Genomic DNA, 72089 nt, shown 5'->3' on the forward strand with positions numbered 1-72089 from the left:
CTCGGGTAAAATCTTCTGTGGTACAAAAAAAAATGTTTTACAAGTAATTTTCAGCAAAAAAAAATAAGATTTGTAAATTTCACCTCTACTTTGCTTTAATTCCTGTGAAATGCCTAAAGGGTTAAAACACTTTATGAATGCTGATTCGAATACTTTGAGGAGTGCGGTTTTCAAAATGCTCATACATATTAGATAAAAGTCGGCCTAACCCGCCAATTTCGGCGGGACCGTTTGACTATCTAACGTGTATGTGTGTGTATCCCAACACTCTCCAGACGGAAAATGTCAATGAAAAGATAGATCAGGCATTGTGGATTTCAACATGTCTGCTCCTTTGTTCCTGCAGGAGATAACCCGCTGCCTAAGGTGTCTGGCAGCAGCTTTTTTCGCCTCTCCCTATTGAAAACATATGCGTGGTCGGCTGAGCGTGCATGTGTACAGGGGAGTCAGGAGTAGTAGCCTTTGCCCGACAGCTTATGTAAGAGTTTGGGCAGATGTATTCAGACTATCGTTTAGCGGACAGCTACTGTATCTCCCCTAACCTCACCATAAACATGCCCATTCAGGTTAGATGAATGAGTATGATATATCAATACTGAGAGTGAGATAAGTGATCGACAGACAACTCTGGTTGCGCTTATCTTGAGGAAACTATAGTATCAGATAAGTGTCCGATCCCCATTTGCGCCAAAAGCAGATGCTGTGGGACAGTTTCACAATCTCTATAGATATGAGATGTCTGTGGAAATCAGTGGGATCTGCTGTCAAAAATGTCATGCCTTCGTCCAGCTTAACTGATGTGCAACATTTTGGGTCCATGTTCACTGTTGGGGTTTTCAGCGACCTCTGATTATGATATTATGATATGAGTTTCATGTCTAAGTTTATTAAAAACATCAATAGCGCTTGCTCTGGGGTTTTGTTTAGATTCACTATTCTGATTCAGTTGCTGACACAGTATGCAAAAAGATCTAAGGCCCTGTTGACGTCAGCGTCGGAGGCTCCGTTAGGGGCCTACGTGAGAGATTCTGTCATTTTCGCCAGACAAAATGATGGAAACCTGAAGGAGACCATTGAAGTCAATGCGTTCCGTTGGGCACTATTGGTTTCCGTCACACGATGGATCTCGAGCTTTCGGTATTCTTGTTGTTCTGAACAATGGAATCTGGAACGCAGATGTGAATACAGCCTAACTTTAACATATTCCTAGAATACATGTTGCATAAACTTCACAACCCATACCGTAAAATATCAAAGAGTCCTTTGGGGTAAACCATAGATTAACGATGAAAACTCGTGATAAGCATAAGATGGGTGTTTACATTACACTTGGGGTATGTTCATACGCAGAGTTTTTAGGTGTACTATGGGGCATATACCGGCGTTTAGGTCAGACAGGTTGTTTTTTTTATGGAACTGTTTTAAAAAAAACGGCACGTAAAAAGACGCCCAGTAAAAAGAAGGAGCATGTCACTTCTTGAGCCGTTTTTCATTGTGACAATAGAAAATCAGCTCCAAAAAACGCTGGCAAAAACGTTTTCGGCTACAAAAACGACTGAAAATCACAGGCTGTTTTCCCTTGAAAACAGCTCCGTCATTAGGTCTCTTTCACACAGCAGTATTTTGCATCTGTAAGGGTATGTGCACACACACTAATTACGTCCGTAATTGACGGACGTATTTCGGCCGCAAGTCCCGGACCGAACACAGTGCAGGGAGCCGGGCTCCTAGCATCATACTTATGTACGATGCTAGGAGTCCCTGCCTCTCCGTGGAACTACTGTCCCGTACTGAAAACATGATTACAGTACGGGACAGTTGTCCTGCAGAGAGGCAGGGACTCCTAGCGTCGTATATAACTATGATGCTAGGAGCCCGGCTCCCTGCACTGTGTTCGGTCCGGTACTTGCGGCCGAAATACGTCCGTCAATTACGGACGTAATTAGTGTGTGTGCACATACCCTTAAGGGTTTTTTGATGCGTTTTCTTACAGACTTTTTTGGAGCTGATTTTCTATTGATACAATGAAAAAGGGCTCCAAAAATGGCTCAAGAAGTGACCTGCACTTCTTTTTATGAGGCGTTTTTTACGTGCCGTTTTTACAAATGGCAGCGTAAAAAAAAATGCCCCATTGGAATGAAACGCAGTTTTTCCCATTGAACTCAGATGTTTGGAGGCGTTCAGCTTCGGTTTTTTCAGCCATTTTTTGGGGCGTTTACCACCTGAAAAACGGCTTAAAATAAGTCGTGCGAACATACCCCATACCCTAAGCCAAAACCAGGAGTGGATGCAAAACGCAGAGGTGGTACAAATTTTTCCATTATAGTTGTTCTGTTAGGGCATGTTCACACAGCTTATTTTCAGGCGTACTTTGGATTGTAAAATGCTCGTAACAATACGCTTCGTAAAAAAGAAGTGACAGGTCACTTGAAGCATTTACAAGCTAATTTTTGCCATTTCCTATCACTACAAAGAAGACTTTGAAGAAATGCTTCAAAAATGCTTGCAAAGATGAACGCCACTTTGATCGGCTCCAAAAACACCTGGATTCAGAGACTGTTGTCTCTTGAAATCATCAGCTTTGTATTTTTCAGCCTGAACATATGCCGTGTGAACATAGCCTAATGTTCCACTCCTGGTATTGACTTTTAAATACTAATAAAAATACTACCGTGTAAGGCCTGATTCAAATGAACATGTTAAACGTCCGTGGGACGGCCGACCCATGTAATTCAATGTGGCCGTTCACACAGCCGTTGTTTCAAAGGACCGTGTGAAGGGTCCGTGGGAAAATAGGACATCTCCTATCTTTTCGCGCATCACGCATCCCCCCATAGACTCTCAACTATGGGGGAAGCGTGACATCGCGTCCCGCAGCGCTGAACACGGATGCACCTCGGACGTGAAAAACGCTAGTTTTTCACGTCCGAGATGCGCAGCGTTCGTGTAAATCAGGCCTTACACTCATACTTACAAGGAAATTTGTACTAACACTGCAGTTCAATCCGAGAAATGAGGAGGACAATCATTTACATTTCTAAGGAGGGCACCTGCTAAACCCTAGGGACTCCCACCACACACTACCTACTGTCTTGGACGCCCACCTTTCAAGGACCAGCCCAGCCTGCCATGGCACTTATGGTTGAACAACTAATTTCCACCAATGAGAGATAATAATTTAATTTTTTATAGAATTTAAAGAATTATTAAACAATCAGATTTGTTCAAATCTTAATAATTGTTACATGTAATTATTGGGGGTACAGGGTACCACTGTGTGATACGTCAGGACAATACAAGTGTAGTTTGTACCAATACGGTGCACTGAACGGCGAATTGAATGAGTGCCGCAGAACATATCGCCTGCTCGTATGTTAATGTACAGTTCCATATGATAGCTATTGACTCCCAATGTAAGGGTATGTGCACACGACAACGCCAAATACGTCTGAAATTACGGAGTCGTTTTCAGGAGAAAACAGCTCCTGAACTTCAGACGTTTTTACAAGTGCACGCGTTTTTCGCGGCGTCTTTTATGGACGTAATTGGAGCTGGTTTTCAATGAAAAACGGCTCCAGTTACGTTCCAAGAAGTGTCCTGCACTTCTTTGACGCAGGCATAATTTTACGCGCTGTCTTTTGACAGCGACGCGTAAAATGACATCTCGTCTGCACAGATCATCGTAAGACCCATTGCAAGCAATGGGCAGATGTTTGCCGACGTATTGGAGCCGTCTTTTCAGGTGTAATTCGAGGCGATTACGTCTGAAGAGAGGTCGTGTGCACAAACCCGAAGAAAAAGTAAACGATCCAGTATCCGTGTTTTGCGCTTTCCACTTGTATTGAAAAGTGAATCAACTACACTATTCAATAGATTTGCAAAAAAATAAAATAAAAAATAAAGCATACAGGCATATAGCAGCCCAATGTTTACCAACAGTACACAGTTTTGACCATATGTTAGCCAATTGAGTCCATGGGCACAGCAAAATATACATCTCCTGAGCAATAAATCGAACGTACATGCCAACCAAAGCAAAAGTTGCAGGTTCCCTGTTTGCCACACCAACAAAACGAGGCCATTGATATACTACCCGCCTAAAAACGCTATAAAGAACGTTTTACTACACGTATCCGTGATCATAGCACCGGCCGGATGCCAGGGATCTTCACGCTCTGACGTCACACACTCACACAATTTCTAGTGAGCTGATTGGTAACGTTCCCCGGCACAGACGCAGGTGCAGCTACTCCTCGAATTCTGATTGGCCGCCTGACCTGGGGTGACGTCACGTGGGCGGCTCCAGTCGTTGTGGTTCTGTCCCTGTATTCTCATTGTGCACCTGCCCGTCTTTCCTGGTGACGCGCAGCGCGGGCACGCTGAGGGGCACGGATTATCTTTACTCGTGTGGTAAAAACTGGTAAGTGTGGGGGCTGCACAGTTGTCTGGGGTGGCACGGGGGTTCTTGTCAGTTCTATGAGAGGTGCGTGTATGCTCTCCTGTCATTGTGTGAGTGCAGTCACAGGGCAGGAGCTATAGCCTACATGTTTATATAGCAGCGTCCTGCGGGGAGAGGGGTTATGTAGAGGGCGTCTGGTGCCCTCCATCTAGGGTCCCGTGAAGGAAGAAGAGTGCTCGCCCATGATCTCATTAGTCTTTCCTACACAAATCCTTCCTGTCATCGAGGCCTCTGCCGCCGGTGCCCAGTAATCTCCTTGCTCAGATTATAATTCCTGTGCTCACATATGACAGCCCCATAACTACAGGCACTCCTAGGACATAGAGGTTTGGGTATTATTGAGTGTACTTGGACGGATTACTCCTGTTTCTCTTATACTTTGTTCTTGTTGTGTCGCCTTACCTAAGTGCTATTATGGGGCAGGGGTCTCAAACTCCTCCGGGTAAATGGGCTGCACATAGAAAATGGGCCGCGTTACTTTCAAACTTGACACAATACACAATTATTGTTAATCAATTTATTTTAACAACTATAACAATACTATATTACTATAACAATACTATATTACTATAACAATACTACATTACTATAACAATACTATAATAATACTACATTACTATAACAATACTACATTACTATAACAATACTACATTACTATAATACTACTACATTACTATAAGAATACTACATTACTATAATAACACTACATTACTATAATAATACTATATTACTATAATACTACCACATTACTATAACAATACTATAATAATACTACATTACTATAATAATACTACATTACTATAATAATACTATATTACTATAATACTACCACATTACTATAACAATACTATAATAATACTACATTACTATAACAATACTACATTACTATAACAATACTATATTACTATAATAACACTACATTACTATAACAATACTACATTACTATAATAATACTATATTACTATAATACTACCACATTACTATAACAATACTATAATAATACTACATTACTATAACAATACTACATTACTATAACAATACTATATTACTATAACAACACTACATTACTATAATAACACTACATTACTATAACAATACTACATTACTATAATAATACTATATTACTATAATACTACCACATTACTATAACAATACTATAATAATACTACATTACTATAACAATACTACATTGCTATAACAATACTATATTACTATAACAATACTACATTACTATAACAATACTATAACAATACTATATTACTATAACAATACTATAATAATACTACATTACTATAACAATACTACATTACTATAACAATACTATAATAATACTACATTACTATAACAATACTATATTACTATAACAACAACAATACTACATTACTACTATAATACTACAATAACACTACATTACTATAACAATACCACACTACTATAATAATATTACATTACTATAATACTACATTACTATAACAACAATACTACATTACTATAATAATACTACACTACTATAATAATACTACATTTCTATAACAATACTACATTACTATAATAATAATACTACCGTACATTACTACTATAATAATACTACATTACTATAATAACACTACATTACTATAATAATACTACATTACTATAACAATGCTACATTACTACTATAATATCACTACATTACTATAAGAATACTACATTACTATAATAATACTACATTACTATAACAATACTACATTACTATAACAATACAACATTACTATAATAACACTACTACATTACTATAACAATACAACATTACTATAATACTACATTATTATAACAATACTACATTACTACTATAACAATACTACATTACTATAATAATACTACATTACTATAACAATACAACATTACTATAATAATACTACATTACTATAATACTACTACATTACTATAATAATACTACATTACTATAACAATACTACATTACTATACCAATACTACATTACTATAACAATGCTACATTACTACTATAATAACACTACATTACTATAACAATACTACATTACTATAACAATACTACACTACTATAATAATACTACATTACTATAACAATACAACATTACTATAATAATACTACATTACTATAATACTACATTATAACAATACTACATTGCTATAATAATACTACATTACTATAACAATACAACATTACTATAATAATACTACATTACTATAATACTACTACATTACTATAAGAATACTACATTACTATACCAATACTACATTACTATAATATTACTATAAGGCTGGATTCACACGAGCACATTACGTCCGTAATGGACGGACGTATTTCGGCCGCAAGTCCCGGACCAAACACACTGCAGGGAGCCGGGCTCCTAGCATCATACTTATGTACGACGCTAGGAGTCGCTGCCTCTCCGTGGAACTACTGTCCCATACTGAAAACATGATTACAGTACGGGACAGTTGTCCCGCAGCAAGGCAGGGACTCCTAGCGTCGTACATAACTAAGTGTGTTCGGTCCGGGACTTGCAGCCGAAATACGTTCCGTCCATTACGGACGTAATGTGCTCGTGTAAATCCAGCCTGATAATAATACATTACTATAACAATACTATTACTATAATACTACATTGCTATAACAATACTACACTACTATAACAATATTACATTACTATAACAATACTACATTACTATAATACTACTAAATTACTATATTACTATAATACTACATTACTATAACACTACTACATTACTATTATAATACTACATTGCTATAACAATACTACATTACTATAATATTACTAAATTACTATAATACTACATTACTATAATAATACTACATTACTATAATAATACTACATTACTATAATAATACTACATTTCTATAACTCTATAATACTACATTACTATAATATTACTATAATACGACTACATTACTATAACAATATTACATTACTACTATAACAATACTACATTATTATAACAATAATACATTACTATAAGGCGGGATTCACACGACAGGGTCCCGCCCGAGTGTCGGCCGGTAAAATCGGCCATTTTGCCCGGCCGGTTTGCATAAAGTTTTGCATCCGTTCCGGGCCGGGCAGATCTGGACAGTGACATCAGCGGCAACTCCTGAAGGGGAATCCCCATGTGTTCGGGGATTCCGCTTCAGGAGCTTCCCCTGATGTCACTGCCCAGATATGGACAGAGACATCAAGCGCTCTGTCCAGGAGCGGAATCCCCGAAAACACGGGGATTCCGCTCCTTCAAGGAGCTAAAGTGGGGCTAGCGCAGAGCAGGGAGATACCTCCCTGCTTTGCTATAGTTGCGTCGCTACAGTAGTAGCAGCCGCAGCAGCAGCCGCTGCTAGCGGTGCCATGGAAGGTGTCGCCGGGCCAGGGCGCTTTTAAAACAAGCAGGGGAAGGGAGCCAGCGCAGTGCTCCCTCCACCTGCTGTACACCCCGGCCCTGCCACACAGTGTACAGCGTACAGCCATTCGTCCGAATGGCATCAACTACTCCTCCTCACATGCACTCTGCGCTGTGAGGAGGAGGAGATAGAGCGCAAGCGACGGAAAAACCGGCCATCACTCGGGACACATTCCGGTGATGGCCGTGTATTACCCGGCCCCATAGACTTCTATTGGAGCCGGGCGGCCGGGTAGCCGGCCGAAAATAGAGCATGTCCTATTTTTTGACGGCCGGTTTTCCCGGCCGTCAAAAAATCGGTCGTATGAATAGCCCCATTATGGGTCTATTATTCCTAATGCAGCCGGGTGCCGGCCGATTTATGAACGGCCGGCACCCGGCCAGGAAACCCTGTCGTGTGAATGAGGCCTAACAATAATACATTACTATAATAATACTACATTACTATGAGGCTGGGTTCACACGACCTATTTTCAGACGTAAACGAGGCGTATTATGCCTCGTTTTACGTCTGAAAATAGGGCTACAATACGTCGGCAAACATCTGCCCATTCATTTGAATGCGTTTGCCGACGTACTGTGCAGACGACCTGTCAGTTACGCGTCGTCGTTTGACAGCTGTCAAACGACAACGCATAAAAATACAGCCTCGTCAAAAGAAGTGCAGGACACTTCTTTGGACGTTTTTGGAGCTGTTTTCTCATAGACTCCAATGAAAACAGCTCCAAAAACGGACGTAAAAAACGCCGCAAAAACGGCGCGAAAAACACGAGTTGCTCAAAAAACGTCTGAAAATCAGGGGCTGTTTTCCCTTGAAAACAGCTCTGTATTTTCAGACGTTTTTGGTCACTACGTGTGCACATACCCTAAGGCTGGATTCACACGAGCACATTACGTCCGTAATGGACGGACGTATTTCGGCCGCAAGTCCCGGACCGAACACACTGCAGGGAGCCGGGCCCCTAGCATCATAATTATCTACAACGCTAGGAGTCGCTGCCTCTCCGTGGAACTACTGTCCCGTACTGAAAACATGGTTACAGTACGGGACAGTTGTCCGGTAGCGAGGCAGGGACTCCTAGCGTCGTAATGTGCTCGTGTGAATCCAGCCTAACAATAATACATTACTATAATACTACTAGATTACTAGAACAATACTACATTACTATAACAATACTACAGTACTATAATACTACATTACTATAATAATACTACATTACTATAATAACACATTCCTAAAACACTATTATAATACTACATTACTCTAATACTACTACACTACTATAATAATACTACATTACTATAATAACACTACATTCCTAAAACACTATTATAATACTACTACACTACTATAATACTACATTACTACTACACTACTATAATACTACATTACTATAACTCTATAATAATACTACATTACTATAACAATACTACATTACTATAATACTACCACATTACTATAATAATACTACATTCCTAAAACACTATAATATTACTACATTACTATAATATTACCACATTACTATAATAATACTACATTACTATAATACGACTACACTACTACAATAATAATACATTACTATAACTATAATAATACTACATTACTATGATACTACATTACTATAACAATACCACATTACTATAATACTACCACATTACCATAATAATACTACATTACTATAAAAATCACACACACACACACACACACACACACACACTGTCCATGTATGGACAGTTATCACAGGGGATCCTCCTGGACCAGATTCCCCGGCCAGAGCATTGCTGATGCTCGGTCTGGGGATTCCTCTGCTGGAGGAGCCCCTGAAGTCACTGTCCGTATATGGACAGTGGCTTCAGGGGATCCTCCAGCAGAGCAATCCCCAGCGTCGCTCTGTCTGGGGATTCCACTCCTATAGGGAGCCCCAATGGAGCTATCTACAGGGAGGGAGGATGTAGCCCGGCAAACAGGGTGGCGTGTGTGGGGCACTATCTACAGGGGGGTTTGCACTATCTAGAGGGAGCTGTGTGGCCGTTGCTTACCTACCACCAACAATCCAGCAGCGCGGGAAAGGGCATGCTCTCCCGAGAGAGCTTCGGTGCCCCGCGAGCCACAGATGATAGCCTCAGGGGCTGCATGCGGCCCGAGGGCCGCGTATTTCAGTCCCTGCTCTAGAGGGACATATGCTATGCAATGACTGGCACAAGTGGGGCGTACATCTTTTTTCCACCCTGGCCTTTGGCCTTACTATTTAATGGGGGAAATATATTAAGACTGGCGTGTCAAACGCCAGTCTTAAACGAATTAATGCTGGCGGAAAATGCTCCAAATATATTAAGAGGTGCACACTGCTAAATATATTTAGAACATCTTTGGCTGTCTGTGTTACAGAAATGCATATTTAGGCCTGCCATGAGCATATGTAGATTTGCGGCATAACTTAAGCCAGTTTTTGGAGTAAATTATGATAAATCTGTTGTTTTGTCAGAGGCCCCGCCCCCTTTGCTAAACCTTGCCCTTTTCTCAACCATATCAAAAAGTGGCGAGAAAAGTAAAAAGTTGAGAATTTGAGCACAACTATGGCGTGCACAAAAGTTAGCAACCTTTTTTTATGCCAGAAAAATGGCGGAAATCTGTTGTCTATGTGTAGCCCCGACCATACAAGTCAATGGAGCACTGGCACACCATAGTAGTAATTTTCATTGAATTGTTTAAAGAATAGTTTTGTGTATTCGCTGTCGCATTGCGTCCCGTTTGGTTTGCCGTTCTGTGTCACTAAATACATTCCTTTGGTTAGCTGGTGAGCTAGTAGATTTTTCTTTTCTAAGGCCTTATTTACACGAGCGTACTTCACGTCCGTGATAGGTGCGTGAAAATCACGCGCGTCGCACGGACCTATATAAGGCAATGGGGCCGTTCAGACAGTCCGTGATTTTCACGCAGCGTGTCCGCTGCGTGAAACCCACAAAATGTCCTATACTTCCGTGTGTCCGCTGCGTGAAACTCACAAAATGTCCTATACTTCCGTGTGCTGCACATGATTCGCGCAACAGTAGATCAAGAAATGAAGGGAAAAATAAAACCACCTCCTTCATCTCTTTTTCTAAACCGCATGTCATAAGGATGGCATATGCGGGAAAATCACGCAGCCACGCACCAAACTCTTATGCCACACGGAACTGCAACGTGCAAAAAAACGCACACGTTCGTGTGAATTTCGCCTAAGGCTGTGTTCACATCTTCGTTTCGGGTTCCATTTTTCTGCTACGTCATATTAACAGAATAACGAGAATACTGCAAGTCCCAGACGGAACACGTTAGCATTAAAGGCTATGAACACCTTTCAGGGTTTTTTTTTTTTTTTTTAATGAATAGATTAGTCAGTGTGATTAGTGTAACTTTAAATAGTTTTTATTAAAAATTCCTTTTATTTTTGGAGATACAAATGTCCTGTATTCTCTATACAGAACAGCTGTATCTCTCGTTTTACACTGAATCCGTCAGTCCCGTGGACCTGACGGGTTCTGTGTCAACAGGTCCTGCGTGTCTCTGACATGGAGGATCCACTTGTAATCTATCACATCTAAGTTCAGAACTTAGATGTGATCGATTACAGGACCCACCGACACTGAACCCATCAGGTCGGCGGATTCAGTGTAAAACGAGCCGATTCAGTGGAATGGATCAGTATTTTAAAATTACGGTTCTGTGCATGGGGCCTTATACTGTGAACTGCCGCTACAAGTGTGTCGGCAATTCACAGTACAATCCGTGCAAATGAAGGGGTAGCAGCGCTTGTACAAGTACATTGTCAAAATGCCATTTATCTCATTCTACACACGGACAGTCATGCAATGTTGTGTCAAAGTGCAATTTTTCTTTAAAAAAAGCAGAAAATCAATTCACCAAACATCCTAAAAATAAAAGTTCAATATGCGCTGACTTCATACATACATTTATGCCTCTGTCTGTAAGCACATATCTTCATAAAATCAACGGAATTGAAGAGATTAAAAATCTGGTTGTAAGCTGGAAATTAAAAAAAAGTGACAACCTATAAAATACAAGGATTCCACACCTTAAAAGGTGAGTGCTCCCCCCAAACCCTATATATTTGCTGAAAGCAGACAACCTGACGATTGCAGCTGTCTTGACGTGTCCTCCTTCATGTTCCTGGTGAGAAATTATTTAAAGGGAACCTGTCACCTGCATTTAACCTATTAAACCAGCAGTACCTGGTAGAAGTGTGCGAAAAATCATTTTTATGTAGCCTATAATTATCTTCTAAGTAGACACTGTACCTTTTAGTATTCCATTTCTTGTGTTCCTGTGCCTTATGCTAATGAGCATAAGAGTCATATTTTCGTTCCTCAAGCCATTCCAAGTTTGCCCCACCTCCTTACTTTTGATTGACACCTCCTCGCCTCCCCCCAGCTAATATGAAATCCCGCGCTTCTGCATCGATGTTCTGCTGCGTGCGCACACTGGGACACCATAGCGGTGCATGTGCAGTAAGTAGATTTGAGGCCTGGATGTAGCAGGGAAGGGTGTCGGACCATACATGACAGGCGCATTCGCGCTATCTCAGACAAGATATTGGCATTCAGGACGGGCCAGTTTTCAGCGGTGGGCGGGCATAAGAAGAGGAACGAACGAGACTGCCGGATTATTACCATAAAAGGCGCAAAATGCCTGCAGACAGTTATTCACGGTTGGAGGAGGGGTTTAGGAGAGGGGATAACGGCAATAAACTTTTGACAGTAGCGGCAGGCGAGGGGCGAGTAGAGTTCAATAGGTGAAATGCTGGTGACAGGTTCCCTTTAAAACAAATAATGCATTATAACATACAATTGCACCTAAAGCTCACATACAAGCAGAGGTTTAAACATAAAATAATAGGTCAAGGTGTGCAAAGTTCATATACCACATACGTCTACATCATCAAGAGCTTTTTCTCTTAACGCTGAAAAAGAGGCCGTGTTATATTTGGCCATCATCTACAAATGTGTTAAAATATACACTGCGCATGGTATTCTGCTACCAGCATACCGTGTATAAAAATACAACGTAATAATGTATACACACAACCACCGTCACGCAACTTTACATCAAACGGTCATTATAAGCAAAAGCTTCATGAAAATTCAACTTTCTGACTGAAATGCGTACTTAAAGAGGCTCTGTCACCAGATTTTGCAACCCCTATCTGCTATTGCAGCAGATAGGCGCTGCAATGTAGATTACAGTAACGTTTTTATTTTTAAAAAACGAGCATTTTTGGCCAAGTTATGACCATTTTTGTAGTTATGCAAATGAGGCTTGCAAAAGTCCAAGTGGGTGTGTTTAAAAGTAAAAGTCCAAGTGGGCGTGTATTATGTGCGTACATCGGGGCGTGTTTACTACTTTTACTAGCTGGGCGTTGTGTATAGAAGTATCATCCACTTCTCTTCAGAACGTCCAGCTTCTGACAGAGCAGATCTGTGACGTCACTCACAGGTCCTGCATCGTCACTCACAGGTCCTGCATCGTGTCGGCCACATCGGCACCAGAGGCTACAGTTGATTCTGCAGCAGCATCAGCGTTTGCAGGTAAGATCGACTTACCTGCAAACGCTGATGCTGCTGCAGAATCAACTGTAGCCTCTGGTGCCGATGTGGCCGACACGATGCAGGACCTGTGAGTGACGTCACAGATCTGCACTGTCAGAAGCTGGGCGTTCTGAAGAGAAGTGGATGATACTTCTCATCAGAACGCCCAGCTAGTAAAAGTAGTAAACACGCCCCGATGTACGCACATAATACACGCCCACTTGGACTTTTACTTTTAAACACACCCACTTGGACTTTTGCAAGCCTCATTTGCATAACTACAAAAATGGTCATAACTTGGCCAAAAATGCTCGTTTTTTTAAAAATAAAAACGTTACTGTAATCTACATTGCAGCGCCGATCTGCTGCAATAGCAGATAGGGGTTGCAAAATCTGGTGACAGAGCCTCTTTAAGCAGACCTCCTATGCAAAAAATAGTGTACTCTGCAAAGAACTGGAAGATGTTCGGAGTTGTTACTTATCTTCATAGGTTCGTGTGTTAAAGAACCGCCAAAACCACAGGAATGCAGCAACTCATTTTTGCATGCAAACTAAGTTGGAAGAATATAGGTTTATTTTTTATCATCCCCTTCCCCTATACAAACTTTTGCGCGCGCAAATGCACTTAACAGCTCCGTGTGTCATCCCCGTATGATGCGTGGCTGCGTGATTTTCGTGCAGCCGCCATCATTATGACACTCTGTTTGTATGTTCGTAAACAGAAAAGCACGTGGTGCTTTTCTGTTTTCATTCATACTTCTTACAGCTGTTGCACGAATCACGCGCGTCCCACGGAGGTGCTTCCGTGTGGTGTGCGTGATTTTCACACACCCATTGACTTCAATGGGTGCGTGATGCGCGAACAGCGCAGAAATATAGGACATGTCGTGCGTTTCACGGACACACGCTGCGTGAAAATCACGGACTGTCTGCATGGCCCCATAGGCTAATATAGGTTTGTGCGAGGCGCGTGAAAATCACGTGCGTTGCATGGACGTATTACACGTTTGTGTAAATCCTCCCTAAGGGCTTATTCAGACGAACGTTATATACGTCCGTGCAACGCGCGGGATATTCATGCGCGTCACACGGACCTATATTAGTCTATGGGGGCATGCAGACAGTCCGTGAGTTTTACGCAGCGTTGGTCGGCTGCGTAAAAGTCACGACATGTCCGTTCTTTGGGCGTTTTTCACGCATCACGCACCCATCGAAGTCAATGGGTGCGTGAAAACCACGCATGCCACACGGAAGCACTTCCGTGCGAACAGCGTGAGTCGCGCAACAGCTGTGAAAAGGATGAATGAAAACAGAAAAGCACCACGTGTTTTTCTGTTTACAAACATCCAAATGGAGTGTCATGATGATTGCGGCTGCGCGAAAATCACGCAGCCACGCATCATATGCTGATGCCACACGGAGCAGTTAAGTGCTTTTGCGCACGCAAAACGCCGCATTTTTTGCGTGTGCCAAACGCACACGCTTGTGTGAATCCAGCCTAAGGCTGATTTCTCACAGAGCGCAAGGGAATTCTGTGCGGAAATTCTGCAGCATTTACAGTAGCAGCAAAGTGAATGAGATTTAACAAATCTCATTGCCACGCTGTAGGAAAAAACGTGCAAAATCTGTGCGGAAAGTGTTCTGCGGTGCATGTCCATTTATGCTGCGGGTTCTGAGCGGAGATGCTGCATGTTTGGCCCATAAATTTAAATGGGGAGCGTAAATTCCACAACAGATTTGGTTTGTTGAAGTTTTTACAGCAGAAACGCAATGAAATCCGCTGGGAATTGACATTCTGGACGTGAACTACGCTCGTGTAAATAAGGTCTAATTGTGCATTTTTCGGGGTAGTTTTTACGTTTTGATGCATTTTTCATGCTTCCGATTTTGGTGCGATTTTTATTTATTTTTTCTTCTTCTTCTCTGCACTAGGTAGATACAATTCGCAAGTGGAAACGCAAGATCAATTTCCGTCCCCAAAAATACGCAGCAGGTACCTGAGATTTCCTGGAATCTCCTTGACTATGCTGGTACTGTATTATGCTGCTGATTTGCTGCACTTAAGGCTGGGTTCACACGACCATGTTACGTCCGTAATTTACGGAACGTATTTCGGCCGGAAGACCCGGACCGAACACAGTGCAGGGAGCCGGGCTCCTAGCATCATAGTTATGTACGATGCTAGGAGTCCCTGCCTCTCTGCAGGACAACTGTCCCGTACTGTAATCATGTTTTCAGTACGGGACAGTAGTTCCACGGAGAGGCAAGGACTCCTAGCGTCGTACATAACTATGATGCTAGGAGCCCGGCTCCCTGCACTGTGTTCGGTCCGGGACTTCCGGCCGAAATACGTTCCGTACATTACGGACGTAACATGGTCGTGTGAACCCAGTCTTATACGCATCGTGTGCATTGGGCCTAAAGCTGGGTTCCCACAGTGCAGATTTGCTGCAGAATTTGCCTGTATTTTTTAAGCCAAAACCAGAAACGGAACGTTAACAGCAGAAATATATAAAGAAAGGCCTTATAGATCTGCTCTCCTGGATCCAATTCAGGTTTTGGCTTACAAAATACGGGAAAAATCTGCAGCAAGTCTGCACTGTGGGAACCCTGTCTAAAGCTGTGTTCCCACATCGTGGTCAAATCCAGTTTTTTGCAGAGATTTAAAAACAAAACCAAATCTGCGAAAATCGCAGCAAAAAAACTCAAATTGACCGCAACTTGTGAGCACAAACTAATCCTCAATAATTACAATTCCCTAAACTTAGGGTATATTCACACAGTGCAGTTTCACCGCAAAAAATGAATGCATATGCCGGTTCTGTTTTCGGCCGTGGAAAAACCACACCATGTAAATACATCCTTAGGCCTTATTCACACGAACGCGTTGAAACAATGGCTGTCACACAGACCCATATAATTCAATGTGGCAGTTCACACAGCCGTTGTTTCAATGGACCGTGTGAAGGATCCGTGAGAATATAGGATATGTCCTCTTTTTTCACGCATCCCTCCATTGACTCTAGTCTATGGGGGATGCGTGATATCGCGTCCCGCAGCGCAGAGCACGGATGCACCTCTGACGGGAAAGACGTCCGGTTTTCACGTCCGTGATGAGTAACGCTCGTGTTAATCCGGCCTTAATCTAATGCTTTAAAGGGGTTTTCCAGCCAGTAAAAAATGATGGCGATCCTCAGGATAGTGCATCAATCACTGATGGGTTGGGGTCCGACTCCCGGGACCCCCGCCGTTTGCCTTATTTAAGGGGCCGCAGCTCTCATATGAGAGTTGCTTCCCCTTCATTTCTTCTTGCTCACTGAATCTTTGACACGTATTTAGAGGTTCACAGGTATTGCAGCCTTTTCTCCCATTGAAGTGAATTGGAGTAAAGGCTGCAATACCTGTGTATCGCCGCTAAATGCGTGTCGAAGATTCACTGTGAGGAAGTAGATATGGACCCCCATTCAAAATGGCTGATCGGCGGGGGTCCCGGGAGTCGGACCCCGACCCATCAGCTATTGATGGCCTATCGTGGGGATAGGCCATACATTTTTACTGGCTGGAAAACCTCTTTAACTAATACTGATGTAAAAAAAAATTTGACTGACGAAAATCTTTTTCATCCAAGAGAAATATGTTAGACATTCCTCTCTAGTGATAATCGTTATCGCTGTGATTGTTGTGTTTAATGGCTAATGAATAGGTCATCAGATTTCACGCTAAAGACCGGGTACGGACAGGATAGAGACAATGTAAAATGTACAAACTTTATTGAGGTTTGTGTGGTGCAAGTACTTGGTGCGACTTATGTAACGCTGCGATCTGGACGCTGGTAAACGTCCGGGTAGTCAAAAAATGGCCCAATTATGCGCACTGGAGTGATTCGTTGAGCTGCTGCTAAGTTCCCCCATATGTGACCATAGGAAAGCAGGTATTCTCTCTGATTGATCAGGAGGTGATAACATGAAGAAAAGTTCATGTTCCACCTCTTCCTAGGGTCAACTACAGCCGTACAGAGACAGGCGGAGGATGATGCATATGAAAACCAGGTCATGAGTTTAAATGTCTGACAGGTGAAGAAAAGTTGTGGTAGAGCAAGAGACGTTCTCTGCAAATCTGCTTTTTATTTTTGACCATAGATATGCTATAAGAGTCTGTGATCATTTCTATTAACTTGAATTATCTTTTAAAGATCTTATTCGGCTGCAGAATATTTCCACCGCCGATTTTTCAGCAAATTTGCAACTAATCCGCAACAAAATCTACAAATGTTACATGCGGATTTTGGTGCAAATTTCACCCTATTCATTGCAAAGGGTGAAACCTGTGGTGAAAATCCGCAACAAATCTGTGTGATGCCAAAGGGTGTAAGGAAATGTAATTCTGCACACCGAACTACAATCAAGAAGACCGAATCAATGGTCAGACTTTTTGTAAAGCAATAGGAAATCTTAGAACATAGACCGGTGTTTGGATGTAACGGCCATATATATATATATATATATATATATATATATATATATATATATATATGAGCAGGAAGCCTGAAATCTAAAGAATTAAAATGGCGATCTTTTGTCCATTTTAAATCAAGTTTTAAAATAACGTTCATATTTCTCTTAGGCTGTATTCACACAAGCGGGTGTTAAATCGGCCGTGAAAAGCGACTGATTTGCATCCGTGTGTGACCCGAGTCTACTGAATAATCCGGGAAAAGGGGCAAAAATGGGACACAGTGGTTTGTTTTTTTCTCACATGCCGTTCACACGGTCCATTAAAAAAAACGGCCATCACACGGCAGATTATCCCTGTCATGTGAATAAGCTTATTTATTCATGAAAAATAATTCCATAAATATTTGTAGTCTTGCTGTTGGATATTGGCCTTGGTATTGCTGTGAGATCACTTCTGTCAGTGATGGGCTGAGTACACATTTGTTGTTAATTCCATGGGTGCAGAAATATGTAATTCAAGCTTCATCACACAATAGACCTCAACGGATGTCATGTTCCGTTGCGGTATCCGTCGCTTTGCCGCTGCATGCTGTGCTATTTTTACATCAAATGTGACCGAATCTGCAACGGAGGTTCTAGACAGCCTCCAACACAGATGTGAACAGATCCTTACAAGTCCATTCTTCTATCTAGCAACTGTTGTGCGCTGTCCTTATAGGATGCCTTTGTATTTCTGCTTACATCTTCCCACTAGACAGGTATTAAATATACATGAGAAGCTTTAGTACCATGTAATTTTACCCCTGGCCAAGACAGATTATTGCTTTTCTATTGCCAGGATAATTATCAAAAGTAATTTACTGCAACATGAGAAGTGCAGTTTTTTTTCTAGAGCTCACCAGAGGGAGGTTACATTCATCACATTGCTAGCAACGCAAATTGTGAGTAAGTGTTGCTTTATCTTCTCAAACTATAGAATGCTGTACATTATGGAAAATTAAGGGTAGCAGTCAGCAAGCGCCGGTCTGTATGTCTGTAATAATATATTACATCTTACCCGGAATAACTCTTTAACCCCTTAACGTCCTGTAACGAATATATCCATCACGAGCCGGAGCTAGTATCCGCATCGTGATGGATATTCTCGTCACTCGGATCTCGTGAATGCTGGCACTGTGCCCACAAGATCAATGGCAAGAGCACAGTTGGTATGCACAGCCTGGCTCCTGCCGCAGCTGCCGAGATAATGCCGATCCCGGCAGTTTAACCCCTTAGATGCCACGGAAATTCAGCCGGAAAGACTCACCACAAACGCTAGTCTTAATCCAATGTGTGCTGGAGTAAGATGCGCCAAATTTATTAAGAGGCCCACCTATTTCTTAATAAAAAGGGGTGCTCCTCTTTATATGGTGTGTGCCAAAATGATGCATTGGTGGTGTAACGCTTTTAATAAACACCCCTCATAGAACCTGTATAAATTCTGCTACATTTTTTTTTCCCCCTTGTGTCAGCTGCTGAAGATTTATATTTATTGAACCATTGCATGTAGAGGGAGCTGAAGAATCAGAACACGGTAACCACCATTACATTCTAATCTGTGATGTTAGGTTTGCTGGTGACCTAAAAGGAAAAAAAAATGTTTGGAGAAACCTTTTGATCGTTTTTTTGTTTTTTTTTAGGTATCTGGATGATGTGTTTACTATGGCTACCGACCCCCTTGAAGGCTTTCATGAAGTGAATCTTGCTTCACCCACAACTCCAGATGTTGGTGTTATAGATATAAAACCTCAGGAACCCACTACCTCGCCTAATGTCCTCTATAGACATTTAAGTGTCAGTTCAAACCCTAGCCAACCAAACACACTAAATGCATCAGACCTACCAACACAGCCTGTGTATTCTTCTCCAAGGCATTTAAACTGTCGGGGCGTTACAGGGAAAAGGTAAGACATAGCAGATTAAGAATAATCTTTTAAAGGGATATTCCAGTTTCGGCAAATAAATGGTTTTCTTCCTACAATGAAAAGTTATAAAATTTTCCAAAATACTTTCTATATCAGTTATCAAGACCTCTGCTTGCTGACATTCAATAGGAACCTTTATTATTTACTGCGAATGGGTAATCTTTCCTGGTCATGTGATGGACACACAGGTGCAGGACTGATTACAGTTCAGTTATCAGAGCTATGTCTTTTCACCGCTGTAAACAATGAAAATTCCTTTTGAATTTCTGCAAGCAGAGATCCTGAAAACCATTCGGATTTGATACATAAGGTAAATTGAAAGAGTGGCTTCCGCTATTGTGGTCCAGACTCGTCCATATTGTTGATCGTTCATTTGAATGGCCGGCATGTAATGCTATATATCTGCTGCAGCGGAAATGTATGGCCAGACACTGCTTCCTTAGGCATAACCGCTATTTACCGGAGGTTTGCGTAAGCAAACCCTAATTAAAGAAGGGATAGTGAGACAATCCCGAATGTTGGCCTAAATATAATAATATACATATTTTCCTTTAATAATGTCCACAGCAGTATTTTTGGTATTGATCAGAAATATGCAATGGATGCCTTTTTATTTAGAATACATTAGAAATTGCACATGCTCAGTAGAGGCAGGACTTTGCCTATCCAGCTTAGTTTTTAGTTCGCTTCCACTCAGTACAGTGAAATAACACAAGATCTCGTTTAAGACTGTTTAGGGAGGGAGGAGGGCTGCAAGCTTTTGAGTCGTCTATGCAAATATTACAAGGGTTTATCCTTGATCATTTAATCTAATTGACTCATTTTCTCAGAATGCAGTGTCCGGACACGTTTTCTCAAAATGTCCAACCATTTCTGACAGAAATTCCTTAACTCACCATCTATAAAGCACAACATATCTCATCAACACCATGTGTAACCAAAAAAAACAAACTAGTATCTTATTACCCAACACCCATGAAATTTTATATATATAATATATACACACCGTCGAGTCACATTATTATGACCACCAGCTAATATCCAGAGTAACCGCTGTGTGCAGCACGGACAGCAGCTAGGCGGGCGGTAGGTTGTCTCCGGTATGTGACGCCATGCTGGCTGCAGTGCATCCCACATTTGCTGGAGGTTGTGTGGGGGCAGGATCCATAGAGCAAACAAGACGATCGAAGTGCACCAGAGATGCTCAATTGGGTTCAAGTCTTGCGAATTAGGGGGCCAGGGAAGTACTTGGAAGTCTTGGTCGTGCTCCTCCAACCACTGTTGGACATTTCTAGCCGTGTGACATGTCGCATTGTCTTGCTGGAAGATTCCATCTGCCCCAGGGAAGACAAACAGCATGTATGAGTGGACGTGATCTACAACGATGGATTCATACCCAAATCGATTCAGAGTGCCTTCCACATGGATGAGTGGGGCCAGGGAATTACATGAAAAAAATGCCCAGATCATAACGCTGCCGCCACCAGCTTGTGTTCTTCCAGCAATGGTTGCAGGGTATATGTTCTCTTATGTTTCTCACCTGACACGCCAACATCCATCCATTTGATGAAGCAGAAAACGTGACTCATTGGAGAAGGCAACCCTTTGCCAAATATTGGTGGTCCAATTCCGATACTGCAGAGGAAATGTAAGCGGTTTTTTCCCGATTCACGTTGGTTAGCATAGGAGCAGTGACCATCCGTCTGCTTCGGAGCCCCATAGGCAGTAGCTTTCACTGAAATGTTTTAGACACGTCTGGTAGCCCCCTGGTTGATTTTCACAGTGAGCTGCTGCAGTGTAGCGTGTCGTTCGGCCCTCGCGCACCTTGGTAGCCGATGTTCACCTCACATCAATTGCACGTGGTGCGCCGCAGTTGGGCCCTGTGTGAACAGGGCCCAAGAATTTCTTTCTACTATTGAAGATCCTTGAATCCGAATCATCTGCTGGCACCTTCTTCATTTATTGTATTTTTTTTTAGAGTACTGCTTCCTTCCAACTAATATATATATAATAGAAATTTGGTAAAAAATAAATAATGTTTTTGGCCACTTGTGAGAAAAGGACTATTATTTATCAACATGTATCTTTTTTTTTTTATTTATAATTTACAGCACCAGCCTAACAGATACTTTATCATGTTCTACCTCTGGATGTCAGACATGTTCCCCCAAACGTGGACGAAGAAAAGACAGCAATCGAGCAGAGCGGGAATTTTTGCAGGGAGCAGTGACGGACGCAGTAGATGGGCCAGATGATGTCCTTAACTGGAGTACAGACAGCCTGTCCCACTTACGGAGCCCGTCTGTACTAGAAGTTAGAGAGAAAGGATACGAGCGGCTAAAAGAAGAACTTGCTAAAGCTCAGAGAGTAATCATGATGTGTACTTTTACACTTGTGATATTTGTGTTGTGATGAGCCTGACTCATCTGGATTTGTTTAGATACCACATTAGAATAAATATTCATAATATCTATTATAACATTTAATCATCCAAAATGTGTGCACTTGCAGATCTAACAAAAAGATATACAGCTAAAGCTGATTGATCAGATTGATGTATTACATAAAGAAATCTTTGCACAGAATTTAATAGCCTCACCACAGATTGTTATTCCTGCCAGGAGCTTAAACTGAAAGATGAAGAATGTGAAAAACTTTCCAAAGTGCGGGACCAACTGGGGCAGGAACTGGAAGAGCTGACAGCCAGCCTTTTTGAGGTAAGTTCATATACTGGATAAGAAAATGTCTTAAAACTTTTAAATTCTGAAAATAACTTTTGGATATAATTTGATTTTAACTACATTAGTAATTACCTTCATTGCATATTAATTTAATATATTTTGAGTCCTAAGTTCTAAATTAATTTATGAAACTTAAAGGGATAAAAAAAAAAAGAGTACACAGCGCCACATGGTGCAAGATACACCTGGTTGGTAGGATGAATAAAATGCAAGGAGAGGTAGTTGCGCTCACCTATAGAGGTTATACAAGTCAGGTACAACACTGATGTAAGCATGTAGGGTTAAAATCAGCTGCAGCTCTCCAATCCAGGAACCAGTAGCGTGAGCACGGTACCGCAACAGGAGATATTGCAAAAATAAAATATTTGGATGTAAAGGAAAGTGCTGCTGGTAAGAAATGTATAGCAGTGAGGAAATGTCTTATTAATTTTAATGCATGGCAACGCGTTTCAACACAGGACATGTGTCTTCATCAGGCCACGGAGCATTCACAGGTTTATATAAAATTGCAAATCTTTTTAATTTATATTATCTGATATTACTATCCGGTTTAGCTACACTGTAGTATTGTTCCAAATCTAGACTTGCCAAGGAGGAGGGGCGGGGGTGCCAACTATATAAAAGGGAAAAGGGCTGGTCGTCTCTACCACGCTTACCATGCCTGGTTGAGACAATCATTCTCCCGATGCTGCTAGAACTAGATTATCCAGCAACGTCGGGAGTGCGCACTAACAGAGCAGAGCGGCTTGATTGACGTCTTTTAGAAAAGATAACCAGCACTAGCTGCGTTATCTAGATGGAAAAAAAAATTGTTAGGGAAGAAATGTTTTAAATATTTTTACACAACTAGATTTATAATTTTATTTAGGTTTAGGGTGCATTCTTGGATTAAATTCATCTGCATCCTGATAATTCATCCATCTGGATTGCAACCCCGTAGAAGTCCCTGTGTTTTTCCTCCAGTCATCACTTACAACCGTATGTATGGTGCTGGGCTTAAATAAACAATAAAGGGGGCGCGCCGCTCGCTAGAGTCACACACACCCTGCATTCAGTTAATCGGTGGGGGTGCCGGGTGTCGGACTCTCACTGATCAAATAATAAAAGGCCTCTCCTAAAGGCATGCCATCAATATTAAAGTCCCGGGGAAACCCTATAAAGATGTTTTCATAAGGTTATGTGCACATTGTGTTCAGGCTTTACGTTCGGCATATATCCATGGGAAATTTCTTGGCGTATTTGCCAAATGTATTCATGGCATACGTCATTGTTTTACATCACCCATAGGATCCTATGCAAAAGAAACATTTGTACCACAGGGTATATACTTCTTTGCAAGATGCCTCTGCACTGAAAATTGTCGTTGACTACGCTTTTTAGTACAATTAAAAAAGTCTGCCAGTGCATACCCCCAAATGTATACCAAAAGCACACTTTAACCCCTTCCCACACCTTGATGTAACTGCACGTCAAGGCGAATAGTTAGCGCACCTTGACTTGCAGTTATGTCTGGAGATTAACAGTTAACCACCGCGCAGCGCTACACCGCAGCAATGTGATTCCGGGGGCTGCCGATCATTGGCGGGGCAACTGGAGGCTAGACAATGGCCTCCGGATTTGTCATGTACGGAAGCCTATGAAATGAAGACCAGCCTCCGGTCTCTATTGGGGTTTTCCACTGTTTTAGTCCCTCCAGGGGACATTTCACTGAAAACCATTCTAGCAAATTCTGCGCTCCTAAATCCAAATGGTGCTCCTTCCCTTCTGAGTCCTGCTGTTGGTCCAATCAGCAGTTTATTACCACATATGGGATATTGTCATAATTAGGAGAAATTGCTTTACAAATTTTGGGGTGCTTTTTTTATTCTTTATTCCTTGTAAAAAAATAAAAATGTCTTTTTTCAGAAAAAAAGTAGATTTTGATTTTCACAGACTAATTCCAATAAATATAGCAAAAGACCTGTGCGGTCAAGATGCTAACTATACCCCTAGATAAATGCCTTGAGAGGTGTAGTTTCAAAAATAGGGCCACTTTTGTGGGGTTTCCGCTGTTTTGGCACCACAAGACCTCTTCAAACCTGACATGGTGCCTAAAATATATTCTAAAAAATGGAGGCATCAAAATCCACTAGGTGCTCCTTTGCTTCTGAGGCCTGTGTTTCAGTCCAGTACCACACTAGGACCAAATGTGGGATATTTCTAAAAACGGCAGAATCTGGGCAATAAGTATTGAGTTTCTATGGTAAAACTTTCTGTTACAGAAAAAAATGTAATACAAATGAATTTCAGCAAAAAAAAAAATGAAATTTGTAAATTTTCCTTCTACTTTGCTTTAATTCCTATGAAATACCTAAGGGGTTAAGAAACTTTCTAAATGCTTTTTTGAATACTTTTAGGGGTGCGGTTTTTAAAATGTGATTTATGGGGACTTTCTAATATATAAGGCCCTCAAAGCCACTTCAGAACTGAACTGATCCTTAAAAAATATCCTTTTGAAATTTTATTGAAAATGTGAGAAAGCTGCTAAAGTTCTAAGCCTTGTAACGTCCTAGAAAAATAAAAGAATGTTCAAAAACGATACAAACATAAAGTAAACATATAGGAAATGTTAACTGTTTTGTGTGGTATTGCTATCTGTTTTACAAGCAAATACATTTAAACTTAGAAAAATGCCAATTTTTGAACATTCTCTCCAAATTTTGGTGTTTTTCACAAATAAATACTGAATTTATCGACCAAATTTTTCCACTAACATAAATTACAATGTGTCATGAGACAACCGTTTCAGAATCGCTTGGATAGGTAAAAGCATTCCCAAGTTATTACCCCATAAAGTGACACATGTCAGATTTGAAAAAATCTGCTTCATCCTTTAGGCCAAAACAGGCTGCGTCCTGAAGGGGTTAATGGTGAGCCTATGGATGTGTTTGATGTGTCCACCTGGAGTTTTCCCAGTACATCGACCTGAAGACGCAATTTTATTTTTTGTGTATTCCAAATATTTGGATTTTGCAAACCTTTTTAAGGGTTCGTTCACATCTGCGTTGTGGCATCCGTTTTAGCGGATCAGTTAAAATAAAAAAAAACTGACTGATGCCAGACTGAATGCAAAGGAAGGTAAAATATGTTTGTTTTTGTCGGATCAGTTTACCGGATCCGTAAAAAAAACCTGACCCTTTTCTTTCCGTTTGTGTCAGTTTGTCATCAGTTATACTCCGTTTTTAACAGATCCGTTTTTATCTTTGCCTCTTTCTTGCTTTCATTTTTATTCTGCGCATGTGCAGAAAAAAACGGATTTGTTAAACGTAAAGCATAACGGATACAAACGGATGGCATATCCGTTTATATCCGTCATCCATTGACTTCAATGTTAAAAAAACAAACGGAAAGCTCCTTTTCATCAGGTTTCAGTCATTTTTGACTGAAAAAATAGCACAGGAGACTACGATACTACTTCTGTCAGAAAAATGAAAACCTGAAGGAACGGAGCCTAACTGAGCACATCTGATGCAAAAATTAAACCCGTTCTTTTGGTCCTCTGATGGATACGCTAGAACGGAAGCCACAACGCAGATGTGAGTACAGCCTTAGCTGCATAACGGATTCTTTATTGATCAAAAAAACAAACCGGTGCTCCTCTACCACAGAAACTTGTTTTGCCAGACGTTGTTAATTTTAATAAGGGTTGGACATCTTCCTAGAAAAATCCAGTAAAATTCCTCTGCCCTTAACTTGATTTAACAGGCGCCCGATTATCAATCACAGAGAAGGATAAGGCAGTTCTAGAATTAAATATAATAATATCGCTTTGATATTTGATCGGGCTAATCTACAAATTGGCCGACTCTGCTCAGTCTTCTGCTTCTGGTCTTATAATATTCTAAATTATTTAGCAGTTTTAGGCCTCATGCACACAAACGTATTTTTTTCCTCCCGTAAATACTGGGGTACTAGTCGCACGTATTCAACCCGTATTGCACCAGTATTTACAGACCCGTGCCTGTAAATATGGGACCAGTGTCACCCGTATTCCATCCGTATTTACGGGCACGTTTTCGCTGCAAAATTGCACTGCATTAATCGGCAGCCCTTCTCTCTATCAGTGCAGGATAGAGAGAAGGGACAGCCCTATCCGCAGTAAAAGTAAAAGAATTTCATACTTACCCGGCCGTTGTCTTGGTGACGCGTCCCTCTTTCGACATCCAGTCCGACCTCACTGGATGACGCGTCAGTCTATGTGACCGCTGCAGCCTGTGATTTGCTGCAGCGGTCACATGGGCTGTAACGTCATCCCAGGAGGCCGGACTGGAGGAAGAAGTAGGGAGTTCTGGGTAAGTATGAACGTCATTTTTTTTTTTTTTTACAGGTTGATCTATATTGTGATCGGTAGTTACTGTCCCAGGTGCTGAAAGAGTTACTGCCGATCATTTAACTCTTTCAGCACCCTGGACAGTGACTATCCCCTGACGTCACCTAGCAACGCTCCTGTAATTACGGGTGCACACACGTAGACACCCATAATTACGGGAGCCCCATAGACTTCTATGGGCCTGCCCGTGCAGTTATTACGGCCTGAAATAGGACATGTTCTATATTTTTTAATGGTACGGGCACCTTCCCGTAAGCATACAGGGAGGTACCCGTGGCCAATAGAAGTCTATGGGCCCGTAATTACGGGCGTTTTTACGTTCGTGTGCATGGGGCCTTATATTGGTGATAGGTGCTTCAATTTCTGAACTGTCGGATGCCGTTTTACTATTAGTGCCATTAATGCCATTAGTCTGGTTGGTAAGTAAAGCTTCACCTGACTTTAAGCACTTGGTGCCACAGCTATTTTTCGTTATTAAAATGTTTTCATTCCTGCCTTACAAAAGCCATAATATTTTTATTTTTCTGTCTACATAGACGTACGAGGACTTTTTGGGACTGTAATCCACTGCAGTTTTTCTGTACAGAAATCCAGCGCAGAAAATCCACAGCATTTCCGCCCAGTGTGAATCCAGCCTAAGACCACTGGCAGTATTTAGGTCTGTATTTTGCATCGGTATTTGGAAACCCAAACCAGGAGTGGAACCTGCACAGAGAAAAAGTATAATGGAAAGATGTGCACCATTTCCATGTTTTGGACCCACTCCTGGTTTTGGCTGTCAAATACCGATGCAAAATATCGGTAAATATTAACAAAAATACTCCCGTGAAAAAGTACCCTATAGCTTTTGTGCTGACTGCTAGAGACGTACAATATTTTGTATTTAATTTTAAATTGATAGGACATCCTAAAAAATTAAATGGTTTCCATGAATATAGACTGTAAAAGAAAAAAATACCCCTTTCTGATGGAAGGGAATGAACTGACTGGATTGTCGGCAGCGTGTATGTTGTTTTCTTCTCCCCAGGTACTATGTTTATCAGAAAATGAGGAAATCAAATGTGTCAATTTATATTTGTCCCAGGAGGCGCACAAAATGGTTCGTGAAGCAAATGTAAAGCAGGCCACAGCAGAGAAACAGCTCAAGGAAGCACAGGGAAAGGTATGTGTTAAAAATGTTTTATGTTTTATGTTTTCTCTTCCATTCAACATATTTAGTCTCATGTTTCTATGTTCTTTATCTAGGATCTCTGTGCTTCAAGCTAGTTTGGATTCATTTACTGTGACATATACTGAAGAAGCCAAGTTCAAATTTCGCATGTCTATGAAAATGTGTTATATATCTTAGGGGCTAGGTGTACAACAGAGTCCAGTACATACTGTTTGGTGTGCTGCGTATCTATCACCCATACACATTCGATAAATGTTGGTAAAAACTTCTGTCGATCTAATAGGTTTGAGGGCAACCTGACTATCTTCCGACAGCAAACTGGACGATCGGCCATGGCAGCAGCTTATCTCTCTCTCTCAGCAAGCAGAGCATTCATATTATGGGGAGGTCGGGGAAGATATTGATCTCATGTGCAAAGCGAGTCTGTTATGTGCTGTTTATAACTAGTTGGAGAACTAGGTGTATAGTTTGCATACAGATGCACTGGGTAGTTTGAAATATATATGGTTAATATTGAAATTGTAGTAATCTTTTTTTTTTTTTTTTGGTCTTTTGATTGATGATCACATATTTTTTAATAGATTGATGTGTTGCAAGCAGAAGTTGCCGCCCTTAAAGCTCTTCTATCCACATCCCCAACCTCTCCAACAAAAGAGCTACAGCCAGGTGGTAGGACTCCATTCAAGAAAGGCCATGCAAGGAATAAAAGCACTAGTAGTGCTATGGGAGGTGGCACTCTGGACCTTACTGTAATGCAGCCAATTGTGAAAAAATGTAAAGAGGTAATGAATATATTTATCTCTGGTTTTATAAATACCTTTCATTTTATTGTCAGACATGACAGTCGTTATTTGTAATGCTCTACTGTCCAGTTTTTAAACTAAGCCATCTGTGTCAGTCGCTATTGATGACTGATTTTACATCTGCAGAATTTCGCATTCATACCCTATGTTGCACTGTTGTGAAAAACCCCACAATAATTTCTTATGTAGGCCTGTATATTGAATGTTATGCAACTAGAAATTTTGTATCTAATCTGTGCATTATTTTCGTCTCTTTGAATCCCTTTGATTGGACAAGCTCCTCCTGATGTAAGAGTGCTGAGCATTGCCCATCATATGTCTCCCCACTTCTACCCCCTCTCCTCTCTCACAGCATGCAGTCTCACAAACAGAGAGAAACTGCAGTTGCATCCCCTCCTCCATGTCTACTATATACTGTATTACTCTAGATAGATTTTTTTTCTTTTATTTTTTTTTGAAGACTAAGGAGGTTTCTGACTATTTACAGAGTCTGTAGGCAGGAAATTGGGATATACAGGCTGTTAAAAGGTGAGGAATATGTCACTATCCCCTGATAAGATATACTGCAAAGTTTCATGTATTCTCATGTATTAAAGATTTATGCAAACATTTATTATAAATTAAATTTATTATAAATTAAAAAAAAATATATATATTGCCCAAAAAATTATCACTCCAAGGAAATTGGTGAAAAAAAGTGGTGTGTTTATTCACCCCAGGCAGGCAACGTTTCGATCCGTCTCTATGGGATCTTTGTCAAGCCAGGTCCTCTTCAATTCTTACGGTGGTTTAATAAAAAGGGTGGAATCTTTGTCTTGTATGTGATACTGATAGTATATTATTATTTTTTTAAACTTTTTTTTTTATTTTTTTATACAACTGTAGAATATAATAATTGTACTGTCTCGGGACAAGAGCCGGCACTGTGGGATCACATTACATTGTACAGTGCTGGAGATGGAAGCCTAGCAAGGTGCTCTATCTCCTATAGCAGAGTTATAAGCAGGCTATAAGCATGCTGCTGTTTAGAATCTGTATAGGTTAATTTAAAGTATCTAGAAAAGCTATTTTTTTCCAAAGCCTTCACTATAATATTTTTTCAAAATAACTGGATATACACTTCAAGAATGAGTTAACTATTATAGACTTGTAATGATGTTCGCGCATATTCCACCAGCCAGCAGAACGTGTTCGTGTCATTTTAAGTATTTATATTCATATAGAGGTATGATTTTTTTATTATGCGATTTCTTCAATTTTACAGGCTGACTTATCACTTTACAATGAGTTCAAAGTATGGAAGGAAGAGCCGCTGATAAACAGAACATGCCCATTTTTAAAAAGGATCTATCAGGAGGACATCTGTCCCTGTTTATCGTTTCCAAAGAATGAGGTAAGAAATTCCTTCAGGGTGAGTTGCTTTTTTTTTTTTTTTTTTTAACAGGTTGCCTGAAATGGGAAACTGCCCTCCCCTACCTGCTGGGCATACACTAGCAGAAGTGGACCATCCTGCATCATTGGAGGTACACTTTATGGATTGCCCTACATGGAAACTTCTAAACGGAATAGCTGTTGAACACTGGTTCTAATAAAGTTTCCAACCATTGGACTAGATTGGCATTGGTAGATGCAGCAATTATGGTAATTCTGTGACTGCCCGTATTAGTTCAATTGGCCAAATTATTCACACATCTGTGCCTATCTTGAAAAAAAAAAAAAAGGCCAAATATAAACATTCTTTGCACATTGATGCTTCCATCACGTTAGAGAAGATTTTTCTAAATAACTGTAGAAGATGCTGTTTATTATGTTATTAATGTGACAATGCTATTTTCATCTTGTAGCTGGCAGCAGCTGTACTTGGAGCTGTTGAAAATAATACTTTAAGTATAGAGCCTGCTGGTCTGCAGCCTGTTCGATTTGTGAAAGCCTCAGCTGTTGAATGTGGAGGACCAAAGTAAGTAATACAAAAACCCCTCAAAAAAACCAGTATAGTGTGTTAAACTAATTCCAGTGAATTACCAAAAGTCACACCGTTCTTTATACATTGGGACTTGGTTTGTTCTAAACCTCTCGGTACTTGACAAAATATTTATTACAAACCATGTAATGCCTTCTTACAGCAGACCACCTTGAGACGCTACAGAGAGCCGTCTGTTAATAATCAGATTCCTGGCTCACTGTTTATATTAGCCAAGATGGTTTAGATCTTGGGTCTCAAGCACATGGCCCACGGGCCGAATGCGGCCCCTGAGGCTGTCCTCTGCGGCCCGCGAGACACAGAGCTGCTAGTATCGGCTCTGCTGAGGGACTTTGTGGAATTCCCTGACATCGCTGTCCATATATGGACAGCGTTGTCAGGGTCTTCCCCAGAGCGGAGTCCCGGGCAGAGCGCTAGTATCGGCTCTGCTCCGGGACTCTGTGGAATCCCTTGACATCGCTGTCCACATATGGACAGCGATGTCTAGGGCTTCCCCAGTGTTGGACACGATGTCAGGAGCACAGCTGGAGTCCCAGTAGGAGTGCTACTAGCGCTCTGCCCGGGAACTCCAGCTCTGGGGTTGCCCCTGACATCTCTGTCCATATATAAACAGTGATGTCAGGAGCAGAGCTGGAATCCCAGGCAAAGTGCTAGAAGCGGCTCTGCTCCGGGACTCCATATATGGACACTGATATCAGGGGCTTCTCCAGAGTTCCGGAGCAGAGCCTATACTAGTGCACCGCTATGGGACCCCCGGGTCTGGGGTTGCCCCTGACAACACATTCCGGTCCAGGAGGATCCCCTGACGTCACTGTGTATGGACAGTGATGTCAGGGGCTCCTCCAGCAGAGGATTCCCTGGTCAAAGCGTCGGCAATGCTCTGGCTGGGGATTCCACTCCTAGAGGGAACCCCAGTGGAACTGTGGATCTGTGGCAGTATCTACAGAGGACTCTGGCATTATCTAGGGGTGTGTGGCAGTATCTACAGAGGGCACTGTGGCAGTATCTACAGAGGGCGCTGTGGCAGTATCTACAGAGGGTGCTGTGGCAGTATCTACAGAGGGTGCTGTGGCAGTATCTACAGAGGGTGCTGTGGCAGTATCTACAGAGGGTGCTGTGGCAGTATCTACAGAGGACTCTGGCATTATCTAGGGGCGTGTGGCAGTATCTACAGAGGGCGCTGTGGCAGTATCTACAGAGGGCGCTGTGGCAGTATCTACAGAGGGCGCTGTGGCAGTATCTACAGAGGGCGCTGTGGCAGTATCTACAGAGGGCGCTGTGGCAGTATCTACAGAGGGCGCTGTGGCAGTATCTACAGAGGGCGCTGTGGCAGTATCTACAGAGGGCGCTGTGGCAGTATCTACAGAGGGCGCTGTGGCAGTATCTACAGAGGGCGCTGTGGCAGTATCTACAGAGGGCGCTGTGGCAGTATCTACAGAGGGCGCTGTGGCAGTATCTACAGAGGGCGCTGTGGCAGTATCTACAGAGGGCGCTGTGGCAGTATCTACAGAGGGCGCTGTGGCAGTATCTACAGAGGGCGCTGTGGCAGTATCTACAGAGGGCGCTGTGGCAGTATCTACAGAGGGCGCTGTGGCAGTATCTACCGAGGGCGCTGTGGCAGTATCTACCGAGGGCGCTGTGGCAGTATCTACCGAGGGCGCTGTGGCAGTATCTACCGAGGGCGCTGTGGCAGTATCTACCGAGGGCGCTGTGGCAGTATCTACCGAGGGCGCTGTGGCAGTATCTACCGAGGGCGCTGTGGCAGTATCTACCGAGGGCGCTGTGGCAGTATCTACCGAGGGAGCTGTGGCAGTATCTACCGAGGGAACTGTGGCAGTATCTACCGAGGGAACTGTGGCAGTATCTACCGAGGGAACTGTGGCACGATCTAAAAAGGGGCTGCCCAATCTTGACATTTGTGTGGCTACCAACTGAGCAGCCGGACTGCATTTAGCGAAACTTAAACTGGATTGTTGAAATAAGCACGTGGAGAAAATTCACAAATTTCCGTTACGTTTAAACCTAGCGCTAATGTAGCATTATAGTAATGTAGTAGTATTATTATAGTAGTTCATATAACTAATTGATAAACAATTTTGTATTATATCAAATTTGAAAGTAATGCGGCCCGTCAACTTCACATTTTTTCTGTATGTTGCCCACTTAGCCGGCCGAGTTTGAGACCCCTGGTTTAGATTATAATATGACCATGGTAAAGGCCCTTTTACATGGGCCGATAATCGGGCGATTGAGCGCTCATACGAATGTTTGTTCCCGATCATCGTCCCGTGTAACATTCCAAGCGATCAGTCAACAAATGAGCAAATGCTTGTTTGTCGGCTGATCGGATCTTTTATGTGGGTATTTAAAATCATCAGTTTCAATAATGATGAACCGAACGATCGCATGCTCCATGGTTGCATGCTCTATGTAAAGGAGCTGAACGAGTGCCGAACGACTTGTTATACTGTCAAACGGTGCACGTTTAAAGGCTGAAAATCTGCCAGAGTGAAAGGATCTTTACTTTCTGAGTAATCGAGATCTATGAATAAAACCAAATAATTGCGACATAAGACATGGTATTGTGTCCTTTTTAAAGTATGATTGCTGCAACTATAAAGTGTTGCTCAACTTAGAAGCCACTTTAATCCTAAGGCCACGTTAACAGGGCATATTTTCAGGTGCTCGCATTATGCTCCGAAATACGCCTGAAAACAGTTTCCCATTGATTTAAAAAGGAATACACTGTTGTTCATATAAGGTGAATTTTTATGCTGATAACAATTTTTTTAAAAATCCCTCGTAACACTACTCTTCATGGAAAAAAAGTAACATCTCACTTCTCAAAGCGTTTTAACAAGCTAATTTTTCCCATTTCCTATGGACAGTCCAAAAACCATAAGAAAATACAACTCAAATTACGCTCAAAAATGCTTTGAAGATCAGCTCCAAAAGCGTCTGGATTTCAAAGCCTGAAAAATACGAGGCTGATTTAAAGACAAAACGATCAGAACATATTCTGTGTTGCCCTGCAGTTTCCTTCAGCATGATAGTTTTGCGGTTATCGTGGCAAATCTGCGGCACTGCTCCTATTCAAGTGAATAGGAGCAGAGCTGCAGTTCTGCAGAACGGCCGCTATGCATTGGTCAGAGCCATCTGCTCCAACTACATCATTCTGCTCAAAACTTTCGGTGGCCAGAGGCAGCTGGAGCAGCTGATCGGTGCTGGGTCCCAGTGTCGGATCCGCACCGATCATATACTGATGATCTATCCTGTGGATAGCCATTTAAAAAGGTATATATTTTTGAAAAAAATATATTAAAAATGGATCTAGGAAAGCGCTACACAAAGGAAGGATTGGCAGAGTAATAAAAATGGATGAATTTATTTTGCATAGAAGGGCAACGCTTTGAAACGCAGAACCTGCGTCTTCATCAGGCCAAAAATAAATAAAAGCAAGGCAGAACAAACATCTTAAATACACATGTGGATAGGGGGGAGGAGATCAAAGTAAAAAAACGCCAAACAACAGCAATCCGTTGCACTGACCACAACTGATGTAAATGACGTCATCGGGGATACAATCAAAATTAAAAACAGAAAAAAAAAAAACTGAAAAAAGCAGTGGCAAAAGGTATGTAAACAATGATGATGAAAGATTAACTTCAAAGTATAAATACATACATATAATGTAACAAGTTTGATGAGGTCTCTGTTAACCCCTTCAGGACTGAGCCTGTTTTGGCCTTCAGGACTTTATGTGGTAATCACTCCAGAATGCTTTTACCTATCCAAGTGATTCTGAGATTGTTTTCTCGTGACATATTGTACTTTGTTAGGGAAAAAATTTGGTCGATAAATGTAATATTTATTTGTAAAAAACACAAAGATTTAGAGAAAATTAGCAAAAATTAGCATTTTTCAAAATTTAAATGTATCTACTTGTAAAACAGATAGTAATACCACACAAAATACTTACTAGTTTACATTTACCATATGTCTACTTTATGTTCGTTTTTTGAACTTTCTTTTATTTTTCTAGGACGTTACAAGGCTTAGAACTTTAGCAGCAATTTCTCATATTTTCAAGAAAATGTCAAAAGCCTGTTTTTTCAGGGACCAGTTCAGTTCTGAAGTGGCTTTGAGGGCCTTATATATTAAAAAATCCCCATAAATCACCCCATTTTGAAAACTGCACCCCTCAAAGTATTCAAAACAGCATTCAGAAAGTGTTTTAACCCTTTAGGCATTTCACAGAAATTAAAGCAAAGTAGAGGTGGAAATTTACTAATTTCATTTTTCTTTTTTTTTTATTCATTTGTAATACATTTTTTATGTACCACAGAAGGTTTTACCCAAGAAATGCAACTCAATATTTATTGCCCAGATTCTGCAGTTTTTAGAAATATCCCACATGTGGCCCTAGTGTGGTAATGGACTGAAACACAGGCCTCAGAAGCAAAGGAGCACCTAGAGGATTTTGGGGCCTCCTTTTTTTTTAGAATATATTCTAGGCACCATGTTAGGTTTGAATAGGTCATGTGGTACCAAAACAGTAAAGACCCCCCAAAAGTGACCCAATTTTGGAAACTACACCCCTCAAGGAATTTATCTATGGGTATAGTTAGCATTTTGAACCCACAGTTTTTTTGCTAAATTTATTTGAATTAGTATGTGAAGATGAAAATCTACTTTTTTTCTGAAAAAACATAGACATTTTTAATTTTTACAAGGAATAAAGTAGAAAAAACACCCCAACATATGTAAAGCAATTTCTTCCGATTATAGCAATACCTCATATGTGGTAATAAACTGCTGTTTGGACCCACGGCAGGGCTCAGAAGGGAAGGAGCGCCATTTGGATTTCTGATTTTGCTGGAATAGTTTTCAGTGCCGTGTTGCGTTTACAATGCACTGGAGGAACCAAAATAGTGGAAACCCCCCAAAAGTGACCCCATTTTGGAAACTACACCCCTCAAGGAATTTTTTAGGGGTAAAGTTAGCATTTTGACCAAACAGTTGTTTTGCTGAATTCATTGGAATTAGTCTGTAAAGGTAAAAATCTACTTTTTTGCTGAAAAAACAGACATTTTTAATTTTTACAAGGAATAAAGGAGAAAAAGCACCCCAACATTTGTAAAACAATTTCTCCCGATTACGTAAATATGCCATATGTGGTAATAAAGTGCTGTTTGGACCCACAGCGGGGCTTAGAAGGCAAGGAGCGCTATTTGGCTTTTGGAGCTCAAATTTAGCTGGAATAGTTTTTGGGTGTCATGTCGAATTTGCAAAGCCCCCAAGGGACGAAAACAGTGGACGCCCCCCAAAAGTAACCCCATTTGGGAAACTACACCACTTAAGGAATCTATCTAGGGGTATAGTGAGCATTTAGACCCCACACGTCTTTTGCAGAATTTATTAGAATTAGGCCGTGAAAATTAATATCAACATTATTTCCACTAAAATGTAGAATGTAGAATTTTTTTCAATTTCACGAAGGATAAAGGAGAAAAAGCACCCCAATATTTGTAAAGCAATTTCTCCCGAGTACGGCTATACCCCACATGTGGTCATAAATGCTTTTTCATTAGAAAGTAATTAACCCTTTCCGGACTGATCCATGTTTTGCTTTTTCTTTTTAATTTTTCCCTTCCCGCTTTCCGAGAGCCATGACTTTTTTATTTTTCTGTCAATAGAGCGGTGTGAGGGCTTATTTTTTCGGGACGAGCTGTAGTTTTTATTGGTACCATTTTTTTGGTACATACAACTTTTTTAGCACTTTTTATTACATGTTTTGTTAAAGCCAAGGTGACCAAAAAACAGCGGATTTGCAGTTTTAAATTCTTTATTTTTCACGGCGTTCACCGTGCGAGTTAAATAATGGTATATTGTAATAGTTTAGACTTTAATGGACGCAGCGATACCAATTTTGTGTATTTTTTTGCATTACTTTAGAGAAAAAATTTGAAAAGGTTGTTTTTTTGGACTTTAAATATTTATTTAATTTTTTACACTAATAATAACTATTTACTTTTGTTTTTACAAATTTTATTAATCCCCATAGGAGACTTGAACCAGCGATCGTTAGATCACTGGTAGAATACACTGCAATACTAATGTATTGCAGTATATTGTAATTTTTACATGCTCCTGTAACAGCGCGATCGCTGTTTCTGTCCATTAGTCCCGGGTGTCAGCTGTAATACACAGCTGACACCCGCAGCGTATGGCACGGACTCAGTGAGTGAGACGCTCCATACATCACCCCCCACACCAGGACATGCTATTAAGTCATGGTGCGCGAAAGTTTTAATGCGCAGCGGATGGTGCAAAGTGAAAATTACAATTTTCAACTGATGGGCCATTTTAGTGCACTATATGTTGTGCCCAGTTTGTGCCACAAATACCACAAATAAAATATTAACTGGGTTCTCCCGGGTAGGTCGATGCCATATCGGTGGACGTAAACGGCTGTTTGGGCACGCTGTAGGGCTCAGAAGGGAGGGAGCGCCATTTGGCTTTTGGAGCACCGATTTAGCTTGGTAGTAGCTCTGCCGTTTTGCTGGTGTTTCAGTTTATAATGTGAGGGCATATTTAGGCTGGGCAGAGTACATCAGGGGCATAATAAGAGGGTATAATAATGGGGTAAATAAATAATAATCCGCAGATATGTGGCCAGTGTCGCACTGATAAATGGCGGCTAATCTTATCCGCATTTGGAACACTGCACATTTTGCATCATCATATTCTGGGAGCCAGAACTTTTTTTATTTTCTCACCACCGGAGCCGTGTTAGGGCTTATTCTTTGCGGGACAATCTGTAGTTTTCATTGGTACCATTTTGGGGTACAAGTGATTTATTTATTTTTTTTATCACTTTTTTTATTCCATTTTTCGTCAAGCAAGGTGACCAAAAACCATCAATTCTGACAATGTTTATTATTTATTTTTTACAGTTTTCACCCTGGGCTATAAATGACCATTATACTTTATTCTGCGAGTCGATACGATTACGGCGATACCATATGTATATCGTTATTTTTATTTTGCAGCGTTTGCGCAATAAAATAACTTATTTCTAAAATAAACAATTTTTTGTGTCACCATATTCTGAGAGCCATAACTTTTTTATTTTTCAGTCAAAAAGCGGTGTAAGGGCTTGTTTTTTGCGGGACGGGCTGTAGTTTGTATTGGTACCATTTTGGCGTACATGCGACTTTTTGATCACTTCTTATTGTATATTTTGGGAGGGGTGGTGACCAAAAAATAGTGATTCTGGCATTGTTTTTTGTTTATTTTATTTGCGGTGTTCACCGTGCGGGAAAAATATTATAGTTTTATAGATGGGGTTGTTACGAACGCGGTGATACCAAATATGTGTACTTTTTTTTTTTTTTTATGTGTTCGTTTTTATTCCTATAATAAAAGACTTCTTATAGGAAAAAAAGCAGTTCTTGTTTATGTCACTTATAACTCTTATTTTTACACTTTTTTTAAAATAATTTTTATTCTTTTTTTTTTTTTACTTTTTTCACTTGTCCCACTAGAGGACACTTAGACTTGAAGCTCTGATCGCTGCTGGAATACATTACACTACACACATAGTGTAATGCATTCCAACTGTCATTGTGACGTGACAGTCACACTGACAGGAAGCCTACGACGACCACCCTCCGGCTGGTCCTCGTTGGCTTCTGTACATGGCAGCCTGGAAGCCATTGTCTGGTGTCCGGTTGCCATGGGTACCATCGCCAGCCCCCGTGATTTCACGTGGGGGCTGCCGATCTCCGCTAAAATCCTTAGATGTGGCGATCGGAATCGACCGCCGCATCGAAGGGGTTAACTGTCGAAATCAGCGGCGATGGGCCGCTGATCGGCAACAGGGAATGCAGTGCAGACACCCTGCACAGTTAACCGCCGCTGCGGTGTAGCGCTGCACAGCGGTTAACTGTCAAAGCACAGACGTAACTGCACGTCGAGGTGCGCGAAGTTACTGCTCACCTCGACGTGCATTAACGTCAAGGTGCGGGAAGGGGTTAAACATATATTTTCAGAGTGTAAGACAGAGATCGGCTAGCCAAACAAAACGCTAAAAGAAAACCTTGCAGATGAAGTACTTACTTACTTCATCTGCAAGGTTTTCTTTTAGCGATTTGTTTGGCTAGCCGATCTCTGTTAAACACATATTTTCAGAGCGTAAGACAGAGACCTCATCAAACTTGTTACATTGTATTTATGCTTCGAAGTTCATCTTTCATCATCATTATCTACATATCTTTTGCCAGTGCTTTTTTCTGTGTTTTTTTTTTTTTTCTTTTTCTGTTTTTAATTTTGATTGTATCCCCGATGACTATATTTACATCAGTTGTGGTCAGTGCAACTGATTGCTGTTGTTTGGCGTTTTTTTTACTTTGATCTCCTCCCTCTTTCCACATGTGTATTTAAGATGTTTGTTCTGCCTTGCTTTTATTTACCATATTTTTGGCCTGATGAAGACGCAGGTTCTGCGTTGAAACGCGTTGCCCTTCTATGCAAAATAAATTCATCCATTTTTATTACTCTGCCGATCCTTCCTTTTTGTGTAGCGCTTTCCTATATCCATTTTTAATATATTTTTTTCAAAAATATATATCTTTTTAAATGGCTATTTCTTGCAGCCCAATACAATTGATGCCGGCACCTGGATATTGAAAGCTGCAATCTTGTTCTACTACTGCCTACATCAGAAAGTTGTACCTACAAATTAACTTACCTATCAGGTTTATCTTGCACCATGTGGCGCTGTGTACGTTTTTTTTTCTTCCCAGACAACATATCCTGTGGATAGGTCATCAGTTGTCTGGTCGTGTACAACCCCTTTAAGATTTTTTGATGAAAGAAGCAAATTTATTTATAGTAGGCAACTATGAGTGCTCTACAGATGTTCTTCTGCTGTGCCATTAAGTGCTTCTCTTGGATCGGTTGCCAAAAATCCTTAGATATATTTCTTTGCTGAAGTGTGCCATTATTCTGCTTTTTAAAGGGGTTTTCCTAGATGTGAAAAAAAAAGCAACTTGCATAGTGCAATCTACAAGATGTCTCCGTTTATCTCCTCCCACTGTCTTGTGCTATTCGGTTCGTAACTATATATTTACTCGCCCTGACACATCTGCTTTCCAGCTCCATGCCACTGCTGTTCTTTTCCCTGTATTTTCAGATATGTGACAGAAATTAGGAGTTGACACTTGCATTTCTGAAGCGGATTGGCTAGCTGACCCGGACACAAGTTAGCCCCATTGTAATTCAATGGGGCTCATCCACAGCTTTTCTGTATACAATTTGCACCAATTAGGGCTGGGTGCCAGAATATGCACCAATAAGGGCTGGATAAATTAAATCAATTAATTAGCCATTTTAACTGTGCACAATTCTGGATTTAAACAGAATCTTGAAATTGATTTAAACCCTACCCCCATGGCAGTAGAGGAAGAACTTTAATAACAATCAGGTGCACTGCACAGTATGCGCATCTGCCTCACTGAACGCTGGCTTAAGCCTTTACTAATCCGCGAACAGCTCTGGTAGTGTCCGGAATGGAGGTAGGACTGTATTCATCATTAAGTCTGCTTGTGTCCTAATAGATTTTTTACTAGAGCGGTGTTCAACGTAAGCAGCACAGACAACGAGAGGCAGTGAGCAGGACCCTCAGTCTTTGCTGCTCCTGTATAATGCAGCTGCCGAGGGTCACCAGATTTCTGTATACTGCTGAATAGGGACACAGGGAGACAGTCTAACAATGATCCTGCAACAGTCACCGAGGTGTGCAAAGGGCTGCCTGTAAATAAAGTCACAGGCAGACTCCAGCCTCTCAACTAACAATAAAGATTCTAAGTTCATTTGCGTGTGTGTGTGTAGTGCCCAAAAAAAAACGCACCAGTAGCGTCCCCATATAAAGTGGCAGAAGTGTGTGCCCCTATATAAGGCGCCAGCAGTGCTACCATAAACAGCAAGTATTTCTTTTTTCTTTATTGTTAAAAAGTAAAAAAAACTATAGTATACTATTATTTCACTGTACTGCTATATTGCTGGTGCTTCATTATGTACCTGCGCTGCTGTATTATTGTTACTTCTTAGAGCACGAACAGTAATATAGACGCACAATACCCTTCATTTGTGTCCGCTGCTACTTCCGAAGGAGGAAAAATTTACAGGCACAGCACGTAGCAAGACCTTTTTTTCAATAACAACAATAAATGAGTTTTCATTGACTATAACGTTGATGAGCCGCACAATGAAGGGGACCTGGCACTCCTATAACTCTAGGTTTGACTCCTAATGATCAAACATTAATGGCCTACGCGAAGGATTGGCCATCAATGTTATTGTCTCAAAAGAAAAAATAACTTTTTCAACTTAGGAACCAAAGGCACCCAAGTAAAATTAGTAGAAGAAAATATGTAATTGTATTCTGTCTTGGTATTTTTTTGTTTAGCAAAAAACATGAAAATCTAGATCCAAAATCAAGATCGGCTCATATGGTTAAAATAATCAACATTTTTTTTTAGGCAATATTGACCATCTCTAGCACCAATAATAAGCATTCTGCAGGTTTAAAATCTGCAGCGTGTTCGTTATTCCATATGGATATTTTCCTGAGCGTCTAAATGGGGTATAAAATACATTGCTGGGGGAATGTGAGGATTGTGTCAGGATTTAGGTGCGAAATCTGCGCCAAAGATCCTGATAGATTCCTGAACGTGTGCATATAACCTTATTGTTAAATCCTAAAAATAAAAAAATAAAATGTTTTTGTTTCTAATCTATTACTATTATATTTGTTGTTTTTCAGAAAATGCGCACTGAGTGGTCAAACAAAATCTTGTAAGCACAGAATCAAACTTGGAGACTCCACCAATTATTACTATATTTCTCCATGCTGTAGATATAGGGTGAGTAGGGTGAGAACATTTGTTTTTTCTCATATCATTGGGGACGCAGCAACATCAGTATATGCCCATGCCGCTAGAAGGTGACACTAGGTAGGAAAGAGTCTTGGCTATACCCAGGCGGACCATACCCTTCTCACCGACGCTGGCTAATTCAGTTTTTAGCCTAGTATCCGTAGGAGGCAGGCGTGACCTGATACTCAGGTCTGCTCCATTTTTTTATTTTTAGTTTAATTTCACTAATTTTTATTCTCTCCTTATCGATAGGTGACTTGTTGGCCTGTTCACAGCCTAGTTAGCCCCATGCGGGTGTCTGAAAACCAGGCAGTGCTCTACACTGAAGTTACCTCATTGCTGGTTACCTAACCTGTCTTTTCTGCTTCCACAGACGGCCTTCCAAAACCTCGCTATATGTGCGAGGTTACTGATGAGGTGACCCCCGTACACCCAAAGACTCCACGGGGAGTAGGTTATTTCCAATTTTATACTTCTCCCCTCCTCCGCAACACCCCCACCTATACTATTCAGGGTCTAGCATTTGGAGGCCCTATATTTTTAGAGGGTTAATTTTTTGTATTTTTTTATTAGGAGGGAGATTTTCTTCTCAGGACATCCCTAAGCATTGGCATCTTTCTTACACTTGCCTGTCCTCCTGTAGCACGTTTTGATTGTTTCCTGGCGTTGGTAGGACGTGCCCACATTTGCGCAGTTTTGCGCCGCTCGTCTCGGTAGCCTGCCTTAAAAATGTAGTCCCTAGCTTTTTCCAAGCCTAGGCTGCAATCTCTCCTTTTTTGGCACATTCTAGGTTTCGGCCTATTGCCTCCCTCCTCTACAACATCCGTTAATGATAGTTTTGCCTAGAGTCAGGTTTAGGGGCAGGGCGTATATGTTTAAGGAGCGTCGCCGTCTCTGCTGCCAGGAGGAAAAGTAATCGCAGCACCGGAGATTCAAAGTAAAGTGCAATGTAATGGGTGCAAGCCTCAAAGGAACCTGATCCAGAGTCCCAGGAATGGAATCCACAAATATCAAAAGACAAGGCAGCACATCCAAAATAAATGGGAATTCACCCACAAGTGCTACTTGATCTCTATTCAGCTCATTTATTGCAATTATCTTCTGCTGCTTTGGTCTACAGGAGTACACCGCTACACAGGTATGGTAGGCCAGCCTTTTGGCTGTATTGTATTGATAATTTTGTGCAACTTCCCCATGGGTTTGCTTTTTTTTTTTTTCTCAGATATTGCTACTTGTTTTCTTCTCTTTCCTCCTACTTTCTGTCATGTCTTCTCCTCAGGAGGATTCTCCCAAGCAGCCTGTACAGGTGTGCATGGCTACATACTATTCCTGAGGCGGTTGTGATATAAGGTTTTCATGCAGTCGGTCTACCCCTTTCTGCTCACAGTGTTTGCAATCCAAGACCCCACAGAGGGCTCATCTATCGGGACGAGCCGAGTGGGGGGGGGGGGGGTGACGACTTTTTGTCTTTTCAGGAGACATGGCCCGCTCATGTGGACGACTTCTAGGTTCAGGAGGGGGTGTTGACCGGATACACTATAGAGTAATTTAGGCTTGCTCCTGGAAGGTTCTTTCTGTCAACACCAGATCGCGTTCTGCTTTTTCCCAGGCTGTTTGTTCCCTTCTTCTATGGAAAGTTATTGTCCCAGTTCCTCAGTCGGAACGTTTTCATTAAGAATGGATTTTTATCCAACCCTGGACTTGAGGAGACGGTACTGAGTCGTTCTGGGGTTTTGCATGGAATCCTTAAGGTTGGTGGTTGAATCGCTGGAGAGGGAGGAATTCCTCTCTTTCATCGACATGTGTGATGCATACCTTCATTTTCCAATCATAAGGACCCACCAGCGTTTCCTACATTTCCAAGAGGGTTCTCTACTTTTCCAAATTGTCGTCTTCCCCTCTGGGCTCGCCACATCTCTTTGGGTCTTCACCTAGATCCTGACGACTTTCATGGTGCTTTTTTGTCCACACCAGGGTAGTCGCTGTCGTCCCTTAACTGGATGAAGGACCCTCCAGGGAAGACAATCTTTGCATCACTTTGGACACATTGAAGAGGTTTGGGTGGATCATCAACAAGGAGAAATCCTCGTGGGTTCCAACTCAGAGCATAGAGTTTTTGGTAATAATCCTCAATACCAGGACATCAAGAGTCCACCTCCAGGTCCCTACAGGAGGTAATAGTCTCAAGTTGGGACAAGTCTCAGGACTCATGGGACAAGTTGATTGATTGTCCTGCCCTCTCGGGTCTGTCAGAAGTTGCGATAGTGGGAGGCAACGCCTGGCCAATGCGCTAAGTCGTTTTTGTTTTTTCCTTTCCTCCAGTGGCTGGAAGTTTCAACGGATGCCTGTCTGTCCGGATGGGGTGCAGGTTTTTCTCTCCATGGTTCAGGGCACTTGGTCGCAGGAGGAGGCATCGTTACAGATTAACCTCCTGAAAATGAGGGCAATTTTCTTAGCCGTTTCCCATTGAAGACCTCTTTTTCAGGGTCGGCAGTGAGGATCCAGACCAACAACTTCACAGCGGTTGCTTATCTGAAACACCAGGGCAGCACCAGGAGTCAGGCGACTTTGTTGGAGTCCTCCCGGATCCTACTGTAGGCAGAGCAGCATAGTCCAGTGATGTCAGTGGTCCACATACTAGGAGTGGAAAATTAGGCCGCAGATTTTCTTAGCCGAGGGAGACTAGATTCAGGAGAGTGGTCTCGTCACTCCGAATTATTCCATCAACTGTGCCAGAAGTGGGGCTACCCGGATGTTTATCTCTTTGTGTCCCATCTTAACTTCAAGGTTCTGACCTACGTGGCCAGGGTTTGGTATCAAAGGGCCATTGCAGTCGATGCATTGGTCATACCATGGAAAGAGTTCTCACTCTTGCCCAGAGTACTCAAGAGGGAAGGCGTTCCAGTGATTCTGGTGGCACAGGACTTGCCCCGCTGGAACTGGCACGCAAAACTAATCAACCTTTTAATGGAGGCATCTTCTGCTTCTACTCGACCTCCATTCCCAAGGTCTGCTATCCCACCCCACTTAACCTCCGGTGCGTTTATTGGTGTGACTGTTTAAGCCAAGATTCTGAGGGCCTGAGTCCCTCTGAATCAGTTATCCAGACGAGGTTGAAGGCCAGAAACCCTCAGTTAGCCGAGGCGTACTGTCGTATGTGGAAGGCTTATCTATGCAGAGTGATTTCCATAAAAAAAAAAAATAAATGTTCCACACCTACAGTTCTGTCCTTCCTGCAATCAGGCCTTGAACAAGAACTTGCCTTAAATCTTCTGAGGGGTCAGATCTCTGCTCTGTCCATTCTTTTTCACTGAACTTTAGCTTTTCGTTCTCCGGTAAAGAATTTTGCTGAGGGTTACGCTTGCGGTCCCCCTTTACAGACATCCCATTGAGCCTTGAATTCTTAATTTAGACCTTGGAGCTCTTTAGGCTCCTTTTGAACGTTTGAGAGAAATTTTGTTGCCTCCCATTACCAAGAAGGTAGCTTTTCTGATGGCTGTCACATCCATCATGCAGGTTTCGGAACTTGCTGACTTGACATGCAAATCACCCTTTTTGGCCATCCATACAAATAAGGTGATGTTACAACCTGTTCTGCCCTTCCTACCGAAGGTAATCTCTGTCTTCCATATCAATGAAGAGATTGTTCGCCCCTCCTTTGATTTCCCCCCCCCCCCAATCTCATCTGAGGGAGCGGGCTTTGCATTGTCTTGATTTGATAAGAGCAGTCCTAGTTTACCTTGCTGCGACGTAGTTGTTTCGGTGCTTCAATTCTTTCTTTTTTTTTTTTTTTTTTGTTCTAGAACGTGTTGTTTTGACTTTTTGGTTGTTTTCTCCTGGGACAGTAGAATTTTTCATATTTTTTTTTTCTCCTATTGCTTCTGTACAAATTTAATTAGCCAGGGTCTGTGCGAAGGATATGCCCTGCCTGGGCAGAGATTAAATTCTTTCCTACATAGTGTTTTTTTCCTAGCGGCAGGGTCCTATACCCATGATGCTATGTCCCCCAATGAATTCATTGAGAAATAGATTTTACAGGGAGTAGAAAAATCTTGATCTTAGAAATTGTATGTATTCTAATTAATCTTACTCTATTTTACAGATTACCTCTGTATGTAATTTCTTCACATATATTAGGTACATCCATCAAGGACTTGTAAAACAGCAAGACGGTGAGTAAATATTGTGGGGTTGTTTTTAGTACCAAACATTGTATGTCATGTTGTTGTGTTTTGTACCTATTTATTGCTCCCTTCCAGTAAAGTTTCCGGTTTTAGATTGAAAGATGTTCTAATTGTGAATAGATGTTTTAATCCTAATGCAAATTACATATGGAGTATCTGAACATGTATAGAATTTTATTGCGAGGAAGTGGACCAGTAGGAAGTATAATATTAGTTAACTCCCTGTGAAATAGTTCATTGTGATCTTCGCTGTTAGGGCTCATGCACATGGCAGAGCCCAGTGCATGGAGCCAGCACGCTTCTTTTCAGGCTTGGTCAAACTTTGCCTGTCAGACTCCTTACACATAAAGTTCAATGAACCTTGCCACGATTTTGTTTTCTGTCGGATTCATACTGAAATTAACAGAAAAAAACCCTCTGTATGCCTTTATATGAAATTAGAGTCATACAAAGGTAGAGTAGAGGCCTCATAAACCTCTGTCAGCTCTGTTATGGCTCCCTTCAAAACGGAGCCTTGATACAGCCATGTGTATAAGCTCTTATGGAAGCTCAATCAGTCCTTAAATATTGACAATATTATTAAGGGTGAACTCCACTAATGTAAAATCTGTTCTTCTGTAATCTTCATTTTTGATATCCAGCATATATTTATATGTGTATGTAGTATATATGTATTTGTTTTCCTTTTTTTTTTATTTTTTTTTTTATAGCTGATCAGATGTTCTGGGAAATCATGCAGTTGAGAAAAGAAATGTCTCGAGCAAAACTTGGATTTTTCAAAGAAGAACTTTAAGACCCTAAAATATTATATCTGGACTTTGATATTCTTGTTCTTTCCAAAACCATGAAGGTAGAAATGCAGATAGCTAGTGGTAAAACCGGGATCTGCAAGTGACTGAATTAACTACATATCACAACATATCTATACTCTGTTCTGTCTGAGCTACACTACTTAGAATTCATGTAGTAATCTGAAATTGACTTGTTCTGTGTTGACCTGATACTATGGCTGCTGAGATTCTGGTAAGCATTTGCAGGCATTACATCTTTAAATTATTAGTGACATCCAAATTTCAAGAAATAAACGGTAGTTTGAAGTTTATTCGTTGTTATTTCTACATATATGTAAGAGGTGAGGTTGTCATTCTAGTACAGAATTTCACTGGAGTTTGTGGGTTTTTTTTTTGTTGTTTCTAATTCTTAAAAAAAAAAATTCACATAAGCCAACCAGACGTTTTGGTTGCCTACAGGCATAGATAAGTAAATGACCTCTTAGCAGCGAGGTAAGTGTATATGACCCAACATATGACCGTTTCTGACTGTGCATAATCCTGAAAATTTTATTTATAATCTGCTGCGATTTGGCTACATAGTGTGTGTGTGTGTGTGTGTATGTATGTGTGTGTGTGTGTGTGTGTGTGTGTGTGTGTATATATATATATATATATATATATATATATATATATACCATTTTTCTAAAAGCAGCAATAGGAAGCAGGTTTTAGGGTCATTTTTCGCTCCATATCTCTATTGAGATGAAATTACAGGTAGGAGGGCTGCAGCAATTCAAGTGGTTGTATGAAATTAGAAAAAAAAAAAAAGGGGGTCTGCATTTTTCCCAGAAACAGCATCACTCTGGTCCATGGGCTGTGGTGTTGCAGCTCAGGCTCAATTAGGTGACATGGACAGCAGTGGTGCTTTATATGGGACCCTTTTAATTAATCTCATACAACCGCTTTAAATGTCTCACACTGTAAACCACAAGTGTATTTTGAGGGGAAGGAATATCGGGGATGGGTAATTTTTTGTGTTCATTTTCTTAAATGCTTTGTGCTTCTGTGTAATAATTTATTTATTACAGTCCTCCTAATACAACCTATTTGTACATCCAGGAGAGATTTTTCGCCTACATAAATATTGTATCTGCGGTATAAAATACAGAGGTGAAAAAGTTTTAGTATAACCAAGTAATGCTTGGTGCATTGACTTATTATATTATATATAGCCTACAAAAAAAGGTCAATTAATGCAGAGTTTTTTTTTTAGAAAATTAAAAAAATTATTTATTTCAATACATACAGATTAAAAATTAATCATGCAATGCATACAAAGGTGTCTATCAAGGAGCATATACATAAGAGTACAGTAATGGTATATAACCAGAAAAGTGGATGATAATGTGTCAGAATGCATACAGATTTAGGCTGGGTTCACACACACACTATTTACGGACGTAATTCTGGCGTTTTAGCCCCGAATTACATCCGAAAATGCGGCTCCAAAGCGTCGGCAAACATCTGCCCATTCATTTGAATGGGTCTTACGATGTTTTGTGCCGACGGTCATTTTTTTTACGCGCTGCTGTCAAAAGGCGGCGCGTAAAAAAGACGCCCGCGTCAAAGAAGTGCCTGTCACTTCTTCAGACGTAAATGGAGCCGTTTTCCATGGACTCCATGGAAAAACAGCTCCAATTATGTCCGTAATGGACGCAGCGAAAGACGCCTGCACATGCCATTACGGCTGAAATTACGGTGCTGTTTTCTCCTGAAAACAGCACCGTAATTTCAGCCGTACCGGACGCTGCCGTGTGAACATACCCTCACAGGGAAAATACCCATACATAAGGAGAAGACTAGGGATAAATAAAATAATCTTCTTACGAAAGACCACAAGCTGTCTAAACAATATAAAGAACCATGAAAAGTTTGACGTATTAGAGATACCAGAAACTTCTACAAAAAAACTAACACATGTTAAAGTAATATAGGTGAAAACGTACCCATGTTCAAGCTCCTGCACTAGGGAGACTCCAAACCCGACGCGAGTTTCGGTGAAACACCCGGACGAAGGCATATCGCCAAAACGCTCGTCGGGTCTGGTGTCTCCCAGGTCGGGTTTGTACGTATGGTTTTATGTAATGAAGTAAAGTATTTTTTGTAATTTTCTAAAAAAAAAAAAAAACTCTGTTAACTGACCTTTTTTGTAGGCTATACATTCCTCCTAAGATTATCCTCTTGGGGAATGAAATGTCCTCTTCATCAGAATGCTTATATTCTAAGTAATCTTTACATTTGGATTGATACCATACGTTAACAATTAGATAACATTTTGGGTAGTCCAAAAATTCAGCAACCTCCACTCCTTTAGAAATTGAAAAATAAGATTCTGAAATAGAAAGCTGTGGTTCCTTTCTAACTGCCCATAGTTAACATATCTAGAGTAAAGTTAGGCATGTCTGGGTGCACAGATCCTTTGCTATCTTTTCTTGTCTGTTAAGATGGAGCTTCTGTGCCTGTGTAAATAGTGTCTGCATGAATACAGCATAGTTGCTTCACCACTATGCATTAATGGCTTTTTACATTTGTCATCATAGATAAAAAAAGACATAAATTGTGTTTAGTTAAACACGAGTATCTGATAACTCATATTTAGACTGGAAATCTGTGGAGAACTGATGTCCGGAAAGCTTTGTATAGTCTTAGCATCATTTAAACTATTCATTCCTTATTCACACGATCCATTATATCCATCAACCGAGGCATAGCTAGGTTCTCCAGCACCCGGGGCAAGGATTCAGTTGGGGGCTCCCCCCCCCCAAACCTCTTTCCCGACATCGCCTTCCCCCTCGCCATGTTTGTTTTCCCTAACAATCAATGAGGTGTCATTTTTTTCCACATTTTTTTTATGTAACTCGAGCATAAAGCCATTTATACATTTTACAAGCAATATAGTTCTATATGCAGCACCAGAACCAAGCTCAGTACATATATGCAACACCAGAACAAAGCTCAGTACATATATACAGCTCCAGAAACAAGATCAGTGTATATATACAGCACCAGAACCAAGCTCAGTACATATATGCAGTGCCAGAACAAAGCTCTGTGCATATATATATATATATATATATATATATACATACAACACCCGAACCAAGTTCAGTACATAAATACAACACCAGCACGAATACAGCTCAATTTAGTGCAACCCCTGCAGTATAGGTTTGCACAAAATTGTATACAGCTCCCAGCATGGCCCAAACAATGATAAGGATATGCTGGGAGTTGCTGTTTCACAAAAACATAATCATACCACCCATCATCTCACTGCAGATCATACAGTGACTACAGTACTGATTAGAGGCAGAATAAACATGTACATTAAGTGACTCACCGGTGACGATCTCAGATTCTAGTTGTTCTTTTTCTCTCTTTTTTTTTTTCTCCATCCGGTCAAGACCTCTATGATGACTTCTCCCGGCCACAGCCCATTTCTGCTGTTTGCAACTCAGATGTCTTCAGCTTCTCACTGTTCAAACATTTCTACACCTATAAACAAATATAAAGTTATCATGGTGCCAGACACTTAAATATACTTAAATATAATAGCACCATACACTGTAGCTCTAATTATAATAGCACCATACACTGTCCCTGATTATAATAGCACCATACACTGTGTCACACACACACACACACACACACACACACACACACACACACACACACACACACCGTGCCCTCTGTAGATAGTGCCCCCCATAGAGCCCCATGAAGAGTGCCCCCCATAGAGCCCCATGAAGAGTGCCCCCCATAGAGCCCCATGAAGAGTGCCCCCCATAGAGCCCCATGAAGAGTGCCCCCCATAGAGCCCCATGAAGAGTGCCCCCCATAGAGCCCCATGAAGAGTGCCCCCCATAGAGCCCCATGAAGAGTGCCCCCCATAGAGCCCCATGAAGAGTGCCCCCCATAGAGCCCCATGAAGAGTGCCCCCCATAGAGCCCCATGAAGAGTGCCCCCCATAGAGCCCCATGAAGAGTGCCCCCCATAGAGCCCCATGAAGAGTGCCCCCCATAGAGCCCCATGAAGAGTGCCCCCCATAGAGCCCCATGAAGAGTGCCCCCCATAGAGCCCCATGAAGAGTGCCCCCCATAGAGCCCCATGAAGAGTGCCCCCCATAGAGCCCCATGAAGAGTGCCCCCCATAGAGCCCCATGAAGAGTGCCCCCCATAGAGCCCCATGAAGAGTGCCCCCCATAGAGCCCCATGAAGAGTGCCCCCCATAGAGCCCCATGAAGAGTGCCCCCCATAGAGCCCCATGAAGAGTGCCCCCCATAGAGCCCCATGAAGTGCCCCCATAGAGCCCCATGAAGTGTGCCCCCCCATAGAGCCCCATGAAGAGTGCCCTACATAGATCCCCCTGTAGATAGTGCCCCACATATAGCCCCTCTTTAGATAGTGCTCCACATATAGCCCACCCCTGTAGATAGTGCCCTACATATATCTCCCCCTATAAATAGTGCTCCACATGTAGCCAACCCCTGTATATAGTGCCTCACATATAGTGCTCCATATATAGCCTACACCTGTATATATAGCCCCCTGTAGATATAGCCCACCCCTGTAGATAGTACCCTACATATATATCACCCTATAAATAGTGCTGCACATATAGCCCACCCCTGTGAATAGTGCCTCACATATAGCCCCCCCTGTAGATAGAGCCGACTTCTGTATATAGCCCCCCCTGAAGATAAAGCCTACACTCTAGATAGACACCCCCCTGTAGACAATGTCACTTACATTTTTATTAGGCTAAGAAAAAGAAAAACTTTACATACTCACCTTAATCCCGTTCCCGCGCATCTGGTGTCAATGCAGACCTCTCTTCTGACATCCTCGCGCCGCTTGCGTCTATGAAAGGAGCTGACTGGCAGGGCACTGTGACTTGCCCTGTCAATCAGCGCCTTTCAACGACTTACCCGGCTGTTCATCGCCTACAGTGCGGGGGGGGGGGTGGCGGCGGCTGGTTTCAGTGGCGCCGCTGCCCCCCCTCAGAGAGGTGGCTAAAAAAACTGCATGTGTGTGACCCTGCCCTTGGTCTATTCAGACAATGCGCTTGCCGCATGCATCCTTACCCTGATTTGGTGCGTTTTTTGGGAAAGAAATGCAACCGCATCGAAAATGTACAAAATCGCATTAAAAATGCATGCGGTTTTTATAATGCGGTTTTTTCTAAGGAGTACTAACCGTACCTTAAATGCAATGTTTAAATGGACTCTTAAGCTATGTTCACACATTCAATAAAAAATGGCTGAAAATTACAGAGCTGTTTTCAAGGGAAAACAGCCTCTGATTTTCAGCCGTTTTTGAAGCAGAAAACGTTTCTTCAGGCGTTTTTTGAGAGAAAATGGCTCAAAAAGTGACATTCATTCTTTTTACGCACAGTTTTTTTAAAACGGCGTAAAAAACGCCCACTTCTGAACAAAATGCTGTTTTTCCCATTGATTTCAATGGAAGCTTTTTGTTGGCGTTTTAGTAGTGTTTTTCAGGCGTATTTCGAGGCGTGTGAACATACCCGTATAGTCCAGATCTACATTTACTTTTCTCCAGGCTTAAAAGCTAAACTCTCCCAGCATTCAATGCTGCTGACTCGATGTCTGCACAGAGCTTGCTCAGGTGATTTCTATTGTTGGAGGGGTAATGTTTACTTCAGGCACCGTACAGTATTCTCATGTAGGTAAATATAGCTTTCCCTATAAATCATAGGAGACTTGCTAAACTATTATATATGTGTGATAAGCTTCTTGACAGTTTTACTGCCACTCATTGGAAACAATCGATTTAGCTAAAATACAAGCTGTAACTCCAAATAAGTGCAAAATAAGTAAAGCAGTGTATTTTACAAGGGTTGTCGCTTTCGAAGGACAAAGTATACAGAATGCTAGGTCCAGTGTTTGGCGTAGTCCGCACACATATACTCTACATGAATTAACATAACCGAATGATGAAACACATCAAAATCTTGTTCTACATGCAGTATACAGCAATATATTCTGCTATTGTCCACAATTCCCTGCAGCTTGGGAATACCGTACAGCTCACACTTTGTCCTGTCACATGTAAGCTACTATTTACCATTCATACAATGTACTGCAATGGTCTTCTACTGCCTCGCAGATATTTTCTAGCCCATGCTTTGAGTTGTAGTTTCACAAAAGCTGAACAGCCTCAAGTTAAAGGGATTTTCAGAATTCTAGAATTAGATGTAAAATAGGCTAAAACGGTAATACAGTGGTGCTTGAAAGCTTGTGAACATTTTCCTCAATAAAAGATCAAGTCTAATATTTTTGACTTGTTTGATTTTGGTTCTTTTTATCTACTTTTAGGACTTGTGTGAAAATCGGATGTCGTTTTAGGTCCTATTTATGCAGAAACATAGAAAATTCTGAAGGGTTCACAAACTTCCAAGCACTACTGTATAACAAACATTACCATATACCGTATTTTTCAGACTATAAGACGCAGTTTTTATCCAGAATAAATCTTGCTAAAAAGTCCCTGCGTCTTATAGTCGGCAGTCAAGGGACCTGGCTGCGCCGGGCCCCCTGACCGCTTCCCTTCTTAACCCCTTCCCGACCAATGATGTGCCAGCACTGAGCCCGCTCGATACACTGCAGGTGTCAGCTGTGTTTTACAGCTGACACGCTGCTCTAACGGCCAGGAACAGCGATCACGCTGTTCCTGGCCGTTTAACTAGTTAAATGCCGAGGTCAATAGCGACCGCAGCATTTATATGGGTTTTCCCATGAGAGACATTTATGACATATCCACTGGATATGTCAGATAGATGCGGGTCCCACCTCTAGGACCCGCATCTATTTCTAGAACGGGGCCCCCTAAACTCTGTTCTATCTTACTCTGCTCCACTGGCTGCCAGCCACTTCCTGGTTAGGTGGTCGGGAGTTTCGGAAACAGCCGAGCGCTCGCTGAGCTACGCTGTTTCCGGAACTCGGTAGCTACCAAAACCGTATACGTGGTCGAGTTACGGAAATAGCGTGACTCGCTGAGAAACGCAGTTTCCGGAACTCCCATAGAATATGCTACGCTGCTTCTGTAAATGCCATTCACTACTATGTGGTTTACTGAAACAGCGTAGCTCAGCGAGTTATGCTGTTTACGTAACTCATCCATGTATTGCAGTGTATTGTACCAGCGATCTAACGATCACTGATTCAAGTCCCCTAGGGAAACTAATAAAATGTGTAAAAAAAAAAAAAAAAGTTACAGAAATTTTCAGGAGTGTAAAAAATATTAAAAGTTAAAAAAAACACCCTTTTCCCATTTTCCCCCCAGCACCATGTAAAAAAAAAAATTGGTATCACTGCATCTGTAAAAGTCAGATTTATTACAATATAACATTATTTGACTGGCACAGTAAACGGCGTAAATTTTTTTTGAAAACACCAGAATCTTTGTTTTTTTGGTCACCATAGTGCTAAAAAAATGAAATAAGTGCTAAAAAAATCATATGTACCAAAAATTGGTACCAATAAAAACTACCGCTCGTCCCGCAAAAAAAAAGCCCTCACACCGCTCAATCGATAAAAAAATATAAAAGTTATGGCTCTCAGAATGTGGTGAAACGGAACAATTTTATTTTTTTTAACCAATAGTTTTTTCTTTGTTAAAGTAGTAAAATATGAAATTTTTCCCTATTCTCTGTTGTCTAAAATCTGGGTGCATCTTATAGTCAGGTGTGTCTTATAGTGCGAGAAATACGGTACTCATTTTTTATGAAGTTTGTTCTGTGTCGCTCCTTATACTATAAAAATGCAATGGCCAATTACTACCCACCGCAGTGCCGTTTTTATGGAGGGCATGTGACTGCAGCAGGCAATAATTGGCCCTATGGATGTTTCTGGATATAAATGAGCCACTTAGAACATTGAGATCCATTGATAACATAGAAAGAAGTTAGCTGCTGACTGAGCAGGCACTCACTAGGGCAGATGCAGGGGCGGATGGTAGCATGAAGGTTCAGGCTAATGAGGCAGCTAGTTGGGTGACAAGATGGGGAAGAGTGACAGGGAGGTTGACACACCCCGACAAGTGTTCAAACTCGTCGAATTGGAAGGATCTCCGTACAGGGGTAGCACTGCTGCAGCAAAAACTTCTGCTGACAGCCCAGTAAGGAGAGGAAAATAAGTTAAGGGCAGGCCAGACAGGTGCTGGTAGTGGGGAACTCAATTATTAGGGGTACACGTAGGTGTTATGTCAATGCAAGTGGAGCGGTTCCTTAACCCCTTCCCGCCGCAGCCCTTTTTCAGAATTTCATTTTCGTTTTCCCCTCCCCACCTTCCAAAAGCCATAACATCTTTATTTTTCCGTCAATATAGTACTATGAGGGCTTGATTTTTGTGGAACGAGTTGTAGTTTTTCGTAGCACCATTTATTTTGCCATATAATGTACTAGGAAACGGGAAAAAAATATTTGTGGGGTAGAAAATGAATAAAAACTGTGATTCCTCCATGTTTTTTTGCGCGCCGTTTTTACGGAATTCACTGTGCAATTAAAACAACATGTTTAATTTTATTCTGTGGGTCAATACGATTACGGCGATACCAAATATATATAGTTTTTTCTATATTTTAAAGTGTAAAAAAGAATTTATTTTGTGTCGCCAAATTCCGAGAGCCGTAACTTTTTTTATTTTTCCGTCGATTAAGTGGTATGAGGGCTTATTTTTTGCGGGATAAGCTGTAGTTTTTAATAATACAATTTTGGTGTACATGCGATTGTTTGATCACTTTTTATTACATTTTTTTGTGGGAGATTAGGTGACCAAAAATTAGAGATTCTGGCGTTTACATTTTTTTTTCTTTTTTTCGGCGTTCACCTTGCGGGTTGAATAATGATATATTGTAATAATTCAGACTTTTACGGACGCGGCGATCCCAATTATGTTTTTTTATTTATTTTTTACTATGCTCTGCGGGAAAATGGGAAAAGGGGGGTTTTTTGAACTTTTAATTTTTTTATTTTACACAAAAAAAGACAACTTTAACTCATTTTTACTTTTTTTATTAGTCCCCCTAGGGGACTTCAACCAGCGATCGTTAGATCGCTTGTACGATATACTGCAATATAAAGGCTCTGCTCAAAGATGGCGGACCTGGGGGCTCCCAGGCAGCCATAGCAACCATCGACCCCCTGCGGGGGGCACGATGAACTGTTAGAGGGAGTCGCCCCCCTCTTTCTAATTTATTTAAATGTTGCGGTCGCTATTGAACGCAGCATTTAACGAGTTAAACGTGCGGGATCGAGCGCGATGCCGCTCGTTACTCTGAAATTTCGGCTGTAACAAACATCCGACACCCGCATCGTATGGAGTGAACCCGCTACATACTTTCCCCTACCCGACTTTGGTGTATGGATACGTCAAATGTCGGGAAGGGGTTAAGGCTGCTGGAGTTTGCTGGGAGAGAGCGTGCACGTAAACCCACAACCGCTAATCCGTAACCACTCTGGACGACAGAAGGTAAGGCGACTCTAAGGTATTCAAGACAACCTAACCAAAAACCTCACACCAACTGAATGGCATGCAATGGGGTCCCCTATAACAATTAAACCTAGAAACGAACCAATTGGGACATATCCCTGAAAGAAATATTGTACTCAATATGAAAAGTACAAAAAATATCTTTATTAAATATAATGACAAAATAGCACAATAGGAAAAAGAGGAATGATACAACATATACGGAGACATAAACAGCAGGGTCAGATGTACAAGACCATGACCGACAGAATCAACCGTCCACTAATGACCTTAAACACGCTCAGATGATCATAAATAACACACAAGCCCAGGGGTGTATAATGTGACATATGGCACAATATTGCTGGCAAAAAATACCAGTGTACAGAGATAATAACCTATACACAGACAGAACCTACACGATATATGATATTATTTATTATCATCTGAGCATGTTTAAGGTCATTAGTGGACGGTTGATTCTGTCGGTGATGGTCTTGTACATCTGACCCTGCTGTTTATGTCTCCGTATATGTTGTATCATTCCTCTTTTTCCTATTATTGTGCTATTTTGTCATTATATTTAATAAAGACTCTAAGGTATTCGCCAGAGCTGACCACAAGGTGAGATGGACTAAAGAGTAAGGGTGAGAGGGGGCAGCCCTGGCAAGTGCCTCTGAAGATATCAAGAGCAGTGGCGTAACTACTGCGGTAGCAGCCGCTACGGGGCCCGCGGCTTGAGGGGGCCCGTGCCGCCAGCCGACACACCCCCTCATATGCTCGGTGGCGCCACTATGGTTGCTACAGCAGTAGCGCCGCTACTATGGAGCCCGCGCCGCCGAGGCTCCAACAAGTATGTGCCTGGCGACACAGGCCCTCTCATGCCTGTAGGCGTCGCTAGCACCGGAGGAGGCCCCGGTGCTGGCGACAGCCAAATACATGCTTTACAATGACGCTGATTGGGTTAGCTTCCATGCTTGAAAGGCGCTGATTGACGGGACAAGTCGTTCTGCCCCACCAATCCGCATCATTGGATGATGCTCGTTCAGCTCCTGCAGACTTGCTCAGAAGAGAGCAGATCTACAACGCCAGCGAACAGGAACGAGAGAGAGATTGTTTTCTATTTTTGTTTGGTTTGATTTTCTTTCTTGCTCTTATTTAGGTATGCATGGAGAGATTATGATCAAGTTTCTGAGAAATATTGTCCATAACCCATGTGGGTAACTTTTAGTAAAATATGTACAATAGTGGCAATGCTCTGTTTACTTTGTAAAAATCCTCATGGCAACTATCCGATCTGCTGATAATATTGTAATTGATCTTTGCTTATCTTTCATATCTGAAGATATGTTCATTTTGTTTGTGTTTCATGTGAAAACCCAATAAAAAACATTAAAATATAAAAAAATAACATTATTTCAGCTATTTAGGACTTAAGCTTAGGGTAAGGACCTCAAATGTAGTATCCCTGTACCCTGTGTCACCAGAGGGAGGTTAGGGAGGTAAACAAGTGAATCAAAATCTGGTGTAGGAAGAAAGGGTTTGGGTTCTTGGATAACTGGGCTGACTGCCTGTAGCCAACAGAGATATTTGGGATAGATGGATGGCCATGAATGGGAAGGGTGCAGCTGTGCTGGGAGGTTGAAGTGGAGTTTAAACTAGGAATCGGGGGATGGCAAATACACAAGTAGAGGGCAAGATAGTGTAGATCGAGAACTGGAACCTATTAATGAAACTGGGGATGGAACCGAGGGAGGGGTTAAAAAAATATATTAAAGAGGCTCTGTCACCAGATTTTGCAGCCCCTATCTGCTATTGCAGCAGATCGGCGCTGCAATGTAGATTACAGTAACGTTTTTATTTTTAAAAAACGAGCATTTTTGGCCAAGTTATGACCATTTTTGTAGTTATGCAAATGAGGCTTGCAAAAGTCCAAGTGGGTGTGTTTAAAAGTAAAAGTCCAAGTGGGCGTGTATTATGTGCGTACATCGGGGCGTGTTTACTACTTTTACTAGCTGGGCGTTCTGATGAGAAGTGTCATCCACTTCTCTTCAGAATGCCCAGCTTCTGGCAGTGCAGATCTGTGACGTCACTCACAGGTCCTGCATCGTGTCAGACGAGCGGGGACACATCGGCACCAGAGGCTTCAGTTGATTCTGCAGCAGCATCGGCGTTAGCAGGTAAGTCGATGTAGCTACTTACCTGCAAACGCCGATGCTGCTGCAGAATCATCTGTAGCCTCTGGTGCCGATGTGTCCCCGCTCGTCTGACACGATGCAGGACCTGTGAGTGACGTCACAGATCTGCACTGCCAGAAGCTGGGCGTTCTGAAGAGAAGTGGATGATACTTCTCATCAGAACGGCCAGCTAGTAAAAGTATTAAAAACGCCCCGATGTACACACACAATACACACCCACTTGGACTTTTGCAAGCCTCATTTGCATAACTACAAAAATGGTCATAACTTGGCAAAAAATGCTCGTTTTTTAAAAATAAAAACGTTCCTGTAATCTACATTGCAGCGCCTATCTGCTGCAATAGCAGATAGGGGCTGCAAAATCTGGCGACAGAGCCTCTTTAAGGATAAGTTAAAATTAAAAAAAAACCACCTAAAATTGCTTAACTGGATACTAACCAATGCTAGAAGCCTGAAAAATAAAATTGATGAACTGAAATTATTAATGTCAGAGGAAATATATGACCTAGTGGGGATAACGGAGACATGACTGGATGATGGCTTTGACAGGGCGGCTAACTTACAGGGTTAGAGCCTATTTAAAAAGGATCATAAAGACCGGAAAGGGGGAGGGGTTTGCTATTATGCATTATGGGGACAATATATGTGAGGGAAATAATCATGTGGATTCAATATGGGTAGAAATACATGGAGGGAAAAAACATAATAAAATACTGTTAGGGATTTGCTATAAACCACCAAATATAGCAGAATCCACGGAAAAACTTGGTAAGGCAAATAGATCAATTATCAAATCATAAAGGGGTTGTTATTATATGGGAATTGAATTACCTAGAAAATAGTGACCATAATATAATTAAAGGGAACCTGTCAACCGTTTTGAGACCTGAAAACTGCTGACAGGGTGATATAGGGGAGGGCATTTTCAGCTTACCTTTTTTTCTCAGTCATACCACTGTTCAATTTGTTTCTCGGTCAGTTCCAATGTTTGAAGGATTTCTTAGAGATTCTATTCTGCAGGATCTCAATGAGAATAGAGGTATAACTCCATATCAGCATGCGTTTATATGAGATCCAGTGGCGTAGCTACCGCTGTAGCGGCTGCCGCAGGGCCCGTGGCATGAGGGCCCGTGTTATTATGGCTGCTACAGTGGTAGCGACGGCACTACGGGGCCCGCGCCGCCCGGCCTTTAACATTTATGGGTTGGGCGGCAGGGGCCCCTTCATGCCCAGTGGCGTCACTTGCTCCGGATGGGGCATCGGTGCTAGCGACAGCCACATTCATTTGTATCTGCGTCCTTTGGACGTAGATACAAATGAATATTATAGGCTACTACTGCGTCTCTGATAGGGGCGGCGGCGCCACTGAAACCAGCTTCCGCCACCCCCACTTGCACTAATTGTACCTGCATCTATAGCGCCCAGGTACAAATACATGCATTAGCGCTGAATGGCCGTTCACGTTCCGTGCCCGACTATTCAGTGCCTTACAATGACGCTTACAAAAATGACTTGCCCCGCCAATCAACTCCTTTCAACAACGCTAGCGGCGCCATCGCGCCGCTTGCATCGTTCAGCCCCAGCAGACCTGCTCAGAAGACCTGCTCAGAAGAGAGCAGGTCTGCATTGCCACCGGCACGGGATCATGTGAATATGTAAAGTTTTTGTTTTTTTTCTAATAAAACAGAGTGGCATTATCTACAGGGGGGTCTATATGTGGGGATATGGAGCACTATATAATGGAGGACACTATCTACAGGGGTGGGCTATATGTGGGACGCTATATACAGGGGTAGGCTATATGTGGAGCACGATCTATAGGGGAAGCTATTTGTAGTGCACTATTTACACGGGTGGGTTACCTGTGGGACACTATATACAGGGGGGCTATATGTGAGGCGCAATCTACAGAAGTGAGCTATATGTGGAGCACTATCTATAGGGGGAGCTATATGTAGGACAGCACGGTGGTTCAATAGTTAGCACTGTTGCCTTGCATCTCTGGAGTCCATATGTGGGCACTATCTACAGGGGCACGATCTACAGAAGCTCTATTGGGGTCACTGTCTACAGGGGGGCTGGGGAGGCACTATCTACAGGGGGCATGGTTTGTGTGTGTGGGACACCATATATGGTTCTATTATAATCAGGGACACCGTGTATGGCACTTTTATAATTAGGTGCAGTGTATGACGCTATTATATTTAGGGGTGTTGAGAATTTTACCTTCGTTTAGAGGTGCAGAAATGTTTTAAAAGTGAGAAGCTAAAGAAATCTGAGCGGAAAACTGCTGAAATGGGTTGTGGCCAGGAGAATTCATCATAGAGGTCTGGAACGGATGGAGAAGAAAAGAGAAAAAGAACTAGAATCTGAGACGTCACCGGCGAGTCACTTAATGTATATGTTTTTATTCTGCCTCTAATCAGTAATGTAGTCACTGTATGATCTGTAGAGAGATGATGGGTGGTTTGATTATATGATTTTTTTGTGTGAATATCCTTAAGAGTCACATAGTCCTGCCTCCAAACCCACCTTTCCATGTTTGATTGACATCCCCCTGGCTGATACAACTTTCCCGGATGCGCCCTTACCTTGTACTACTTGGGCACGCACCGTGCAGCGAGGTTTACTCTGCCCGGCTTTGTCGCTGCACCGCGCATGCCAGGGGAGTACAAGGCAACGGTGCATCCAGAAGAGTTTGAGGAGGCTGGTAGGGATGTAGAACAGCAAGGGGAATGTCAATCAAAATCTGGGGGGCGCCATGTTAATTTTCGCCTCAGGCAGCAGAAAAGTTAGAATCGGCCCTTAGACTGCAGGCCACTTTAGGCCTGCAGCCTTTATGGTGCTAAGAAGACTTCCTGCGCAGGCCGGCGTGATGACGTCACTGCATCACGCTGGTCTGCGCATGTGCCCCGACCGGAGCCTGTGCAGCGCTCCATCCGTGGCAACAACGGGGCAAGGTAAGAACAATATATTTTTTGTGGGGGGGGAGGGGTTATGTGGCACTATATTCAAGGGGGGGCAGGGGGGCACTATATACAAGGGGGGAGCAGGGTGGCACTATACAGGGGGGGCTTTGTGGCAGTATATACAAGGGGCTGTGGGGCACTACTAAGTGGGGGCTTTGTGGCACTATTTACAAGGGGAGGGCTGTGGAGCGAAATTCACAGCGGTCTGTGTGTGGCACTATCTACTAAGAGGGGGGCTGTGTAGCACTTTCTACTAAGGTGGCGCTGTGGCACTATATACAAGGGAGGGGGCTGTGTGGCGCTATATACAGGGGGGGTTATGGCAATATCTACAGGTGGGCTGTATGGCACTATCTACAAGGGGGAGGTGGGGGCGCTATCTATAAGTGGGGTGTGATATTGTGCCATACAGCCCCCCTGTAGACAATCTACAGAAGGCACTATCTATAAAGCAGGCTACGTGTGGCACCTGGGGGGCCCAGTCAAAAGTTTGCTATGGGGCCCAGTCTTTACAAGTTACGCCTCTGATGTTATCGTTCCTGTTAAACTAATCTGATCAACTTCTATGAGGGGTTAAGTGCTAGGCTGGACTGGGGTGAGTTATTGGACATCATAGATCTTGATTTATCCAAAGCATTTAATACTGTGCCGCATAAAAGGTTTATACGTTCAATTAAATTCATGGCACTGTGGGAAAAATGTCTAAATAAATAAGTAACTGGCTCAGTGCTAAAAAAAGAGAGGGTGGTTATTAATGGTATATATTTAGATTGGGTCACCGTTACTAGTGGTGTACCATAGGGGTCAATATTGTTCTGTTTAATATATTTATTAATGACCTTGTAAAGGAATTGCACAGTAAAATTAAAATTTTTGTAGATGATACTAAATTGAGTAAAGTAACAAAAAGGTAGACAGTATTATGTTACAAATGGATCTGGAGAAGTTGGGGCTATAAATGTAAGGTTATGCACTTGGGAAGGGAAAATAAATTTCACTATTACTAGCTACATAGGAAAATACTGCATAAAAGGACTAAATTGACAGCTCTGTCACCGGTTTCATACTGTCCTATCTCCTACCTAATCTAATAGGCGCTGTGTTGTAGATAACTACGGGGGGTTTTTTTTTTTCTAAAACGTTTATTAGTGACAAAGTTATGAACATTGTAACATTTATGCACATTTTTGTAAAAGCCCAACTGTGCGTTTACTTTAACCAGGTGGGCGTTGTAAAGAAAAGTGTATGACGCTGACCAATCCGCGTCATACACTTCTCTTCATTCATGTCCAGCTTTAGTCACAGCAGAGCATCCCGCTGTTCCTTCACCTGAGAGTCGGGAGAATGACCAGACATCGCCTGAAGCCAGGAGGTGGCTGGAGGCTATGTCTGGTCATTCTTCCGTCGCTCAGGTGAAGGAACTGCAGGAGGAAGTCACATCACAGAGAGATCACGCTGTGCTGTGACTAAATCTGGACATGAATGAAGAGAAGTGTATGACGCCGATTAGTCAGCGCTTTTCGCTGTTTTTCGCCCGCGGGCAAAAAAGCAGTGAAAAACGCTTTTTCTGCCTTCCATTGATATCAATGGGAGGTCCGAGGCGGAACTGCGGTAAGAAAGGACATGTCGCTTTTTTTCCCCACGAGCAGATAAAAGCCGCTGCCTCCCATTAAAATCAATGGCGCTGATCTTGGTGCTGATTCCGATGCGGTTTCCACGTCAAAATCAGCACCAAAAAACTCAGTGTGAACTGGGCCTAACTATGGTACTATGACTATGAAAACTAGTGCAAAGGAAAAGGTGCTTAGTTGCCCATGGCAACCAATCAGGTTGCTGCTTGCATTTTCCAAAAGGCCTCTGAAAAATGATGTGGATTCTCGTTGGTTGCCATGGGCAACTTCTCCACTTTTTCCTTTGCACCAGTTCGGATATATCTTCCCCTATGAGTTTACTGCATAATGGCTAGATATACAGATCTAAAGCCCTATATGTATGTGATTTGACACATGCAATAAGCAGATGGTTTATGTAAGTCTCAAAAAGAACACTTCTCTTAAAAAAAAATATATATATGAAAATTGTCTATCAAAAAAACTTTTTTCCTATTCTTTGTTGCCCCTAGCAATCAATCACAGTGCAGCTTTCATTTCTTATAGTGCTCTTGAAAGATGAAAACTGCACTGTGATTGGTTGCTATTTTACTGTAAGACAGTTTTCATGAATTAAACAATTTGCCTCTATCTGTATTCTTCTGTAAACATGACAGCATTCACTAGAGTAAAGGTGTAATGCAGGCATTTGTCATGGAATCTAACCTTGAAAATATCACCTGTCTTGTTTCATGCCTTGACATTTACTTATACCAGGGATGAGATAAAGAGATAAGCAGTTATTCAGACTAATGATTTCTGTTTTAAAGAGGAAAATTACATTCCAGAGCTGTAGAGTTCAGAACAACTGCATGTATGTAAGGCTCTATTCACATTTACATCAGGGCTTTCCGTTCTGCTCCATTATAAGAGCAAAACAACGAAAAAACAGAGGCGCAGGATCCCTCGCATGATGGAAACCAATGGGGGAGATTTATTAGGACTGACGTTTCATACCCTACTCTTAATATATGGCTGGGTTCACACTGAGTTTTTTGCAGGCAGAAAATCTGCCTCAAAATTTAGTTTGGAATTTTGAGTCAGATTTTGCTCTGCCTGCACGCCGATTTTCGCAGAGTTTTTCACTGCATTTTTTTTCCGCGGCAATTGAGCCCCGCGGGCCAAAAACACAGCGAAATGCGCTTTCTCTGCCTCCCATTGATGTCAATGGGAGGTCAGATACGTAAACACCCGAAGATGGGGCATGTCTCTTCTTTTTTCCCGCGAGCCGTTTTTTCCCCTCGCGGGAAAAAAAATGCCTTCGTCTCCCATTGAAATCAATAGGAGGCATTTTCGGCCGTTTTGTGGTGCGTTGTTTTACGCGGTTTCTGCGTCAAAATAAGTGTCAAACTCTGTATGAACTGACCCTAAAAATAGCTGAGATGCATGCCTCTTATTAAATTAGATGCATCTCTGGTTGTCCATGTGTCTGAAAGGAAAATCGTAGCTGGCATAGATTGGCGCCGATTTACGCCAGTTTCTGGTGTAAATTATAGTAAATTTGCCGAGCCCTGCCCTTTTGTTAAGCCCTGCCCTTTTGTTAAGCCCTGCCCTTTTGTTAAGCCCTGCCCAGTTTTTCGAGTTCATTGCAACTTTTAATGCATTTGCGACTTCTCATTGCCAGAAAACTGGTGTAGAAAAGTTAAAGGGAACCTGTCACCAGTATTTCACCTATTGAACTCTACTCACCCCTCACTGGCCGCTGCTGTCAAAAGTTAATTGCCGTTATCCCCTCTCCTAAACTCCTCCGACCGTAAGTAACGGTCTGCAAACCTTTTTGCACCTTTTATGGTAATAATCCGGCAGCCTCGTTCTTTCCTCTTCTTATGCCCGCCCACCGCCGAAAGCTGGCCCACGCTGAAAGTCGAAAATCTCGTCTGAGATGGGTGTATGCGCGCTGTCATGTGTGGTCCGATACCCTTCCCTGCTTCATCTGGGCCTCAAATCTAGCTACTGCGCATGCGCCACTATCATGTCCCATTGCGTGCGCACACCAGAACAGGACATCAAGGCGCAAGCCTGGGATTTTGTGTGTCCTGGGGGGAGGCGAGGAGCTGTCAATCAAATGTAAGGAGGCAGAGTTAACTCAAAGGTTCGAGGAATGAAGATATAACGCTTTTCAAACGAAGATATGAGTCTTAGGCCTTATTCACACGAACGTGTTATACGTACATGTGACAGCTGTCAAAACAAAGGCCGTCACACAGACCTATGTAATTCAATGTGGCCGTTCACATGTCCATTGTTTCAATGGACCGTGTGAAGGGTCCGTGAGAAAATAGAACATGTCCTATTTTTTCACGCTTCACGCATCCCTCCATAGACTATAGTTTATGGGGGATGCGTGATATCGCGTCCCGCAGCGCAGAGCACGGATGCACCTCGGACGGGAAAAACTGCAGTTTTTCATGTCCGAGATGCGCAACGCCCGTGTGAATCTGGCCTTATGCACATACGGCACAGGAACACTAAAAAACCGAATACTAAAGGTACAGAGCTTACTTAGTAGATAATTATAGGTTACATAAAAATTATTTTTAACCCACTTCTACCAGGTATTGGTGGTTTACTAGGTGACATGCTGGTGCCATGTTCCCTTTAAGGGCATGTTCAGACGTGGCGGAATTGCTGTGGAATTCCACTGCAGACAGTCCACAGTGGAAATCTGCAGCCATTTTTTCATTGGTTTATATACCTTTTTAGGTAACTTAATTCAGATGTTGCGGGAAATAACAGTGGGGAATTTAGGTTTCGGTGCAGAATTTCCCCTCCACAGCATTTACATTATGTTGCGGAGAAGCAGCAGAATTTCACTGCAGATTTCAGCCTTTGCAATGCAAAAACTGAAATCTGCAGCAAGTCCGCAGTGATATCTGCAGCAAGTCCGCGGTGATATCTGCAACGTCTGAATTACCTGTCAAATATGCAAATTCTGCTGCAGATTCGTGGCGTAATTGGCGCAAATTTGCAGCGGTAAAATTCCGCCACATTTGTAAAGTGCAAAAATAGAAAAAGTGGGATTTTCCTGATCATTTTTTTGTTGGCAAAAATGGCATAAAACGTACTAGACATGCACAAGTTCTTTGTGTTGTGGCATGGTGACTATAACCTGAAATGTTACACAAATGTAACAAAATAAATTAATTGTTGCATCTGACACTTGTTTTTTTAAGAAAACCCCTGTACCATATACAGTATGCCTAGTGTGCCTGGCATACATTATCCTAATATATGCTGATTCTATTGGCATAGAAAATGTCACACATACTTTTATAAATTTAGCATTTACTACAAATAAGACAATAACTTGAAGGGTATGTTCACACGCAGTGACTAAAAACAGCTCCTGATTTTCAGACGTTTTTATAGCAACTCGCGTTTTTCGCGGCGTATTTTATGGCCGTTATTGGAGCTGTTTTTCAATGGAGTCAATGAAAAACGGCTCCAAAAACGTCCCAAGAAGTGACATGAACTGTGGACAGCGTCGCGTAAAATGACACCTCGTGGTAACAGAACACTGTAAAACCCATTGCAACAATGGGCAGATGTTTGTAGGCGTAATGGAGACGTGTTTTCAGGCATAATTCGAGGCCTGAATTACGTCTGAAAACACTGCGGTTGAACATACCCGAAATGTAACACTGTCTGACAAACATGCAAAAAAAAGGTGTGTCGCAATTTTAGCTTCATATGCAAAATTTCTTTCTGGACAGCCATAGTTTCTTATGGTCTATAGATCATTAGGTGACTTCTGCCTAGTTTTGCAGTCAATATTTTTTATCATGTAGGCATATAAAAAAAATGTGACCATAAATATAGCTATTAACTTATAGGAACATGCAAACCAGTGCAATTTAAAGGATTAATAAACTGAACATAGAAGGCTGCTAATATTTACTAATCATGAGATAAATTAATAGTTATGAGGGCAGACATTCCAGTCCGTCATCAGATTGGAGAACAGTACAGTTTGGCCCTGTTTACACTAAGTTTTTTTTACAGGCACAAAAAAAATCTGCTATTCCTACAGGAATTTTGAGGCAGATTTTGTACTGCCTGCACGCATTTTTTCATGTTTTTTCGCTGTGTTTTTTGCCCGCTTTCAGTGAAGCTAATTCAAGGACAGTTGGCAAAAAAAGCACTCAGAAACTAGCGTGGTGTTTTTGTTTTTTTTGTTTTGTTTTTTTGCATCCCATTGGGAGGTCAGAGGCGGAAACCATGGCAAGAAAGGACATGATGCAAAAAAACGCCTCTGCCTCCGCATTGAAATCAACATGGAGCAATTTCGGCAGTTTTTTTGGCGCTGATTCCGATTTGTGTCAAAATCAGTGCCAAAAAGCTTCATGTGAACTGACCCTTAGCCTCTCTCCAGCTTGAAATTGATGCTTACAGGGAACAATAGTTAAAGTTAAACTTAAAAAGTTGTTCCCATCATAAACATTTGAATTATAATCTGTAACAGAAAATATTTAATGAAATAGAACTTTTTTGTGTCCCCAGTTGTGGCAATGCAATTGTCACAACAGACTTTGTAATTTTATTACGACACAATTGCATTTATGGTCGAACAAATTTTTATTATCAATTGTGAAACAATCCCATATTATCAGCATCACCGTCAAAGGAGTAATACAAAAGAAAAGGTATAACACATACCAAAGTTGCACAATCACGATTGTTAGTTTACAAATATTCAGATAATTTATCAGGAATAAAGAGTAAGTGCCAAAGTTCCCCAGTAGAGAGCCGAAAGAAAAAATAAAGGGGGTAAACTCACAAAACATGACCAGGACCAAGGCACATAAGGAGAAACACATGTGAAAATAAATACAAATAAAGGGAAGAAATAGGAAATTGCATTTAGTCTCTTAGGTCCTACTACCAGGAAATGCTTCTGTAATATTCACTTTGAACTAGTCCGTATACGCCGTGAACCTTAGGGTATGTTCACACGCAGTGAGCAAAAACGTCTGAAAATACGGAGCTGTATTTTCAGACTTTTTGTAGCAACTCGCGTTTTCGCTGCGTTTTTTACGGCCATTTTTGGAACTGTTTTTCAATGGAGTCAATGAAAAACGCCTCCAAAAACGTCCCACGAAATGTCCTGCACTTCTTTTGACGAGCCGTCATTTTACGCGCCGTATTTTAACAGCGACGCGTAAAATGAAGGCTCGTGGGAACAGAACATTGTAATTCCCATTGAAAGCAATAGACAGATGTTTGTAGGCGTAATAGGGTTTTTTTTTTCAGGCGTAATTCGAGGCGTAAATTGCCCCGAATTACGTCCGAAAACACTGCGTGTGAACATACCCTTACACACAAACTACTGTGGTTACAATAAAACAGCAAAAATCTATCTTTTTTTTTTTTAGTGTATTACTACAACATAGAGCTCCTTTGTTCTGTTTTTGAGAATTCATTGTACTATTGAGTTTAAAAGGGGCAGATCTAATCTTTCTCGTAACATTAGGATTCCTTTCCGGTTATGGGACTTAAGACATTCTAATAAAAGGACAAAAGTAACTATGAAATAAATCTAGACCGCTAGATTTGAACAAGCTCTTCAAAAACACACACCAAGTATACTTCTTTGTTCTGTATTTTAAAAGGCAACAGTGTTCAATATGGGGAACTGGTCATCTGTTCCCTGCATAGTCAATGGTAGTGACCTATAGTGGCATATCAGACTGACAAGTGGTAAAAATGACCTCCAGCAATTTTATAAGAGATCAGTGTTCCAAGCAATGGAGAACCATTATTTTATTGAATAGATTACAATAATGGTCATATACGGATTATGACACTCCAATGTAATATGCAGGTAGCAAGTTTTTTGTTTCTTTTGCAAATTTTTTTATTTCTTTACCAAAATAGTTAATTGACAATAAATACATGAAGGTTATTCACATGGTTGAACATCATCCATAGTAGCAAGAAGTCCATAGACCCTCCAGATGAATATTAAATCCATGGAAGTTCTGGTTCTGTGCAGAGACTCCACAAGGTAGAAAGATTGGCATCTTGCTACGTCAGTGCGACGTTTCGGGGGGTCCACCCCTTTTCTCAAATAACAAATATTTGCAAAATAAACTTGTGTTGCTATGTGCTTTATTACATTGAAATGCCTTGCTCCTACTGAGGATTAGAAGCCTCCTCATACAGCACATCAAAACCCTAGCAATGGGTCATATTGTTCATTCTTATTACTGCATACAGCTTCCCATATAGTGATTATCTCTGCAGAGGTCCACGAAACTGGATGTACTCTTTAAATTAACCTTGATGCAGACAGAGACTGTTCACATTGGCAAACTTGACGTAGTATACACTCTATAAACTATACTGATGTTTTGGAAGTTTGGAGTGTAGTCGATGTCTGCTCATAAGCAGCTCATGCATATGGAATTATATATACCCCTATATATATATATATTGTGTTCTATATACAATTCTACCATCGTCATGCTTTGGAGCAACTAAATCTCATCCTGAGTGGTTAAAGTGGTGCCACTCTTGTCTATCGGCTGCCTCTGGTATTTGAGTTCAGTCCCACTGGAAAAAAACAAACCAAAAATACGTACATTGATCTCTGCGTATATAACACGCCCAAAAAGTCTGCTATGCTGACACATGTAAGGACATAAAAACAGCTTCTGCCAGGGTTCATGCCCACGGACCAGATTACATCATATTCTGGATTACAAAATGATAGCTGTTATATGAATATTCGAATTCTATTGAGGAAGCTTTATTACCTATGTTCCTTTAGTTAAATACATCATCCTGCTGCTGTGTCCAAATAATGTTCAGGGAGGCGTATCATAATCCTTGATTGCATACATTGTAAAAATATTTTTGCTGCATGGAAGGACAAATGTTAGATAAGAATTAATGGTTATTACTCTAATGTCTACGCATGTGTTGAGCTCGTAGAGCAAAGGTCTACAGAACCAGGAAGGGATGGTCATGGTGTAATCTGCTGCTTACACCGAATTAAGAACATCCTACAAATGATATTCAAGATTTTCTTCCCGAATTCATAAATGTTCTCAAAATGACTATTCGGAGGTGATAAAGTATGTAGACGAAGAGGACCTAAGCAGTTTTTTCTGCTATACCACAAAGAGCCCTGCGTAATACATTCTCACTAGGAAGTATGGCCTAGAAAAGCCATCCGGGAACTCTAACTACTTTTCTCAGTACTGTATTCTTCAAACGATTGCCCAGGAAATTGTCATGGACCAGCTGGATGTATTAGGGGAAAATGAGGCATTGCAGCAATTCTTTAAAGGTAACTTTTTATATATATATATATATATATATATATATATATATATATATATATATTTATTTATTTATTTTTTCTTTAACATAACTGTGACATAATCATTCTTCTATGTTATTTTTATCAGCTAATATATTTGACTGAGCTTGGAAGCACATGTATTTTTTGCAATTACCTTCTCCTTTCTGTAGTATTTCCGCACCCTTTCCAGAAGACTCTGCTCATATAAATTATTGTATTTATACACCAGACATACAGGCCCACCGTGCATTTTATCAAAATAAATGTAAAAAATAGTATTCAACATAATATTTTGTTAGGCTCTGTTAACATTAGCGCCATGGCTTCTATTTTTAACAGAGCCATGACGGCTTTGCCAAATCTTTTTTTGAAACATCCCAATAATTCCTGACCGATCCCATTGACACTACAGTCTATGCTATTCTTGCCTTCCAAAATAAATGTAAACAAGACAGAATGGAGAGTAGCGGCAGTGTGAATAGAGCCTTACATGCTATAGAATTTTATTTATTTTTAATTCAGCTTAGTCATGCAAATGTGGTGCATATTTCTCATATTGACTTTCTGATCTTTAAACATAACACTAGTATACGGAGTCCTAAGTAAACATCGTAACTACAATGATTACTGCATTTATTTATGCAATAAATGCTTAAATGAAAAATTACATTTTTGGAACGCATCCCCATATTCCAAACTATGCTCTTGTACAAAAAAAAATTAAAACTCTCCCACAGGGTGCCTTTCACATGTGACAGCCATGCTGCAGTAGTGTGGCCCGCAGCAAAACCGTACACACAAATTACAGAGGTTTTCAGACGTGCAACTTGTACAGGTGAAGCGCATTAATATCATATGCTACCCCTGTACAAGTAAAAAAAAAACGCATTAATTTGCGGTAAAACTGCAGTTTTGCCGCGTGATGCAGAACGGCAGCACCACCGCTGCATGTACGGACAAACCTTATCCATTCCAGCAACAATTAAGTGGCCAATTAGTTTCTTGATAAACCTTACACATTCAATTCAACTGCATTGAATAAAACCAGGCTATATTATAGCCACCCTTTCTAAATCTGGACCTCATTACACAACAAGACTGCCATGTCACAAACAATGGGAATTTTTGTTTAGAAAAAAAAAAATGTGGAATGACTAACACAATATTTAGCACTTCTTTTTTTGCGGCCGTTTTTTTACAAACGGGCGCGTAAAAAAACAGCCCATTGCAACAGAATGCCATTTTTCCCATTGAAATCAATGGGCAGATGTTTGGAGGCGTTCTGCTTCCAATTTTTTGGCCGAAAATAGGCCGTGTGAACATACTGTCACATAAATCTAATTATTTTACAAATACAATTAGGTGGAGAACCTCCTTAACCCCCTTCCGCCCACGCTACGTAAATTAATGTGCTAATGACAGTCCCTGTGCCAGAAGCCGTTAATTTACGTGCTGTGTTTGATGCTCCTTGACGCAGTGTCCCATCTGCAGAATCGGTGTCACACTGATAGCCTGAACCTGTACTATGGCAGAAAACTGAAATCCGTTCCCTGTCACAAAAAA

General features: G+C 41.5%; 1 protein-coding gene across 4 annotated transcripts; it reads left to right on the top strand.

The window, feature by feature from the left end:
- The first annotated feature begins 4316 nt into the window (after nt 1–4316).
- RAB3IP (RAB3A interacting protein) lies at nt 4317–47186 on the top strand. Of its 4 annotated transcripts, XM_075856943.1 has the most exons (12): nt 4351–4420; nt 15410–15470; nt 19611–19874; nt 22007–22262; nt 22517–22612; nt 28033–28167; nt 28758–28958; nt 30244–30372; nt 30824–30936; nt 41789–41888; nt 46003–46072; nt 46795–47186. In XM_075856943.1, the coding sequence occupies exons 3-12, from the start codon at nt 19633–19635 to the stop codon at nt 46875–46877; spliced, it is 1425 nt and encodes a 474-aa protein (XP_075713058.1). In that variant the 5' UTR covers nt 4351–4420; nt 15410–15470; nt 19611–19632; the 3' UTR covers nt 46878–47186. The 4 variants fall into 4 exon arrangements, with proteins under 4 accessions (XP_075713057.1, XP_075713060.1, XP_075713058.1 ...); XM_075856942.1 differs by lacking the exon at nt 15410–15470 and having other exon boundaries at nt 4317–4420; XM_075856945.1 differs by lacking the exon at nt 15410–15470 and having other exon boundaries at nt 4317–4420; nt 28090–28167.
- The last annotated feature ends 24903 nt before the right edge of the window (nt 47187–72089 follow it).

The sequence above is a fragment of the Rhinoderma darwinii genome, chromosome 3 (genome assembly GCF_050947455.1).
Source record: "Rhinoderma darwinii isolate aRhiDar2 chromosome 3, aRhiDar2.hap1, whole genome shotgun sequence".
Taxonomy (NCBI): domain Eukaryota; kingdom Metazoa; phylum Chordata; class Amphibia; order Anura; family Rhinodermatidae; genus Rhinoderma; species Rhinoderma darwinii.

Bases quoted from the DNA above. Each gene is read 5' to 3' on its own strand.
- RAB3IP (XM_075856942.1), top strand. From the start codon at position 19,633: ATGGCTACCGACCCCCTTGAAGGCTTTCATGAAGTGAATCTTGCTTCA. The intron at 30,373-30,823 runs GTAAGAAATTCC...TTCATCTTGTAG, and splicing joins TATCGTTTCCAAAGAATGAG to CTGGCAGCAGCTGTACTTGG. The intron at 30,937-41,788 runs GTAAGTAATACA...GTTGTTTTTCAG, and splicing joins GTTGAATGTGGAGGACCAAA to AAAATGCGCACTGAGTGGTC.